The 72,089-nt window shown below is 46.9% G+C and overlaps 2 protein-coding genes across 2 annotated transcripts; one reads left to right on the forward strand and one right to left on the reverse strand.

The window, feature by feature from the left end:
* The first annotated feature begins 1,733 nt into the window (after nt 1-1,733).
* Nucleotides 1,734-18,507, forward strand: LOC100272776 (uncharacterized). The gene is made up of 7 exons (NM_001147229.1): nt 1,734-2,080; nt 9,000-9,301; nt 9,363-9,471; nt 10,703-10,828; nt 17,174-17,409; nt 17,490-17,807; nt 17,946-18,507. The coding sequence occupies exons 1-7, from the start codon at nt 1,949-1,951 to the stop codon at nt 18,007-18,009; spliced, it is 1,287 nt and encodes a 428-aa protein (NP_001140701.1). The 5' UTR covers nt 1,734-1,948; the 3' UTR covers nt 18,010-18,507.
* Nucleotides 18,508-27,405: 8,898 nt separating this feature from the next.
* LOC100282644 (peroxisomal carrier protein) lies at nt 27,406-32,219 on the reverse strand. The gene is made up of 5 exons (NM_001155552.2): nt 31,763-32,219; nt 29,989-30,220; nt 29,770-29,916; nt 28,360-28,526; nt 27,406-28,248 (listed from the first exon to the last, which is right to left on the reverse strand). The coding sequence occupies exons 1-5, from the start codon at nt 31,924-31,926 to the stop codon at nt 27,951-27,953; spliced, it is 1,008 nt and encodes a 335-aa protein (NP_001149024.2). The 5' UTR covers nt 31,927-32,219; the 3' UTR covers nt 27,406-27,950.
* Nucleotides 32,220-72,089: the final 39,870 nt, after the last annotated feature.

A 72,089-nucleotide genomic window follows, 5' to 3' on the forward strand; every position in this document is an offset into this window, starting at 1 on the left:
AAGAGCTACAAGTATGCTCATCATACTTTTGTCGTTTTGCATGTGGTCTTTTGCAAGATTTCCTGGTGCCTTGTTTTAGAGTCCAACCAGCATAATAATTACACGGCTCTGGTGTGTATATCTAAAATGGGTTTCACGGGTTACAACTAAGGTGTTACATAACTGATAGTTAATTAGTACTCCCTCCGTTTCTTTTTATTTGTCGCTGAATAGTTCAATTTTGCACTATCCAGCGACAACTAAAACGAAACGGAGTGAGTACTTTTTTATATATCCAGATAGATATTAGTCCAACAGTTTCTTCGAGATGCAATTAACACTTATAACAACATTTATTTTCTTATATACCCTTATTTTTGTGAAACCAATTTAATGGTCTATGTTATCATTCCAAATTGCCTTATGTTGACACTATGTATATATGATATTCACAATAACAGAGCCATTCATGCTGTTGGGCGCCTTGGATGAACTACCTTTTCTTCAATAAAGATGGATCTCATGCAGATTGATTTTATCCCTTTCTTGCAATGTAACATATATGTTTTATACAAAAAAATTTACTCCCGTCACATCGTACGGGCACTCACCTAGTCTCTACTAACTATTAAGAAGGTAACGTAGACCAAGACGTGCCCCCGCTCACCTTATCACACGGAGCATGTACCTGCTCTCCCACTTACGCTGCATGCAAGCATGCAACTATGCAAGCTACGGGTGCCCTCCTCATCCACTCATGCTGCATGCAAGTCGCCCAAGATAGGCCCTGTGGCTCCCTCCGCTCATGCTGCATGCGTTCTTGTCGAGGCAAATTTTTGCATGTATTTTTAATTAAAATAAAAATTTGAAGAAGCTGAGTGTAGCTTAGTTGGTCGACAGTATGCATGTACGCCCAGACCCGACCCCTCAAGTCCAAGTCATTGTCGAGACAAATTTTTGGATGTGTTCTTAATTAAAAACCCTTCTATGTTAGTCAAGTTTTTTAATAGATATACCCAGATTCTTAGGCATACTTCTCTTTGTGCACAATATATAGAAAATGATGACTAACTATCAACTACCGTCAAATTTACTCAATCATTTCCACAACACTTTTACAACATGTTGCTTATAACTAGCAGATATGAATGCTCATATGTGAAAAGTAAGGATATGAAACTAATACCAAATGTCGTGTTAGCTACTCACAGGAGTACATTATTTATCTCCCAGATTGTTTGAGTTATTTTAACCTACTTATCAATGCATATATCCATGTTATGCTAGCTTTGATGGATGTTCAATTCGGAAGGATGAGCTGAACCGTGTGCATTTGGTTCTTTCTCGTCCTTCTAAATTGGGTTCTTTGTTGTGTTCTCAGTTGCATTTTGACAGTGAATGATTAATCAAGTTTTCCAGTGAAATCTTCGACTGTGAATAGATACCAAAGCATTCAGTCTATACTTAGAGTATAAATTAGTGTAAGGTAATATTTTGCTATACGGATTTTACATATCATAGTGACCGTTGTCGTTATATATTATGTTTTATACAGATTTTTAACTCTCGTGTCAACGCACGAGTATATATCTAATAAATAGATAAGTGAAGAGAAAATAGTAAACTCCTGCCCACACGTCGTCAAACGGTCGAAACTCTACTCGTAGACACGCGAACAGAAAAATCGACCTAGAGAGAGAGCCGGAATCAATAACGTGAACGCAAACCAAAATCATTTCATCCCCGGAACCGGACGCCGAACGGCAGTGCTGCAAAAGTCCGGACAAAGCTCGCGCCGCCCACCGCACCCGATCCGCCTCGCCCAGGCGTGCTGCCGTCCGCTCCCTTCTCCCGCGCCGTCGCCTCCGCCTACGCCCGGGCCGACCCGCTGGACCCAGCGTGCGCCGCTCCACTCGGACGCGCCGCCGCCCTCTCGGGTTGAGGCGGAGGTGCTTGGGGACCCGCCCCCATGGCGAGCGCCGGCAACAGCGGCAGCGGGGACGACGATGCAGGAGGGAAGCTCCTGGCGGATCGCTACCAGAAGGGCGAGGTCCTCGGCGAGGGCACGTATGGAGTCGTCTTCAAGGCCATCGACACCAAGGTCCCCTTACCACACCGATCTCCTAAAGACCTAAACCCTCCCTTCCTGATCTGCGGGCGGCCACCACTCGAGAGTTAGAGCTTGGCTAGTCCGATCAATCCAGCTTCGACCGTAGACAGATGCTTGCGGGGTTTAGCTTTCGGGGTTAGAGGGTTTTGCACGGCGTAGCTCTGTGAATTGGGGTCATTGAGTGGTTGGAGCTTCGCTCTGGATTGACTCTGACTGTGGTAGTTCTACTGCTATCCGCTCTGATGAGAATAAATTTGGTGATTTGGTGTTGCTTTGTTCAGCTGCGCGTTGATTGAACTGTCACTGTAGACACTACAATGTGAATGTTCTGTTCGATACTGGGATTGATTTTTTTGGTTGACTTGTGTATTCCAGGTGTGTAAGGGTGACAACAGATGTGGGGTGTGTTCTTACTGGTCTTAACTTTTATGTTGTGTTATCACCGTTTATTCTTTTCTCACTTCTCAGTGAAGTATATGTGGCCATGATAGGATCGCCACAGTTTAGTTTTCCAGCTGTTCTTAATGCTCACTCATATTTTGTACTCCCTCCATTCCAAATTATGAGAATGTTTGGCTTTTCTATACATAGCTTTTGCTCGCATTTTTTTCTCTAACATGAAGGAGAGCTGCGTATCATTATATTAGTAATAATAAGAAAGTACAGGCCTTACATAGACTAGTAATAATAAGAAAGTACAGGCCCTACATAGACCGAGATACAGAGAACCGCCTTACGGCGGCCAAGATCTAACGTACATAATACATAAATTGATCCATCTATCAAACTAATACTATAAACCACCTTAGGGTGTGGCAGGGGTAGGGGCAGCTGCAAAGAAGCTCAGCCTCTTGGCTCCAGAACATTCCCACATCCGACGCTCCTCTCCAACATGAGATAAAACTGCATTTATACTAGGAGATTGGCTGTCAAAAACACATCTATTTCTATGATTCCACAACACCCATGCTCCCAAAATAATCAGGGAATTGAGACCTTCAGTGATAGGACCAGCAACAGTTTCACTGACATCTTTCCACCAATCCATGAAACTTTGATTGTTTGGTTGTGGTGCCCAACCTTGGAGCGTAAATTTTCTAAGCATGAGGAACCAACATTGTCTAGAGAAGACACAAGCCACAAGTAGATGGTCAATTGACTCCCCTTCCTGGTCAAAGAAAGGACATCTTTTTGGGTGATCAGGCCCACGCTTTTCAAGCTTATTAGCCGTCCAACATTTCTTAAGGGCAGCCAACCACATGAAGAAACGACATTTTGGCGGTGCCCAAGTTTTCCAAATCCTCTTAGAAGGTTCAAAACTTGGTTCCCCACAATGATCTTAGAAACTGTATTTTTCCTCTTCCTGTAACGTGCAAATGAATGAAACAACTTACTGTTTGCATCTCCCTCTTTTAGCCATGAAATCCTTGATCTAAGGCGGGCAATAGTGCGCTTGAGTGAAGCTAAAGCCAGCAAATGCTTTTTCAGTCTGATCAACAGCCACCTCTCGGCTGTAGAAAGGAGACATCCCTCCTGGGCAATCTGAAGCTGGTGAAGCACTTCTCTAGCAAGCTCCAACTGGGAATTAATATGTCCCACCTTCTTGTCATTCCATCTCTGAAAGCCTTACCTGTCGCCTTGAATTTCAAGTCAAGGGTTAGATAGGGGCAATGGCTGGCAGGTATCGAACTCCATGCAATCTGCACAACTTCATGAAAGCCCTCAATCTTTGTCCAAAAGGACTCAAAACGAAAACGCCTTTTAGTAACCTTGTTATTCTTGAGACCCAACGCAAAAGGGCAATGACAAAATCCTCTGATGCTGCAAATTGCAATGGAGCATTAGGAAACATCTCCTCCCAGTCAATCGAACAAAGCACTCTATCTAACTTAACAAGAGTCGGCTGACTCTGTTGATTAGACCAGGTATATTTGCGTCCATGTAGGGGGATCTCTTTGAGAGCAAGATCATCTAACAATTTTCTGAAATGACCCATCGTTGCTCGGTTAATATAACTCGGTCGAGGAGGGAAAGACCGCCCTCCCGGTATTATATTAAGAAGAGACCGAAACATGGTCCCGGCCGAGAAAATCCCCGAACCCTGCCCCCCATCACTAGCAGGCCATCACCGCCCACTCTGCAACGGCCCAGCCGGAGGGTGGCGCGTAGGACGTAACCCGGGAGTTGGCAGGGCACAGCGAGGAGATTTTTTAACCAAGCCAGAAATTCGTCTCCAAGGGGGATCGAACCCAGGACTTGGAGGTGTTACTCGGAAGCCTTAACCATTACGCTATAGGCCCTTTCGCTTGCTCGGTTAATATGAGAGTATTTTTATCAGCAGCCTGTAGGATGAGATTAAAATCCCCCGCAATCATCCATGGACCATGACAAACTGCCCTAATATCCCTCAGCTCCTGAAGAAAAAGAATCTTATCTTCATTATTTTGAGGTCCATAAACACACGTTAACCACCAAGGTTGCCCTACATCCTGGCAGAACTGCACAGTCACACTGTATGCATCAATCTTGGAAACTCCATGAAACCCCAAACGACGCCTCTATGCCACCAGAATACCCCCATTAGCACCAAGAGAAGGCAAAAACCAGAGATCCAGTGAAATCCGACCCCAGCATAGAGAGGAGAATATACTGATAAATCTGCATCATTTTAGTCTCTTGGAGGCAAACCACATCTGCACAACATGAGTTGAGTAAATCACAAACTGAATTTTGACGAGCCATGGAGTTGAGTCCTCTAACATTCCAAATAAGCAGCTTTTCTGGATCCACAAACAGATGGGTCACGACTAATAGAGATTACAACTTATTTAATCCAAGACAACTGGGACAACATCTCCAACACCTCCAACATCATCCACATAGTCTAAATTGTCTGGAATGGACCACCCAAACAGAGCAGCAAGAGCCTGTACATGACTATGGGAAAGCGGGTGTTTAAAAAGCTTGGCATAGTCATCCAGAGCTTGTCGGCTGATCCCATCATTCTCATCAATAATCTGCAAGGCTCTCTTGGCTTTCTTAGTGGATCGTTTTCCCCAATCTTGTATCTTGAACTCCATTCCCACCCCCGCTACTCGTCGACTACGTCGCGGAGCAGGCTGAGAGACTATATGTTGATGTTTGGAGCCTGTAGGAGCCGACAGGATGCTTGAAACCCTTCGTGTTAATTTTCTAATGAACTGTTCCCGAGCGCCGAGCTCATCATCCGATGGAACCGCCTCCGCAGCTACAACGTCCAAGACAGTTCAGACGGAGTCACGGGAGCAGCTGCCACGTTCGCAGATGAATACTGAATCGAGGGGGTAGGAAGAGGTACTCCGTCTTCTGGCAGATCCATCGCCTTTGAAGCTGCTCCCGTGGCATCGGCAGATTCCAAAGGAAGGGTCGAACCTCCTGGAGACAAAGGAAGAATCCCAGAGGACACCATTCCCTGTCCCTGCGGTAGATTTTCCTTGTATTTCCTTTGGAAGTAAACTTTCATAATCCTCATCTCCTTAGTCATGGGCGCGGCGTCATTGACTGGCTTCTCAGCTGTGCTAAAAGAAATGTTCTTAATCACAATTGGCGCCACAAGCGCATCCCTAGCTCCGTGGGTGGCTTCCCTGGGATGTGAAATCTCACAGGCTAGCCCATTAGAATTATGGGCCAAGCCTTCAATATTGACAGGAACACAATCAAAATTCATCAAGGATGGAGAGATGGCTGAATTTAAATTGTCTTCAGTCTCCAAGGCTTTAGGAGTAATTTCTGTATCTCCAACATTTATTGAGGCCTGGACATCAAACACAGCTGTCGACAGACCAAGAGACTCCTCGGGTGTCCCCAAGATGTTAATTGCTGGTGATGTTGTGTCTTCATGCTCCCAGGAAGATTTGAATTCCATAATAATGAGTCATATGCCTTATCATTACCTTGAACCAAACTGCGTTTTGTGTGATCATTGCTTTCACCTAAAGGACCAAGACGATCCAGAACAGAACGACGGCCACTCGCCGGTGGTGGAGGTGGTAGTACAGACTGATCAAAAGCTGGTGAAGATCCTTGTCCATCCGCGCTGTCACGTCAGCCACCAGACTCACGGTAGTGGTGATGGAGGGCCTGAACCGAAGCTGCCAGACCGGAGATTGATATACCAAAGGATCACCACCTTCTATACCAGCGTTCTAACTCCATGGTCGTCGCTCTCAATAGCATGAAACAGCTCAACGATCCACAAATCCCTTGAAGAAGGAATGATGTTTGGATTGCAGCACCATGCCAAACACCGAAAACATGCAAGATTATCAGTGGTTTGAGTGTCTCCAAGGCTTAGGAGTGATTTCTGTATCTCCAACATTTATTTAGGCTTGGGCATCAAACACAGCTGTCGACAGACCAAGAGACTCCTCGGGTGTCCCCAAGATGTTAATTGCTGGTGATGTTGTGTCTTCATGGCTCCCAGGAAGATTTGAATTCCATAATAATGAGTCATATGCTTTATCATTACCTTGAACCAAACTGCGTTTTGTGTGATAATTGCTTTCACCTAAAGGACCAAGACGATCCAGAGCAGAACGACGGCCACTCGCCGGTGGTGGAGGTGGTAGTCGAGACTGTTCAAAAGCTGGTGAAGGTCCTTGTCCATCCGCGCTGTCACGTCGGCCATCGGACTCACTGTAGTGGTGGTGGTGGAGGGCCTGAACCGAAGCTGCCAGACCGGGGAGTGATAGACCAAAGGATCACCACCTTCTATACCAGCGTTCTAACTCCATGGTCGTCGCTCTCAATAGCATGAAACAGCTCAACGATCCACAAATCCCTTGAAGAAGGAATGATATTTGGATTGCAGCACCATGCCAAACACCGAAAACATGCAAGATTATCAATGGATTAAGTGTCTTCATGCACTTGATATACCCAAGCAAAGGGATTTAGCAGTTGCTCAGCTGTAGATAGCTCCCAGGCATGGGCAGGGATTCCTGTGAACTCTACTTCAATCAACTCTAGCATCTCAATTCCTGCTGCTGTCATAAGGCACGACCATCTCTTGCAAATTACCGTGAGAGAACTTGTTTTCATCACAACCTACCGTGAGAGAACTTGACCGTGCTAAGCTCTGGAAGAAAAAGCAGGAAATTGGACGAGGAATAATGCGAATCACCAGAGAATCTTGTGGAACGTCAAGCTTCAGCGCAATCAACTCCGCCAATCAGAGACAGACCTGGTCACGGCTTGCCACAACAGCAGCAACAGATAGGATCACCGCGTGTTGTAGGTCTTCGGTCTTCCTCTGCCTTACTCATGTGAGAATTCCAGCCAATGATGCAAGGGAGAGGCTCAAGGCCAGAAGAAGAGGAGGGCGCTGGTTGAGTAGGCATCTTGCTGACATTAGAACCAGACACAGATGATTTAGCCTGACCTCTAGTCGATCGACGTCGCTTGCATGGATGCTTCCGACGAGGTTGGGCCACATCATCTCCAACATCTGGCGCTCCTGGTTGAGACAAATCCTCCAATGAAGCCTCTGTAGCCAGCTCCCTGCGCTTCGAGGAAGAATCCATAGAGCCTCCTCCACCGATACACTTCCACACCGACACTCTTGGATGATCCCGTATTGCAGGGCACTTCTCTATCCTTGATAAGCGGCTCCACACTGAACCCGAACGTTGTTGTTGTTCTGGCCAGGTCGAGCTCTTGCACGGGCATAAATAAGAATGGTGACCCAAACCATGGCAACAGAAGCATCTTGGAGGGCAGCGACACTGGAAATCGAAATGATCCACTGCCAGGCAGTTGAAGCATCACCCAACCAGGTGTGACGATACTGGCATGCGAAGTCGAGGCGTCGTCGCGTTAGCCCTTCGCCTTTGCGAACTTCGGGAGACAACTTTGATCCACCCATCGCCTTCAGCTGCATTTGAGTGTTCCTAGAGTTTGACCGGCCCCACACTTTTCGAAACACAGTTGACATGACCGACCGACTTCGATGAGCCGGAGCAATCGTCGACGTCTTTCCACTGCACTACATGTTCTTTCTGCTGAAGATGCAGAACCCGCCGGCTCCTGGGAGAAAAGGAGTACCTCTCTGAAGGACCGACGACCACTACAACGCTCCTCATCTGAGAAGCCTGGGTTGGTGGAATCCTAGCGCTCGAATTTAGAGCAACCACGAGAGCGGAGGGACGATGAAGGGGTAGGGGTGGTGGGGGTGGGGGAAGGACGCAACATATGAGGAAGAGGGATGGATTGGGTGGGGTTCGCCGCCGTGTTGGTGAGGTGGCCGCCGGGCTCAGGGCGAGCACCGGCGAGGGCAGGTGGAGGGGAGGGGAAACGTCTGGCATCCCAAACGTCGACACCACTTTGACTTGGTCAGCGCCCTCTTTCTTCAGAATCAAGGTGATATATGCAGAGTTCAACTTATAATTTTTTTTTTCAAATTTTCTGGTCCAAACCGCCAAAACTGCAGCCATAATATCCTCTTTAATAATGGGCCAGCAAGCCTTATAAAACCTGCCAGTAAACCCATCCGGCCCCGGTGCTTTATCAGATGGCAGACTTTGAATTGTGTTGCACACTTCATGTTCAGAAATGAGGTCATCCAGCTCTAGCAGATTGAGGTCTGGAATAGCAGTATTCTCCAGAGCTTCAAGATTAATTAATAGAGCACAATCTGTCCCTGCTCTTCCCAATAAGATCATAATAAAACTGATCCACAGCCAGGGCCTTATCATCATGGGCAGTAATATACTGTAAATATGTATGTATGTATGTAAGGTCTTTGGTCTATAGAAGTGTCTAGATATGTTATAGAAAAACCAAAATGACTTATAATTTGGAACTGAGGGAGTAAAAGTTTTCATTCTGTTTGACCTGCTGTGTTCATGAGTTGCTGGATTCTGTTCCTTTTCAGACTGGAAATACAGTCGCGGTAAAGCGAATCCGGATAGGAAAGGACAAGAAGGAAGGTGTCAACTTCACTGCGTTGAGGGAAATTAAACTACTTAAGGAGCTGAAAGATCCTAATATTATAGAGCTGATTGATTGTTTCCCTTACAAGGAAAATTTGCACCTTGTGTTTGAGTTTATGGAGACCGATCTGGAAGCTCTCATAAAAGATAAGAACATAATACTCTCTCCAGCTGACACAAAATCATATGTCCAGATGATGTTAAAAGGTCTAGCGTTCTGCCATAAGAAATGGGTGCTACACAGGTACCTACTATCTCGCTAATCTCATTCAAATGAGAACAGCGTTTGATAAGCTTTGTTGCAGGGATATGAAACCAAATAATTTACTCATTGGTGCCGATGGGCAGCTCAAGCTTGCTGACTTCGGTCTGGCCCGTGTGTTCGGGAGTCCAGGAAGGAACTTCACTCACCAGGTATTTTTATAGACTTATGTATATGAGCATCTAGTTAATCGTTTCCTGAACTTAGAATCCAGTTGCAGAAGCAAGATTCACCTTATTTTATCATTATATTTCTAAGGCAGTGTATTCTAGTCATCTGGATATTTAGATAAATGGATTTTTTTTCTTTTACCAAGGAAAACCATGACGAGTGCATGCTGAAATTTATTGACTCATTTAATTGCCTTGCAAGAGCAGTGATAATGGGAACTGTGTCAGTTAGTAAATTTATTTTAGTTCTTTTTTACTTTTTTAGTGTTATCTATTTTGGAGCTTTATTATAACCCTTTTTCTAGCAATTGTTTGCTGACATAAATGATGCAATATATTAAGCCACCAAAGTATCTTTGCAACTGCTGACTTTCTTAATATAACTAGTGAAAATGCTTAATCTTGTGCAAAACAATACCATTTACATGAGGAAGATCTTAGGGGCCATTCAGATCCTTTCATTTTGGGGGAATTGGAACCTACTTAATGACCAAGGCTATTTGGCTTGGAATTTGACATTCCACAACTTTCCGTAGTTTGGATATAAGTCTATCTTAAATTCATAGGGTGGGAGATGGAAATTGATTTTATAGATTAGCATGCTAATCATCATGCAATTTATAGCATGTTCTTTGGCTCGCTCGCCTATAACACAAATGCAACATATAAGTATCTCCCTCATATGGCCAACAATAGTATACAGATATATTCCGTATACAACCATATTAGCTTAATTGATCTGTGCCTAAATTATGATTATTAGAATGGATTTCAATTCCAAGGATCCAAATGGAGCCTTAGTGAATCTGCAGGATATCCCAACGGATATCCTACTTCATATATCAGCTTTTAGATTGCTGTTTTCGTTGCATGACACGATTAGAAAAAAAAATCTGTTCTTTTATTTGGGAAGTATGCTTCCAGCTAGTCAACTTTTCTGATTAGGGAAGATGCTAATGTATTATTCATTTTTGAAGGATATCATTTTTTTACATATGGCTGGTTTTCATCTTAGCATTATAGACCTGGAAGTTCTTCTAATCATAGTTCCTATTTAGTAACACATGTTATGCGATCAAAGGCTAGCTGTAGTTCTCTGTGTTGAGCAGTTATTTAGTGTTTTCCTTGTTTTTTATTTTTTTTATCAACTAGACTAGATTTATTTTGTCTTGGTGGTGGCAGGCATGTGAATTTTAACTGTTTTTACATGTAGGTCTTTGCACGTTGGTACCGGGCACCAGAATTATTATTTGGCTCGAAGCAGTACGGATCTGGGGTGGATATTTGGGCCGCTGGATGTATTTTTGCTGAACTGCTTACTCGCAGAGCCTTTCTCCAGGTTAAGAACCTCTTAATTTTTTCAATGGAATTCACTCTTTCATTTAAGACTAAGAAATGTTCGAATGCTCAGAAGTTAATATCCATATCTAAGTCAGTTGTTGATTGATAATGCACTAACTACATGTGTCCACTAGATTTGTACGTCAACTGTAATTTTTGCAGCAGGACCACTGGACCAGACTACTTTTTGATATGGAAAACTGTCTATTCCTAGTTAGGTGAGAGGACTGATGCTGCAACCAGCCTGCTTTTGAACTTCTAAATAATTATATTAAGTAGATCACTGTAGTTGCCTTTGTGACGATAAAAACTCTTACCACCACCACCACCACAACAACAACAACAATAACAACAAAGCCTTTTATCCTAAGCAAGTTGGGGCATGCTAGAGTTAAAAACCCAATAGAACCCACAAGTCAAGTTTCAGGCACATGCATAGCTGTTTTCCATGCACTCATATTCAAGGCTAAATCCTTGAGTATATCCCATCCTTTCAAATACCCTTTTAGTGCCTCTTCTCGTGTTAACTTCGGTCTTCCACTTCTCTTCTCATCGCTATTCCGCCTTAGGGGAGTAGCCGAGGAAGACACAACGAGTGGAACAGTGAGATAGCTTCTGGGGAGCAGTGGCGGAAGTGTTGGGATAGCAGGCGCAACCGAACACATGGAGGTGGTCGTAGGAGGGGGCTATGCCGTATAGGGAAAAGTGGGGAGTGGGGTGGCTCACCACCTTCGAGGGGAGGCGGTTGAGGAGATGAGTGGCAGTGTTTAGGGCCTCTGCCCTGTAGCTAGCAGGGAGAGACGCCTGAAAGAGAAGACAACGAATCATGTTGGTGGTGGTGCGAATGATGCGTTCGGCCCAGCCGTTCTGGGGGGAGGTGTATGGGCACGAGAGACGCAATTGGACGCCGTGGGTGAGGAAGGAGCGAGAGGCGTTGTTGTCGAACTCGTGGCCATTATCACGTTGAAGGGCACGGTCCGAGCGACGGAACTGGGTGGAGACCCAGGCGAAGAAATGGGTGAGGGTGTGAAAGGTGTCGGACTTAAACCGTAGAGGAAAGGTCCAGAGAAAATGGGATTGTGTGGCGTCCACCTCAGCTGTGCCTTGTGCTGATATAGGTCAGCTTTAGTCGCTTCTCAATCGGAGTGTGGTCTGGGTTGCAGTCGACCAGTCTACCTAGCTCGATGATGCGCTTGGTGTAGGTGGTCTGACCGAGAGATGTCGATGTTGTCCTAGTGCAACTCGATGCCAAGGTAGAAGCAGAGAGGGCTTGGATTGCTATCTAGAAGGTGGTTTTCACTTCTCCTTGAATGCTTCCACTTCACCTTCATCAACGATGTTAATCACTAAGTCATCAACGTAGATGTCAACAAGTAGGACAGAGTGGTTACTACCCCGCTACTATATGACAACCCTCGTGTGTGCTCTGCTGGAACCCCATCTCCTTGAGCGTGGCATCCAACTTAGCGTTCAAGGCGCACAACCCTAGCACAGGTCCTTGCCTTCTTGGCCGACGACAGCAAACCCGAGGTCTGGCACACGTAGACCTACACACGTAGACCTACTCCTTTAGGAGTTTAGGTCATCCTTGAGAAAGGCGGACTTCACATCCATGTGATGGACGCATTAGCCCTCCTATGCTGCCAGTGTGAGGAGAACGCGGTCGGACTCCATGTGTACGACAAGCGTAAATGTGTTGTCATAATCGATTCCCTCATGCTGGATGAAGTCGAGTCACGCGCCAGTTGCCTTGCCTTGTGTTTGACCATCACTCCTAGCCTCATTCTTCTTGAATATTGACCTTCAAGACCCACTTCAAGGTGATCGAGCGGTAGCTGCCCAGGAGATCATCAAGGTCCAAGGTGCATTTCTTCTTGATGGCGCCCATCTTCTGTTGCATTGCGACATGCTAGGCCATGCCACCTTTTGCCTCGGCTGAAGAGCATGACTTGCCATCATGCTGTAGGTATAGCTCCGCCCTAGATTCATGGTGTACGCAGTGGCGGACGCAGGACGAGAATTCATGGGGGCCAAAAAACCGCTTGACAAAATCAAGCAAAATACTGTAAAAAACTAGTGTTGCATTGAATTCAAGTTTCATTTCATTACACGACACAAGTTCAAAGAAAAAAATAAATGAACAAAGAAGCAAACATACTGCTAAGTTCTTACTAACCTAATCAAAATCATGTGTACCTTGTCGAATATCGATCTCCTCAAAGGTAGGAGTGCCGAGAAAGGGGTGTAGTTAGGGGTGTCTCCAGTTAAGAGCCAGAGCTTGCTGGTTTGACAAGCTCGCCGACCTCCAAGGACGAGTCACATCATCGCGACGAGCAAGATCGGGTCTGTCCGGCGAGCTGGTGTCACGATGACGATGAGCGAGATCACCGGAAGGGAGTGGGGTTGGGCGGTGTCGCGCGTTAGGAAGGGGCGGCGACAGGCGACATAAGGAACGATACATTAGAGTTGACTGGCTCAGGCTGTGTCGAGAAGAATGGGACTACCATATTCAAAATGTTCCTGGATCGAGGAACAGGGTCGCGGGTCGACACTTTAAAAATATGGTAAAGGGAGGTATACATCTATGGGACGTGAATTATGAATTTGATATGCTGAGTCTAATGGGTCGATGATCCCGGGTCGATTCTGTGGGTTAATGGTCGTGTTCTAAAATTCCAATAACCCTACGTGTTATGCCCTAGCGGCCCAGCCTAATACTAGCTTAACACAACCTAACACCAATCCAATACCATCTCATTCTACCATTGAAACCTTATACTTATGCAGGCAGAAAAACTTAAACCCACCTAAAACTTTATTTTTTTTCTATACTAACACTAAGTGAACTTTTAGATATATAAGAGGTAGCAAAATTGAGGGGGGCCATGGCTCACTTTACCCCCCCCCTCGGTTTGCCCTTGGGTGTACGCATCCTGGCGCCAGTTTATCACTGAGGATGTCATTGACAAAATGGTAGCATAGGGTGTGTTGTCGTGGATGCCATTGATGTGATCATCATTATGCTCCAGAATATGAGTGTGACTCTTTGTCTCTCGCTGTTGGTCGAAGTCGATAACGATAAGCCGATGGGCGTGGCTGGCATGACGTGTGTGTGCGACATGGTTGGCAACATTGGCATCCCTAGTGCTGAGTGAGTCGGTCTCGGTGATAGAGTCAACCTACTTACTCCCACAAATTCCCTTAGGTGGATGTAGTCGACGTGAAAGTTGTCAGGCACCACCTTCATGCTGCCACCACCCTCCTTTGTTCAAGCCTAGCTCCGACATCCATTGCACATGACGTCGTGCACCGTGCACACACACTGTGTCGCAGGGTCGAGGATACGATATGCTTTGATGCCGTATGTTCAGCAGATGAAGACCTTTGATGTGCTTCAGTCATCGAGCTTCCCAACATGGTTGAGCTCCTTTGTATGCCAAGCAACCGAATTTGTAGAGGTGGCTCATCGTCGGCTTGCTCCCGTGACGGGCCCCCTCGTGTGGTGTTTTGCTATTGAGGCTCTTGATTAGTGAGCGGTTGAGAAGATGGATAGGTTATCAATTTATCACCGCCTCCCCATAAGACTGTCGGCATGTCCTTTTGCTTGAGAAGCATGCAAATCATTGCCACCATGGTCTGGTACTTGCGCTTGACGATGCTATTTTGTTGTGGCGTGTACGATGTGGACTAGCGGCGTTGGATTCCCTCGTTGGCGCAATACTCGGTGAATTCGACCGCAGTGAACTCGTTGGTGTTGTCTATGTGTAGAACTCGGAGCTTGCAACCTCTCTTCCACAATGGCTTGAATTCGCTTGATGGCGTTCGCAACGACAACCTTTGTCATGTGGAGCACCACCCACAAGTAGTGTGATGCGTTGTTGTTCAGGAGGTAGAAGCGCTGATCGCAAGGGGTTGTCGGCATGATGGGTACTGCATAGGTCACGATGCACAAGCTCGAGCTGCTTCTGCCTTCTGGTATTGATAGCTTGCTTGGCATTGGGAGGGGAGTCACTTTAGCTTCATCATCATGCAAATGTCTCAGAGCTGCTCCATATGGTCAACGCGTAGCATGCACCGCACCGTCTCCTCGACTTAGAGCTTCTTTAGGGCCTCAAATGGAGGTGCCCAAAGCACTCGAGCCAGTGTAAGGCCTCGTATCGGCGAGCGGCAAGGCAGAGGTCCTGAGTCACTTCCACATGTAGCACATATAGTCGATTCCTCCCATGGTTGACCTTAGCGAAGAGATGACAACGGTGGTCCTAGTCGCGGCCACCTATGAACCGTTTTCATCAAGCTGCCCAAGGTTGTTGATGGAGTTCCTTAGCGTGAGGATGTAGTAGATGCCACTGAGGAGCCTGTGCTAGTCGGTCTTGGCCACAAAGATGACGGAGCCGACACCTGGGACCTCGACAGCAGACATGTCATCGAACTCGACGGAGTTGCAGATGCTCTGATCTAGGTTGGAGAAGTGGTCCCATCGCTCGATCATGTGGTGAGCGGTGCTGCTGTTGAGGTACCATCCCTTGATCTTGTCGCTGTTGAGGGAATGTGGACACACGACTTTGAGGTGGAAGAGAGCGGTGACTGACGAGGAATGGGGAAAGTTTGAGTTTTCCCCTATGCTCTTGGTCGCAGCTCCAACTTACATGGACTAAAAAAACACAGGTTTGTCATCCTCGTCCGCCTGGGCCATGTGGTTTGCGCCACCACACTTGGGCTGCAGGCAATCCTTGGCCCAGTGGTCTGTCTTGCCGTAGTTGAGGCAGGCATTGTCTCGGGTTGCCCTTAGGTCCTTGGTGCAGCATCGCCATCCGTGCCTGCACATGCGGGGAGCTTTCTTGCACTGTGATGTCAACGACTGTTTGATGAGCCTAAGCCCCCCCCCCCCCTCTTTTCGCTGCTTCTGTCGGGTGAGCTACAGTTCCTTGGTGAAGAGGAGCTTGCCACCGATGGTGATAGGATCAGCCGATGACGGTTCTTCGCGGTCATCGACAGCCTTGAGCCTCATCGTCACCTCCTTGATCATTAACGTGAAGTCTAGGAGCGTCTCCATCGCCAAAGGGATCTATGTGTACTTGGGGACGATGCAGGTGATCTTCTTGAAACCAATGGTTTCAAGTCTTCTAGTCGAATTCACTGGACGACCATGTGATTAGTCGCGATTAGGGCGACGACCTGGACGATTAGTTGGTCATGGTCACCTCTAATCGCCCATCTAGTCGTCCTGTGCATCTCCAGGACTTATGTATAGATATATATACTATGCATTATATTAATCTGTCCTGGTCACACAGCCATTCATAAATTTTATGTTGATATCATCTGGAATGATTTTTTTACCTGTATAAGTAAGCTTATTGCACCGTCCATGTGAACTTGTCACTTCATGCTGCTTTTTGGGTGCAAATTTGCAGCAGATTGAAATTGTTACTGTCACATTTCCAGTGGACGTGTTTCTAGTAACTATAAACATCATAACCTAAAACTTCCTTATATAGAATATGTAAAAGACCAATAAATGTTTTGAGTTATGCTACCACTTGACTGATTAAGGATACTTATTCTTATTAATGGCTTTTCCCGGAGCACGTTGGCATATCAGATCTTTTGCAATATTTTTTGCACGAATGCCACTAGACACTAATTGATTTGCAAAAAGAGGGGGGCGTGTTACATCATTACATTAGGCATGACATAGAAAGTGTAGACGATTTCCTTAGAAATTGACAGTAATGGCATTTTCTGGGTGGTCCTAGAAAAGGATTAAACTGGCAAAACTTTTCACTTCTGTTTGAATTCAATAATACTGTAGAATATAAATAAACAACATAATATGACAGTTCTTCTCACCTTGTCCTGGTTTGATCCCTGCTTAAGGTGGTGTTTTTCTCAAATTCGTTTAGCTGACATGGTTCTCACATTTGAAAATGGAAACATTATATTTTATGTTCAGGAGGTTAATAGAACCAGCGACCTCAAGTATGGGCATGAAGCATGCCTCTCACGGTCTCACCAATCGAGTTGCACTCCTGGGTTTGGTTTATAGGCTTTTGTTTCTCTTTATTCTTGCATCAAGAAATTAAAATTGAACAATGATTTAACTGATTGAATTGAAAACAAAATCGGTAGGCAAGCATTACTGATGCGCAGCAGTTAATTTTTTGCTAAACTGTAGAGTTGCACTACAAAGAACCATCATTTGGGTTTTCTTGTTGAATGGTGTACCGTGTACTTAGATATTGGGATTAGGAAACACTATTGTAGTCAGTGGGTGGCAAATCCATTATTGTAGCTACGCGGCTTCATTAAGGACGCCTGATTCACAAAAAGTGTTATTTTGCAGGGTTCTAGTGACATTGATCAACTTGGGAAGATTTTCGCAGCACTTGGGACCCCAAAATCTTCTCAATGGCCTGACATGGTTTATCTTCCTGATTATGTTGAATACCAATATGTTGCTGCACCTCCACTACGTACGTTGTTTCCAATGGCCAGCGATGATGCTTTGGATCTTCTGTCAAAAATGCTTACCTATGATCCAAAAGCAAGAATCAGTGCTCAGCAGGCTCTAGAACACAGGTGCAACAATGTGACTGATTGGAAACTCTGTTACGTTCTCTTCCTTGTATGGATGACAAATGTTTATGTTTTGTTTTAAGGTACTTTTCATCGTTACCTGCACCAACAAGACCATCGCAGCTTCCAAGGCCACGTCGGAAAGGAGATCAAGGGAATAACAAGATTCCTGATCTCAACCTGCAGGATGGCCCTATGGTGCTCTCCCCGCCAAGAAAGTTACGTAGGGTGACAGCGCATGAAGGGATGGAAGGTATGCACAGGACAGATAAAGTGGACGAACATCCTTCTGGGATGAGGCACACCGATGACATGCCCAGTCAGAGTTCTAGAATTCCAATGTCAGTTGATGTTGGGGCTGTGTTTGGCACACGACCTGCACCTAGGCCAACATTGAACAGGTAAACAGCACTAGCCTTGCTGAGTAAAGCTTGTACTATTTATATGAACAGAACAGGTAAAAAACATAGTGCCTTGTTGGTGTACTTAGCTCTCCTGTTGTGGGAAATAATTGAACATGTCAACCTCCTGTTTTGCAGTGCGGACAAGTCTCGTTTAAAACGGAAACTTGATATGGATCCAGAGTTTGGATACGCGGAGTAGAAGGAACACATGTTTACATGCACCATTCTTTTCTTATTGGGGATGTTGATTTTTAAAATAAGATTCTGACACAATCAACTGAGATGTTACCGTCATCGCCTCACGAAGAGGAAAACTGAAGAGAGATTATTCTAATTTATCCCGAGTCACATAGGGTATTACAGCTAACCAATTCCGTAAGGCAGGCTCTTGAAAACAGTAGACTCAATGGGATATTCATGAGTGGAGAGTGTTATGGGGAATTGGAGGATGGAAAAGCTTGCTCCATGCGTGTTTGTACGTGTTTTGCCAAGATTGTGCTGAAGCATCTGATCTATCTACTGATTCTCTATTTTCCGTACTGTCAATTCCCGTTCTTGTATGGACAGAGCTTTGAGCATGTTTTCAGTCAGACACCTTAGGCAGTGATTCTTATTGTACAACTTATATCATCTGACATTTCTTTTGAGATGATTAAACAATGCATGGCGAAAAAGGGGGGAAAAGTGGTCTTGATTTCGTCTCCGTTCACAATGTGCCCTTCCTTTTCCTTCTGAGGGCCCGTTGCTTTGGAACCGTGGTCTAGAATGAGGCCAAATTTCGTGGGTAATTTGTGTATAAGTTTTGATCACTCGAACTATTCCGAGGTGGAATTCAGAAGAAGCGAACAGAGCTGAAATGGAAAAACTCCATTACTCAATACTGCCATGATGGAGGCATAGGGCTGGTAATAAGCTCGGCTCGGTGCAGCTTAGTAGATGATCGAGCTTGGCTCGGCTTAGCTCGAAGTTAGCGAGCCAGCGTGAGATACACCTTGGTAAATATAATTACAATATATATAAGATTAATATTTTTTCCGTTCCAATGTGAGATACACCTTGGTAAATATAATTACAATATATAAAAGATTAATATTTTTTCCGTTCCAATTTATAATTCGTTTGACCTTTTTATCCCAAATTTGATCGGCTCGTCTTATTAAAAAAATCATAATTATTGTTGGTTTTTACTATGATATCGTCTACTCTATAACATACATTAAGTATGAATTTGAATTTTACATTTTTCGTAAATTTTTTTGAATAAGACGACCCGGTCAAACTTGACACAAAAAGTCAAACGAATTAAAAATTGGGACAGAGAAAGTAGTATTTAAATATAAAATATATAGCTATTATTTAATATTATGAGCAATTTAAAATTTGAATTGTATATATCCATCATTAAAGACTAAGAAATTAACCAATAATCCATTATAATTCTACAAATTGATTAAGTCAGCACCGTTGGCGTAGCTCGCGAGCCAGAACGGCTCGACTCGACTTGCTTCACCGACGAGCCCAAAAGTCAGGCTCACGAGCCACTTCGAGCCGATTTGCTCCAATCTCGCGAGCCTCGAGCTTATTCCTGCCCCAGTGGTATCGTTGGCAATCAAGCACACAACTTGGAATATTGTCGAACACACTGCACTGACACAAATTTGACCCTCTCGCAATCAGTGAGGCCGTGGGCTACATGATTACAAGTACGACAAACATAAGATTAGAATTTGGAACACTTCTGAATTTGTGAGCTAACATCTCTTTCATTTGTTCATGGTTGTATATACTATTGTAAATGGAATTTAGGAAGCATCACATCATTGAGATGGAGGATGGTTCAAATGATGATGAAATGGAAGCTCCATTTGAGGGTGGTGTTGATGTCGGTAATAATGACCAGAGAGCAGAGGACCATGCTGCTAATGCCTCTATTGCTAGTGGTGAGCATGACATCGCCCAACGGCAAGTTGGTCTAAGAAAGAAGAAATCCATTATGTGAATGACCATCATGTTGTGAAACAACAGAAACTAGCACCGATAGGGACTTCTTTGATAACTCAATTAATCTTGAAGGCCTCAACACCTCTTTCATCACCTTGATCCCCAAGGTGAATAATCCGGTCAAGGTTAATGATTTCAGACCTATTTCCGTGTTAAGTATAGCCATCAAGTTGATCACCAAATTTCTTGCCAATTGACTGCAGCCAAGGATGCAGAGCCTTATTCACAAAAACCAATACATGTTCATAAAAATAGATCTATTCAAGATTATTTGGCCTGGTCCTATGAATATATCCACCAATGTCATCAGTCAAAAAAGGAATTGGTGATTCTGAAGCTTGACTTTGCTAAGGCTTTTAACACAATTGAGCACGATGCTATTATGGCAATGCATATGCATCTTGGCTTCCATGACAGATGGATCCTTTGGATTGAGTCTATTCATTCCTCTGGTGCATCGGCTGTGCTATTGAATGGTGTCCCTAGCAAAACCTTCCTGAGTAGAAGAGGGGTCTGGTAGGGGGACCCTCTCTCTCCTCTTCTTTTGTCATAGTTGTGGATCTCCTTCAATGTATCATCAATAAAGCTGCAAAATCTGAGTATCTTCTATCCACCTCTTGATAATAACAGCTTGTCGGATTTCCGAGTCATCCAATATGCAAATGACACTCTCATCATCATGAAGGCCTCACAGAGGGATCTGTTTTGTTTAAAAGGAATTCTTCACTCGTTCTCATTATCAACCGGGCTTAAAATCAACTTCCACGAATCTTGCCTCCTGTCGACCAACCTGGATACCACCAAAACTGCCCAATTGGTAGCAATATTTGGATGTTAAATTGGCACTTTTCTATTCACCTATATGGGTGATGGGACTCACAAAGCCAAAAATCAAGGACTATCTTCCTCTCATCAGCAAAATTGAAATACGATTGAACACCACCAACACCTGGCTATCAATGGTCAGGAGGCTTAAAATGGTCAACTCAACTTTCTCAGCAATGCTTATCTTTTCAATGTGTACCTTGAAGCTGCCAGTAACAGTTATTGACGCCATTAACAGTGTGAGAAGAGACTGTCTCTAGAAAGGTAGTAATGAGATTGCACATAGAAATCCCCTCATTGCTTGGGACAATGTGACATGTCCTAAGAATAAATGTGGTCTTGGAGTTCTTACCCTGAAAATTCAGAATACAACTCTTATGTTGAAATTCCTGAATAAATTCTATGACAAGCAAGATATCCCTTGGGTGAATCTTGTTTGGAGTGCATACTATGCTTCAGGTCAGGTTCCTCATGGCTCCCCTGAGAAAGGCTCCTTTTTGTGGAAAGATGTTTTTAGATTGGTAGACTATTTTAGAGGTCATGCTATGCCTCGGGTTGGGAATGGAAGGACCATCCTTCCATGGCAGGATGTTTGGAACAACACCTCCCCAAACACTTCTTCCCCTGCGTCTTCTCGTTTGCTATAAAAAAGAATGTTCTCTTCAGGAATTTCTAAACAATACGAATGCGGAAGATAGTTTTCATAGTTCTCTCTCTCCTCAGTCCATGCAAGAATATCAAGTGTTCTATGAGATTGTTGGCCATCTGCAAAATTCTACGGATGCCAAAGACAGTTGGATTTATCCTTGGGGTAATGTCAATTTCAGTTCCTCCAAGTTCTATAATTTAGCTTTCAAATCAATCCAACCACCATAAGCTTTCAATTGGATATGACAGTCCAAAGTTTGTAAGAAAATTAAAATGTTTGTCTGGATAGTTTTTAGAGACATAATTAACTCAAAAAATCTCCTTAGAAGAAAGGCTTCCTGACTACTGGCAGTCACATCAATTGCATTCTCTGTGACCTAAACTGCAAAGAGACAACATGCTCCCTTTTGTTTGACTGCCCCTTCAGCTCAGAATGCTAGAATTATGTGGGAATTCAGTGGAATCTTGATCTAGATTTCTTCTCAATGATTGAGGCTGCTAAGGGTGCATTCGGTCACAGTTTCTTCATGGATATCTTGGCCTTAGTGGTCTAGATCATCTAGAAGCAGAGAAATGATTCCATCTTCTGGAATATTGCTCCATATTATTCATCTTGGCAGTGTTGCTTCATCGACATGTTGACAAGTACTAAGTCAGAGTGGGACTGACATAGCAACATATAAATATGATGAGAATGCTAGTGTGAGACTTTTATATTGTACCATCATCATGCATGAATATTCATTCACTATTGCCCAACATAAGTCTCATATCACTGTTCATAAAGAGATCATGGAACTTTATAAGGAGAAAAAGAATTTATTGTATGTATAATTAAAAAAGTGACATTATATGTTAGATTTACTATGGATACATGGACATCTATACAAAAGAAGTCATACTTATGTGTCGAGCACATTGGATTATCTTCTTGGAACATGCAAAAAAAGGATCATCAATTTTATGCATGTAGAAAGTAGCCATGGAGGGATAAAATTGACTATTTTTTGCAAATGTGTTAAATTGGAACCTAGATAAGAAAATGTTTGCTCTTTCTTTGGATAATGTTGTGCCAAACAAGGTTGCAGTTGATCTAGAGAAGTTGTCTTTCATTAATGTCATCAATGAGTTATTTGCAAAAACAACCAATATGGCTTCTACATCCAAGGAGAGTGAACTTGTTCCACACTAAAATGATTCTTTCATGGATGATGAGGATCAGGTTGATCTTCATGAGTTGTATGCAACAACAAACAATGTGAAGAAGGTTTCAGAATTGGATGTGTATATGAGTGAGGGTTTGGTGAAAGTCAATGAAGGCGATGCTCCATTAGTCCATTTGATATCCTATCTTGGTGGAGGGGGCAAGTGACAGATCTTCCTATCCTTCCAACACTTGCTCGTGATGTGTTATCTATGCAAGTTTTTATTGTTGCTTTAGAGTCGTCATTTAACTCTAGTGGACGTATTGTTGATGCCTTTCGTTCAAAACTTAAAACCTGAAATTATTGAGGCCTTGGTTTGTACCAAGGATTGGAAGATCGCTTTGGAGAAAGGTTTGATTTCATTATACATGAGTTGTTGTTCATTTCTATTTGTTTATTTATGTATATGTGACTTGATGATGATGCTTACTAATATGTTCTCTAAAATTTTAGATTTAGAGACTGACATTAAAACCATAAGTGAAGCTATGAATGCATTGGACTTGGATGAAGATGTTGCGGCGACTTGATACCTTGAAGCATGTGTTGCATTGAATATTTTTATGTCATTTGAACTATATTGTTTGTGCTTTTGTATGACTATGTTGTTTGCGCTTTTGTAATGAACTATGCATGTTGTGTGTATGTGATGTCCTGACCTTGGGGATGGTGATATCCTAGCCCAAGGCTAATAGAATTAATAAAGTAATCATATCAATAAGGTGCATCTTTTTTTGAAAGCCTATCTCGAAAGAACCTTCGAGTTAAGCGTGCTTGGCTTGGACCAATTTGTGATGGCTGACCGACCGATAAGTTTTCTCGGGTGTGCACGAGTGATGACAAAGTGCGCACAAAAGATTCATGTTGGTCTGTGGGGATGATATATGATTTAGAGGGCTGTCAGGAGTAAGCATTGCCAGTCTAGGAGTGGACGAGGTGTCACAGTGTATCTGTTGCTGTTGCAATGAACTTGTGTGAACTGAGTCCAACCGATCCTTTTTAGCTCCATCTTTTCCCTTTATTTTTCAGATGTAGTCATGCAGTCATGAGTCCAACCAGTTCCTTTTAGCAAGTATGATAGTGAGAGGTGATGTCGCAGTGGTGAGCACTTGATTTCCAGGCTCCTAGGTACAATATAGAAACTATCTCTATATTATATTGTGTTCATTTAAAATTTTAAAGGAAGCTCCCAGTGGAACTCTATGGGCTCGATAGTGGTATGGGGGCTCGAGCCCCGCCCGCAATGCCGCAGTGGTAGCTGCATGGTACTCTTTTGGTATAAAAGATGATAAAAAGGCGGCAAGATATCCCATCAATTCAGTAATGGATAATCTTTACTAACTATTAAGAGAGGACTGTAGACTGCCCCCGCTTCCCTATCCCGCCCGCCCGCTCGTCTGCCACGATCCGCCCGCCGCCATCCCCGCCGCGAACACCGGCCACCCTGCGCCATCGCGCGATTCCTCCTCCATCCCGATTCCTCCTCCATACCGCGCAGGCGGCGAGATCCGCGGACGCATGCCCCCGCCAGCGATTCCCCTCCCCGCGCCCGCGGCCCCACCGCCGTCCTCGCGACCGCAGACGAGGACAGCCGCCTCGCCCGCACACGGTTCCTTTCAATGTCCTCGCGTCCTCCATTGTGGCCGAGTTCCCGCGTGAGCTGGAAGATCCGCGCGGCGCAGAGCGTGGGCATCCAGATCCGTCGGCCCCTGCCGTCGACCTTGGTGTGCCGGTCCTTGTTGGAGCTCCGCTTGGGCGCGAGCGCCTGCTGCCTCCTCTCCCCGGGCTGCGCCACCACCTGCAGCTGCTGCTGCTCCTTCTACAAATGCAAGCTACAGTATGGAGGAGGAATTGCTCGACCGCCGGGCTCCACCGACCTGCTGTACTGGGACGAGGCCTTCTACGACAACCTACATAACCGCATCGGCGGAGGGAAGCCCAAGATGCGGTGGTACGTGTGCAAGTTTGGTTTCTTCCGTTACGGAATTGCTCGACCTACTGGTTAATTGCTTGTGATGATCGTGTGCCTTGCGCTTAAAATGCACTGGGGATGTCCATGCTTATGTGTTAGTGGGAATGGAATGTCAAATCATATCTGCGGTTTAATTTGTACAAATGCAAGCTTTGATTGTTAACTTACGAACTCTGGATGACCGCACAACACGTGAAGTCAATAATATGTATATGTGACGATTGGTTCTGAATTGGTTGGGGCTTGGGATTTGACAGGTACTTTGGGGAAAATGGGTGGCCTTCTTCAAAGATCTTTGAGACACCACCTTCGACTGACTCTGATAAGGAGAAGCTGGTTGATATAGTTCAGGTCTGTCTTATATATCTTTGGTTTTACAACATGCTGGACTCTTCATTAATATTATTTCTGCAGATTGTGGGATAGGATCGCAATTACTTTGAGTCATTCACTAGATGGGCGGTGCAGGCGCAGTTTTTCCATGCTACAAATCGTGTGCAGAGAGGGCAAGCGTGAGTTGCTTTGAGCAGATGGGCATGTGAGGATCGACCGACACCGACCAAGCGAGCAGGAGGGGACATTGCGACCCGATCTCCGAAAGGTGAACTGTAATAAATAATAACCCTCTTGAAAGACCCCGATTATTCTTATAATCCCTGCGCGACGAGCTCGGATCTTGAACCGAGAGTGGCACCGACAGCATGTGCCACTACCACGCACGACCTGAGCTCGCGGCATGGCCTCACGAGGGCTTCGAGCAGCAGTGCGGCACCCCTGCTTTGGCGCGCGAGCCATCGGTTGCATACCTGCACTGCATTCTAACAGGGGCGGGCCGATACATTTAAAGGTCCTATACTAAACTTCAAAAGAGGTTCTATTTTATAGAAAAATATAATTAAAATTACATTGTAATAGAATTTATGTATTCTGAATTGGAAAAGGTTTACTAGATAACTCTTTTAAATCTATCTATTTTTTACGAAATTATACTGTAATAGACTATATAAATAAACATACGTATTAATAGATGTGTTTGAAGAGCAATAGTCTAGCTGCTAACTAAGTTCAGCTTAGATAATGTAATGTTAGTCTGCTCATTGATGCATATTATTTAGGCTTACTACTGAGCTAAGAAATTTTTTAGGCCCCTCAGAATTTTGGGCCCTGCGCAGTCGCACTTGTGGCACATGCGTCTGGCTCGGCCATGCATGGTGACCGACGATGCTTGGTGGACTGGGGATGGGACAGGCCGAGGCGAGGGGACTCTCTGAAAATAGAAGGAGAGAGAAGGGGCGAATAAGAAAATCTAGGGAAAGGTTCCACACCCACTTTCTAGATTTTTACTCTGTATATTTGGATTTCCCTTTTCATCTTGCTCCTCCTCCTTTCGTATTTTCAGTCTCAGATAGTTTGACCTTTCACTTTGGTTGTTCTTGTGGAGTTCACCTGATGTTGGAGCGGAAGGTGTAGAGAAAAAAAAGAAAGTGAAAGTTGGCAGACACCAACAGCAAGATAACCGAGGAATTTGTTATGTTTACATCCACTTGGAACGACGCCGCGACTGTGCTATCATTATCACCAGATGTAGCGGATTACTGTTCGCAATACGTTAAATAATTCCAGTACCACGTAGAAGAGGTAAAAAAGTTTCACGATACCATGGCCTTCTTCTTTACAACTAATTAAGTACTCAGTGTAGGCGTCCACATTCGCGTGTTCTGCCTCCAGACGCGATAGCGTGACTCAACATCCCGCCGCTGCCATAATCGCGACCCCCTGTTAGCGCCCGCCGAGGACGCCCAACTGCCCCAATCCGCCGTTCTTACCGACAGTCCAGCAGATGTCGTCCACCAACCAGGGTTAGCCAGGGTCAGCCACAGGGGGCCGGCGTGGCGGCGGGGCTGCCGAGGTTCGTCGAGGCGCTCGAGTACAGGAATGGGGAGGGGTGCCCGGCCCCTGTGGCGGGCGCGGGGACCTGGTGCACATCGCCATGGCGCTCGACGCACACTACCTCAGGGGCTCCATGGCAGCCATCTACTCGCTGCTCAAGCACGCCTCCTGCCCGGAGTCGCTCTTCTTCCACTTCCTCGCTGCGGCGGAGGGTAGCGGCGCGCCAGCGGCCGCCGAGCTCCGGGCCGTCGTGGCGGCCTCCTTCCTGTCCCTGCGCTTCGAGATCTACCCGTTTCGCGCCGACGCGGTCGCCGGGCTCATCTCCGCGTCCATGTGCGCCACGCTCGAGGCGCCGCTCAACTACGCGCGGAACAACCTCGTCGGACATCAGGCATACCTTCTCATGATGCATGTTTGCTTGTATGTATTTTGCTGGCTGAACATTATATATATACAAACTGGTTAGCTACTCATGATGGAATGCAAAAAAATGTCTCTATCTCATTCTTTGGTTATCGTGTTATTATACGGTTCCGTTGCAACGCACGGGCACTCATCTAGTATTGTTTGACGAGTTAATATCAATATCCAAATATCCATATATGTTGTTATAAATGTGCAAACAAAGTTTATGTGATGTGTTAACTTTACATTGATTTGATATACTATCTAGTAAGTATCTGGTATCCGGATTTATCCGCCCGAATAATACCCGATATCCGTTTACTATCTGTCTCCTATATCCCACCCGATTTTCTATTATCCATACCTGATCTTGTATCCTGTTAAAATATAGGTTGACCTATTATATCCGTTCCATTTTCAACCCTAAGAAACTTTGAGGCATGCTCACATTGCATGTTCAAACAAGAAAAATGGCATACACTAACGGATGAACAGAAGTTTCCAATCATGTATAGTATAAAATAGTTCCAGCTCCTACAAGCTTCCGTGCTGAAACTGTTTCCTTCACTGCAATTTGATATGGCTCCTGCAGCCTGAAGCCGTTCCGGAAGGCATACCAAACTGATTCATACCAAACTGAGGCATGCTTGTGTGAGTCACAATCCAATGCAAAAGGGAACGATCGACAACACATCTTACATCACACTGCCGATCGATTACCTTTTTTAAAGGGAATATTAACACGCTGCTATTTTACACGTTACAGGTAGGGATGATAATAGATCACGCTCTAAATGTTTTTCACAATTTCTTAGAGTCCTAAATAAAATTTAATTAAAAATGAATAGAAACAGGACCCAATCATAATCCGAACCTTAAATATTATACTGTAAAATTCAGAGCCCATTATCACCCCTAATTACAGGCAACAAACGCTAAAAGTACAGTCCAGTTTCAGATCCGCGCAACATCTACGTCACTAGCTACAAGAGATTCAGAGAGAGAGAGAAAAAAAAGAAATGGACAAACTTATTGAAGAGCCCTCTGATGCTATCGACCCCAGATACACACCTTATTCTCTCTCTCTTGGTTAAGTATTTCTGCTGATTATTCCTCAGATTTATTCCTTGGCATAACATCTCCAGAAGCACCATGTCGCTATGTGTGCTAGTTTGTGTTTTGGAGCTAACGTATTTATACAGTTGCACTCTTGATCCTCTTCTGAGAAACGAAAAGATACCGCCGCAGGGCAAGCAGTGAGACCCAAGTGAACTTCGAGATCTTCTCCTTAATCATCAGCAGCAAGGCGGAGCTCAGAACTGTTTTAAGGATCTGAGCATTCAAGCCTTTGAAGAAGCCTGGAATGCCTTCCTTGCTCCAGATAGCATGCAAGGCACCTAGCATTGTTTTTGGTGTTCTTGATTTGCTTGGCCTTCCAGGTTCATCGTCATCATCCTCATCAGGGTCTGCAGCCTGAATCATCACCTTGCATCTGTTTGACGATTATTTGTAGTAAGACACAAATTATTAGACAGCATTAACAAGCAAAAGCAGGTGGTAGGGCCCAGATGCACTTCCTGTTGTCAATTAGAAGTTCACAAACCTGATTAATGGATAAGTCAATACTGTAGCAATACTTTTAGAGACGGCGCCAAGCAGAAAAGCTGAGAAAGCAGAAAGAGCAACTCCGGAATTATCCTCCGCTGATCCTGCATTTTTGCGCCGCTGCCTATGAAGTATCCTTTGCTTGAACTGATCAAACGCGGTGTACTGCAGAAGACAGATACCGACAATCATCAAACAATCACTTGATCTGATCTCCTTTTCTTTACCTCGTTGGCCACCGTTACAATCTAAATCTGATTGTTACTTCTACAAATATGTCCGTAAAATACAATAAAAACATAAATGTCTTAAAATAATTTTCATATTAATTCTACTAGCATTGTTTACTGAAATGACATGCAGCTCTCCTAGCCATCTGACAAAAAAACAATGATAATGGTGTTGTAATCATCTAGTCTTCATTAATCAAATGGGGCACACCTCTCTTGTGTTCGGGGAAAAAAATAGACCACTATTGTATTCACATGGCAAATCTCAAAAAAGATTAATGTTTGTCTACATGCATTCTTGAACCACACAATTGACATCAATCCGAAATAAATGCAATGTCCATACATATTACATTCTTGAACCACATATGGGGTTTCATCTCTAGCCTACCCCAACGTGCTTGGGACAAAAAGGCTTTGTTGTTGTTGTTGTTGTTGTTGAGATGTTGATGTATTTTTCTATAAACTTGGTCAACATTAGGAAACTTTTAGTTCATAGAAAACAAAAATGACCTACACTTTGGAACGGTGGGAGTATTTCAGTTTTGTCTCCTTGTAAGTCCAAATATAGTTTAAAACAGACAGTTACATTGTAAAGGTGATCTTTAATTAGACATGCATGTTTTTACGTCTCACTTCAAAGAAGTAAAAGCCAAACACATGCGCAGATGATGACACTAGAAAAAGGTTGGAAGGCAGCACTGATATAGAGTAGAATGTTTGTGCAAAGTTGTTTTGATGACTGAAAGGGATAGCAACAAAAACTGCAACAGTTTTGGACAACATTTTCCAGAACCATGATCTGTACGTATTTGTAGTGAATTAGTGACAATAGCAGGTATCCAAGTGTTCCCGTTACTGCTTCAGGATAGTCATATTCCTATTACACATTTGATATTTTATGGTAATATTGCAGAAACATATCATATACATGTCCAAATCTATGCTCCCAAGTTTTCCCCCCTGCCTGTATTTGCTTGTTGTCTTATTGACGTGAAAATGTCAGACAATAAAAACTGAACACCTTCGGAGTCTGTTCGGAGAATAATATCTCTTTAACACAATCTTCAGTATCTGATTTAATTGTTTATAAACAAAAAGTTGACACACCATAGCTCTAATTATCAATTTATAGTCCTACAATATTCATTATACAAGAACCTTGCCAAGTTTAATACCTGAATAGAAGGATTGCAAGTCAATATAATGGAAATGCCTAAGCCATCGAATGCTTCCATCCAAGTACCTTCTGCAAGAGTTTCTCTCAGCCCTTTAGACTTTCCAAAGACACTTGTCTGCATCCTAGAAGCTGCTGTATCTAATGGCTGGTAGGAAAGAAGCACATATAAGACCAGGCAGCCAAGATTAATTTTCAGCAAACCTATAGCATTAGTTACCTGTGTCACGATAACAGTACAAGCACCAGCAGCAGCAGCAACTAACAAGTTGGCTGTTGTTCCAATAGACTTTGCTCCACTCTTCTCCAAGTAGAGTCTTTTAAAATAGCTATACCCATAAAAATAAAAAAACGAGGAGACAAAAGACTGAATGTTCTTCGTGTTCAGGCCCTGATATAGGGACAAAAATTGCTTTTTACGAATCGCTTCCCAAAAGACATCTGAAAGGTTCCTGAAAAACAAACATTTGAAGCCAATTAGTTTGTGTGGAGTAACTAGACATGCACAAAATAGATGATGGAGATGTAACAACATACAGGAATAGCACTAACAATAAGAACTCGGATGGAGGGGAAAGGAAGAAATCTCTCTTCAACATACCAAGATCCCCCTTCCCCAGCTAGCCTGGTTATGATAATTGCTGACCATATTGTCAATCCCCAGATCCCAGGAGAAACGAATTTATCGCAGCCTAATAGAGTAAGGCACCCATTCATGTGTCCATCTCACGTAAACAATTCAGTCTACGCTAGTTCTAAAGGTTATAAGCAAAACATTTACCCTCTTTCTGTTTTACAACGACTTGACACAGGAAGGCTGGATAAGCACACATAAATGTGACCTCATGGGCAGACAGTTCGATTCAATAGCGATCATGGAGAATTTGGGGCCAACTAGTGTCAAAATTGTTAGATTGCCTAGATGGTTACCTTACTTGTGGTTTCCTTACTTGCGCTTGAGAATCCGTCTCCAGTTCTGTTTCCATAAACTGGATGAGTGTGCCTATATATTGTGTAATCGTGGTTTGTATCAATGGAGGCGTGATTACCTCAGTGTTGTCTCATGGTACAGTGCCTATATATTCTGTCACGCTCCAATGCTGAGACCGAATACCACGCAATCGCCAATAGCATAGTAGAGGTCTCCTGTCTCCGCCAACTCCTTGAGCTTAAATAGCCTCTCCAACGTGCCACATTTGACATTTGTCTATTGTGACAACCTAAGTGTCATCTATCTAGAGACGAACCCGGTGCAACATCAGCGCGCCAAACACGTCGAGATCGACCTTCACGCATTGCTGCCGGTGTTGTTCGTGTTATATATGTCCCAACGACCTCCTAATCCACTGATATCGTCACGAAGGGCCTTCATTCCTTAGTCTTCTTGGAGTTTCGGTTCAACGTGAACATCCGCTCCACCGACGTGTTCCAGATGCGGAGGGGTGTTAGATTGCCTAGAAAGATTATACAAGGGTTGGGTGTCTTAGTTGCGGTTTAATTACTTGTGGTTTACTTAATTGGCGTCGGATAACCCCTCTCCGGTTCTATTTCCATAAACCGGATGAACGTGCCTATATATTGTGTAATCGTGATTTGCACCCCTCAATCAAGACCTGATTACTGCAAATACTCCAAACTTTCAAAAACAAAGGCATTATCGTCCTGACTGACTGAAGTGAGACTCTCCAAGCCGTCCCAAGCACTCTCATCGCCCACTGCACAGTTCAGGAAACCTCTCTAGATACAAAAGGCCAAATTGCAAATCACGATTTTGAGAGAGAGAAAAAAACAGGAAACCTCTATCATCCTCCGCAGAGTCAGATCCAAATCCTCACGGACCGACGAGAGAGAGAGAGAGAGAGAGAGAGAGAGAGAGAGAGAGAGAGAGAGAGAGAGGGGCACCAGCTTCCGACGAGTCAGGCACACGAGCCCCGTCGTACGGATCAGGCGACCAGAGAAGAGCCATAGGGAAGGGATGGAATCAGCAGCAGTACCTATACTTCTGAGCGCCCTGGTGCGTCTGGAGCTCGGCCTGGAACTTGGTCTTGCAGGTGTCGAGCGGGTAGAGCACGGTGGTGCTGACGAGCGAGCCGATTGCCCCGGAGGTGGCCTCCGCCAGGCTCTCCCAGTCCACCCCGCCGCCGCCGTCCGCCGCCATCGCCCGTCCCCGTCCCTTCCTCTACCCGGCCGACGAGATCCTTGGGAATCTCCTCCCGCAGTTCGGGGCCCTGCCTGCTGTCTATTGCCCCTTCGAGTCCAACAAGTTGCGAGCGAGGTGCGTCTAGCGACTCTGCGTACCCGCGAAGTGAGAGGAAGGTCTAGGCGGCCGCGGCCTGCGAGTTAAGTAGTAGATGGGAACCGCTGGAGAGAGGAGAGACGTCACGGCAGATGGGCGACGAGTGGGATGGGGACGCCAGCCGCCACGCTGAGCGGGGGCAGGTGCGGGCGGCCGGGCCGGGCGTCTACGGTATTTTGCGGACCGACGAGTCCGCGCGGCACCATGGTTTCGAGATGCGGTGTTTGCCTGTTTGGTGCCGACTTTTGTTCCTGGGTGCATTTATTTACGTGCGCGTTGGCGGACGGACTATCCGTCGTAGTGGCACGTCCGCGCGTATAATCAGTTAGATTTTAGATTTCTTTTGGGATTTATCTTATGTTATTATGTACTAGGTCAGTGCCCGTGCGTTGCAACATAGACATATAATATCTCGATAACTTATATATGCGCATATGTGTTATATAGTTATGAGATAGAGGATACATATATGCGAGTTGTCCGGGATGACATCGAAGAGAAACTTGGACCTGTGACGCACGGATACTCACCTAATGTATTATATAAGATAGGTCAGTACTCGTACATTGCATCTGAAACATATAATATCTCGATAACTTATATATACATATGTGTTATACGATTATGAGATGGATGACAACATTCACGAGCCGTCCGTAATGAAATTCTCCTCTCACAAAGTTATATATAAGTTAATTCCCTCTGTGCCACTGAAAATTACACCGATACTTTATGTGCCATTATAAATTGTAGCATCCCTTCTATGCCATCGATTTTATATTTTGTTCCCCTCTCTGCCCGTTTGTTGGTGTAGTTGGGCCCACATGGCATGCACTAACCCCCTCCCATCATCTCTGTTTGCCATGACCGGCAAGGCCAAAGGACGAGCCGCAACCACAGCCCCCGCCTGCCTGGAGCGTGCGTGGCAATCTTGTTGACCTCAGCCCGACGTCGAGGACTAAGCCGAGGCGAGCCAAGGCTGTTCGACGGTGGCGGGGATCGAGCCGAGGCACGTCCGTCTGCAAGCCCACGTCGACACCGTCGACACCTCGTGCGTGTTGTAACCTCGTGGCCGGCGGTGGACGGCACACGCGAGGCGAGACTGCCTGCACTTGCAATCTGCATGCATGGAATCCGAAAGGCGGCCAGATGCCCGAGGCCCGAGCGTATGTGATCGAACGAAGCGTGCGTGCAGCGGCGACGCGACGACGTGTGAGAGGATCGTGTGAGAGGATCGGATCAGATCGTGAGGCGATCTGCTCTAGAAGAAGCGTGTCTCATGCATGTCAGAGAGTGGCAGGCGCTGAGAATCGAACAAGGGAACGGGAGGGGACTGTACGTACAAATACTACACGATGGTTGGTTCGTACTGGTGCAGTCTGATCGATCCATGTCTGCCGGCATTATTGGCACCTGACAGCTCAGATCAGCTGGAGCTGGTCATTCTCGTGCATGGCAGATGGATACTCCTACACCAGGTGACTTCTCAAAAAAATGCAATGTTGCACCCTCCTTTCCAAAGACACAGACCAAATGTTCTGCAAACCTACATGCCTGAAGTGTCAGATTGATTTGAATTTTTGCTTTTCCTAGCTAAGAGATACATGTAGTCCTAGAAACTTATACTCCTAAGCTACAATCTGAACGTGAGTCGCCAAAACTTGCTAATAGAATCCAGTTTTCATATCCAAAGCAACAAATAATGTGTTTTGACATAGGGCGGGAGATCAACGGACTAAGCAAGCATCCCAGTTTCAGCAAGCACCACAGAGTCAGTCAATACATAGACTCTAGATGCGAGAGCAATGAGAAACATTCCTTTGATTTTTCTTTTTCTTTGCAGGTCGCCGCCGGCACCACCACCACCACCAAGGCTGCACGGTTAAACCAAGTGGATGACAAATGGGAGAACTTTCTTTACCAGAGTGCTTTCTGCTTGGGAGCTAACGAAAGTTTCACCTCAAGTCAAGTCGTCTGGTGGAGTTCTCGCCTTTGGGAGAGGTGTTTCAAGAGGGAAATAGGTTAGCTTTCTGATGTTGGGTTTCTGAGTGGGGCACATAATTGATTTTTAGCTCAGTGTGGTGTTCTTTGTGGACCTGTCGGGAAATGTTCTATCCACCTGTTGACCTGTATGCGGTAAACGGTCGGTCTTTGTTAATGCTAAGACTGGGGCTCGGACCTAGAACTCCAAAAAAATGCAAAGTAAACATTAAACTCATCAAAATAATGGTTGATCACTTCAATACCTTCTGGAATGATGCCGATGCATGACCAATTTCTTTCTTGTTCCTCCGATCCGCCTCAACGATATTCAGTTTTAACGAATTCTCCTGCAGCTTATGATCCTACACAGTTTTCACACCATCCCTGCGAGTGAGCACCTGCACCAGGAATTATCAAGCCACCATGAGTTAGCCTGCAAGAGGCCTTCCTGAAGTAGAAAAATGACGACACCTGCTAATTGCTGCCCCTCGATGAGCTAGCGGACGAAGTGTTGTGTGTTTAACTTCCCACCATCAGATCTATCTGCGTGGTGGTTCTCGCTGCACTTCCACCCCTCCTGAACTCATGTCACAGCAGGCTCTGGCTTCCACTCCTCACTGCCATGCTTCTTTATTATTCTTGTTAGTCCAGATTGCTAAAATTCGGCGTACAAACAAGCTGCCCATCTCCTCCGAACAATATTTGGCATCCAAGATGTACTTCAAACAAGTTCTTGGGTGTATGTGTAAATGCTAAATTATGTATTATAATCTACAGGGCCCAGGATATGTACATGCCACTTATGTAAAGTGTGCTTAATTGACTGGAACCATGCATCCATCTCCATTAAAGACACATGTATTTAGTGATAAAGGTCTAACTCCATCGGGAGCTTCCTTCCGCTCCATTTGATTGCTTTCATGAATTGTTGTGATCTTTCAGATCAGTCAAATTCATAGCTTTACAAGTGTTACAGATGGTAAAAAAAAGATTCTACATGAAAACAATCTGGAAAATAATAGCATGGTTGAATGCATTGTAGAAACAAATGGATAAAACCTTTCTAAACATGAAACTTGGAAAGCAGGGAAAATTTCAGTGTGATTGTATATCTCAAGTAACCTCAAGTTAAAACAGTTAAGTAACACTCTAAGCAAAAGGAGCATTTTTAAAACGCAGACTAATATCTTATCCAATTATTTGCATAAGGCAAGGGCTAACCTACATTGATCACACCCTATAGATTAAGACAAAGAGAGAGTATAACATAAGAAAAACGTCATTAGGAGGACCGTACTTTGTTAGACAAACTCTCACCTAATGGATGCAAATAACCTAAGACCAAGATAGCTGCAAGCCTGCAAGCAAGCACTCACTTTTGAGGTTCTTAAAGTCTTGATCTTAACAGAAATGACATGTTAAACTGCTCCACAGCATGACAGCATAAGTAAAAAGACAGAACAATGTACTTGAAAAAGAAAAGATAGAACACTACATTCAATAGCACGACGGTTTGCACCTACTGACTGCTGAGGCAGCATCCAAGTCCGGTAACTCCGGCAGCCGCGAAGGAGTCGACGGCGCCGTGGCTTGGCTCGAACTGGAGGATGTTGTGGTGGCCCCGATGGTCTCCGGTCCATCGCCCCGTGCCCCGTGCAGCTTCAATGATTAGTTGCAGGGACCAGGTCTCCTGCTTCCCGCCGCGTCAGGCAGCGAGAGATGGAGGCAAATACACAAGAGGCGAGGGGACGTTGCGGGAGCAAACTTCCGCTCCGTATGCCCTTCACCATGACTTGCACGGAAGGGGGCTAGGGGAGGGGAGGACGGCGTGGAACAACGGTGGCGACGGCGTCTCGGGTGAACACCGAACAGCGCCGCTGCTCCTGCTAGCCTCCGACGCAGTGGGGAACTTGGGCCAGGAGTGCTGTGGAGGGAGTGGAGCAGTTCGGAGGGAGATCGTGGGGGATTGCAGGGAGAGCTGGTGCAGCTGTGGAGGTCGTGGCGCGCGGGGGTGGGGAGCCCTGGCGATGACGGCGCGCGGGGATGGGCCTCGTGGCACGCGGGGGTGTGGCGCCCTAGCGATGACGGCGCGCCAGGGTGGAGCGGAGGAGGACGGCGCGCGGGGTGGGCCTGTGGAGGAGGACGGCGCGCGGGGGTGGGGCGCCCTAGCGATGACGGCGTGCCAGGGTGGAGCGGAGGAGGATGGCGCGCGGGGTGTGCCTGTGGAGGAGGACGGCGCGCGGGGGTGGGCTTCTCTGGGCCACAAGCAGATGGGCCTCCCAGGAAAAGTGTAATCCGTGTTGGCAATCTAAAAATAGTACCACATTGTTTACTAAACTGTGCACACACTTGTTTATAAGGTCTAGTGTGCACCACAACACATGTAGTCTTGGTTGGCTGCGAGCTTTAACCCACACAACTAGCTTTTTTTGGTAAAATTTGGTCGCGGTGCGCGGGACACAATTGGGAATGGGAAACGGGTCACATGCGCGGGACATAGTTGGGAATGGGAATGCAAACACACAGGAGTTGGGAATGGGGGTCACATGCGCGGGACACAGTTGGGAATGGGAATGAAAACACACAGGAGTTGGGAATGGGAATGGCAGAACCAGGAATGGCAGCCTACCCCTTACCGTCTTAATAGTAGTAAAGATTAGAAGTAGTTTTAGTTTAACTTTAGCTTCCTCTACCTTAAATCTTCATGTTTTTTTGGCTTTACATCGACTAGATGCATATTGGTTGGCCTGCTGCGAAGAAGACGACTTTCTACGCAATCGCGGCGCGGATCGTCCGGACGTACGCACAGGAGGAGACGTTCCTGCGCTCAGGCCGTGGACCGTCCGGCCCTGTGGCATGAAGCGTCTACACCTCTGAAGAGAGCACGTCAGGTGGTTCATTTCAGTGGTTGGTGCCCAGATTGGTGCCAACACACTTTTTAGCGACTCCGCTGGGACATGTGTCTAGATCTACTAAAAATCAAGTCCTCAAATGGCCGGTTCTAAAGATCACGCTAATATCTCCAAAGACAATATCGTGAAGCCGGTTATTAAAAGTCTCATGGAAAATGAGCAACAACAATATGAGGACTACATGCGTCAAGCGAAGGACAAATTCTTGTCACAATACACGGTTGTCGGGTACCGTAATTAGGGGTACCCCCAATACTCCTAAACACGGCCGAAAAACATCTTCAGAACAAACCATACACGGCTGATAAAGTGTGGTTCAAGTCAGGGCCTCGTCTGCCGAGGGACGCGACCTCATCCGTGCCCAGCCTCGGGCGGGAACGGTAGTCCCGGACGGATTCACGTCTCGCCCGAGGGTCCCCTTAGTCAGCAGACGCACCCTCGGCTCGCCCAAGGCCCAGCTTGGGCAGACTTTGTCGTGCAGCGACCTTGGCCAAATCGCCTTGCCAGCCGACTGTATCGCATGCGCATTTAATGCGGGGATCGCCTGACACCTTATCCTGACACGCGTGCCTCAGTCGGCAAGGTCGAAGTGACCGCAGTCACTTTGCCCCCCCTTTACTGACCGATCTGACAGGAAAACAGCGTCGTTCACCCCGCTCCGGCTACTGTGCCAACCACCAGGGTAAAACTGAGTCACGATCTCCCACGAGTCCGGCCTCGGGCGCAACAGGGAGCTCCGCCTCGCCCGACCTCAGGCCTCGGCCTCGGGAGGAGTCACAACCTCGCCCGAGCCCAGCCTCGGCCTCGGAAGAAGATCTCCGCATCGCCCGGCCTGAGGCCTCGGCCTCGGCCTCGGGAAGAGTCACAATCTCGCCCGAGCCCAGCCTAGGCCTCAGGAGAAGTCTCCGTCTCGCCCGACCTGGGCCTCGGACTGACTAAGCTACAGGGGATACATCATTACCCTACTCATAGCTAGCTGCCTCAGGCTATGAAGGAACAAGACTGGTGTCCCATCTAAGGTTACTCCGGTAACAGGTAATGATGGTTCCCCGCGTGCGCCCCTGACGTCGGAACCTCCTACGGAAGCAAGACAACGTCAACAGGATCCATGCCACGCCGACAATTGTGCTTCTACAGGGCTCAAGGCACTTCTCCAACGGCCACATTAGCTCGTGTACAGGGCTCAAGGCGCTTCTTCGACGGCCACGTTAGCTCGTAGCTACACCCCATTGTACAGCTGGGCATCTCCTTGTATCTATAAAAGGGGATGTCCAGGGCCTTCCTAAGGCACGTCGCGGACACACGTTACCACACAGGAGACGTCGTAGACAAACGTGAAGGTGGGTGCAGGGGCACGTTGAGACAGAGACACGCAAGGACTCTCTCTCTCTCTCTCTCTCGCCCTTGCTCCCTCGCGCGACGCTTGTAACCCCTACTATGAGCACCCGGTGCGAGATAACATAAGCCACGTTTCCCTCTTGTGTTCCATCTTGCATCAACCCATCTGGGCAGGGGCACGCAGCAACAAATTCACTGGTTGGCTGACGGACCTCGCGGGTCCGAAACGCCGACAGTTGGCGCGCCAGGTAGGGGCTCGCTGCGTGTTAACGAACACCTTCCCGTTGAGTTCTAGATGGGTAGCCTCCAGCAGCCTCTTCAGCCGGGGACGGTGCTCCGCTTCGGAGTCTCGAGTTCATGTCCCTTGACGGCAGCTACGACATGGTACTCCTCCCCCCGCAGCGCGACAGCAGCAACAGTCGTCGACTCGCCCGGCAGCGGCGAACTCGACGACGACTTTCCACCGTGGCAGAAGAGGAACACCCGGGTTTGTCCCGCCACCCTCCTCGCCGGAGGAGGAGGAGACGGGGCAATCGTGGCCATGCAGAAGGCGGCACCTCGTCGGCTGTCGGGCCAGAGCGAGTCAACGACACCGGCACCCCTGCGGGGGCCATGTCGAGTGTTGTCCTCGCACCTGAGACAACGACGGGTGTCGCTTCCCCGCAACGTGCCAACCCCGAGCGGACTGATGACGCCAGCACCCTCGCAAAGGACTTGTTGGGCGTTAGCCTCGTACCTGAGATAACGGTGCAGTCTGTCCCCGACGCGACTTCGCCACCGTCCATCGACCAAGAGGTACCATCCGTTTTCCACCCTGTCCCTTTTAGATTCAGCCTCGATCCACCAAGCGACCCCGCTTCGGTGAGCGCCTCCGCAAGGGCGTGCCCTGACCTTCCAGGGTACCATATATGGTCATCTTGGCACCGACTGACGGTCGTCTCAACCTCTGGACCCGCGGGTTCCGAGGAAGACGACGACTCCGACTTCGGTTGGGATTTCTCCGGACTTAGTGATCCTAGTGTCATGCGAGACTTCATGTCCGCATGTGACTACTGCATTTTCGGCTGCTCTGACGATGGCCACAGCCTCGGCGATGAGGGTTGCGACCCGAGTCGCGAGTGTTTCCACATCGATCAGGGGGATCACGACGAGGACAACCACCTCAGCATGCCGCAAGATGACAACGCCCCCGTGCCTGCGTCTCGCGTTGACATCCTGCGGGAGCTAGTTGTGGTCCCAGTCCCTGCGGGGGGTCAGGACACATAGCTCGAGCAATTCCGCGAGATGCAGGCCAAGCTCGACGAAGAAGCAGGGCGACTTGTGCAGCTCCGACAAAACATCGAACAGGAGTGGACAAGTCGAACACTTACCGAAGGAGCGCCTCATCGGGCCCAAGACGTCCAGCGCCGAATCGTTGATATGCCAGGGCAAGGCTGCCCTCGGCCTTCAGTGGGGTCGGCCAGAATCTAGCTGCAGCAGCGATGCTACTCCGAGCGATGCCGGAGCCATCCACCACCGAGGGGCGGCGTATCCAGGGCGAACTCAAGGGTCTCCTGGAAAACGCAGCGGTCCGGCGAGCCGAGAGCTCTGCCTCCCGAAGGCAAGGGTGCCCCTCGGAGCATCGCGCAACGTCCTCCCGACTTATGCGGGAGGCCTCGGTCTGCACCGGGCGCACGCGGAACGGGACGCCTGCTGCCTCGGATCGCCTCGGCGACGAGCACCACCGCCACGACCGTCGAGCCTGCCTCGAAGAAAAGGTGCACCGAGGCTACCACCCTAGGCGCGGAGGACGCTACGATAGTGAGGAGGACTGGAGCCCCTCGCCCGAACCGCCAGGTCCGAGGGTCTTCAGCCGGGCCATACGACGGGTGAAAGTCGCCTAGAGGGGGGGTGAATAGGGCGAAACTGAAATTTAAAAAGTTAATCACAACTACAAGCCGGGTTAGCGTTAGAAATATAATCGAGTCCGCGAGAGAGGGTGCAAAACAAATCGCAAGCGAGTAAGGAGTGTGACACGCGGATTTGTTTTACCGAGGTTCGGTTCTCGCAAACCTACTCCCCGTTGAGGTGGTCACAAAGACCGGGTCTCTTTCAACCCTTTCCCTCTCTCAAACGTCGCTCGGACCGAGTGAGCTTCTTCTTCTCAATCAAACGGGAACAAAACTTCCCCGAAAGGGCCACCACACAATTGGTGCCTCTTGCCTTGGTTACAATTGAGTTGATCGTAAGAAAGAATCAAATAAGAAAGCAATCCAAGCGCAAGAGCTCGAAAGAACACAAGCAAATCTCTCTCACTAATCACTAAGGCGTTGTGTGGAGTTTGGAGAGGATTTGATCACTTGGGTGTGTCTAGAATTGAATGCTAGAGCTCTTGTAAGTGGTTGAAGTAGGAAAACGTGGATGACTTGAATGGGGGGTGGTTGGGGGTATTTATAACCCCAACCACCAAACTAGCCGTTTGGTGGGGCTGTCTGTCGCATGGTGCACCGGACAGTCCGGTGCACACCGGACAGTGTCCGATGCGCCAGCCACGTCACCAGGCCGTTGGGTTCCGACCGTTGGAGCTCTGACTGCTGGGCCCGCCTGGATGTCCGGTGGCACACCGGACATGCACTGTAGAGTGTCCGATGCGCCACTTCGCGCGTGCCTGACTTCTGCGCGCTCTGGCGTGCATTTAATGCTTCTACAGGTGACCGTTGGCGCGAAGTAGTCGTTGCTCTGCTGGCTCACCGGACAGTCCGGTGTACACCGGACATGTCCGGTGAATTATAGCGGAGCGAATTCCCGAAGCTGGCGAGTTCCAGAGTTGCTCTCCTCTGGGGCACCGGACACTGTCCGGTGAATTATAGAGGAGCGCCTCTGGATTTTCCCGAAGGTGAAGAGTTCAGCGCTAAGTCCCCTGGTGCACCGGACACTGTCCGGTGCCCCAGACCAGGGCACACTTCGGTTATCCCTTGCTCTCTTTGTTGAACCCAATTCTTGGACTTTTTATTGGCTAAGTGTGAACCTTTGGCACCTGTATAACTTATACACTAGAGCAAACTTGTTAGTCCAATTTATTTGTGTTGGGCAATTCAACCACCAAAATCATTTAGGAAATAGGTGTAAGCCTAATTCCCTTTCAATCTCCCCCTTTTTGGTGATTGATGCCAACACAAACCAAAGCAAGTATGAAATACATAAATTGAACTAGTTGCAAGATTGTAAGTGCAAAGGTTGCTTGGAATTGAGCCAATATAAATACTTATAAGATACGCATGGATTGTTTCTTCAATTTTTGGCATTTTGGACCAAGCTTGCACCACATGTTTTGTTTTTGCAAATTCTTTTGTAAATCCTTTTCAAAGTTCTTTTGCAAATAGTCAAAGGTAAATGAATAAGATTTTGCGAAACATTTTCAAGATTTGAAATTTTCTCCCCCTGTTTCAAATGCTTTTCCTTTGACTAAAACAAAACTCCCCCTAAATGAAATCCTCCTCTTAGTGTTCAAGAGGGTTTTAATATATCAATTTTGAAATACTAGTTTCTCCCCCTTTGGAACATAATAGGATACTAGTTTGAAATTTCCAATTGAAAATCATTTTAAAATTAGGTGGTGGTGCGGTCCTTTTGCTTTGGGCTAATACTCTCTCCCCCTTTGGCATGAATCGCCAAAAACGGAGTCATTAGAGCCCTCGAAGTAACTTTCTCCCCTTTGGTAAAATAAAATGTGAGTGAAGATTATACCAAAGTAGGAGAGATGCTCTCTCCCCTAAAGATGGAGAGTTGCGCGGAGCGACGGCGAAGGATGAGTTACGGAGTGGAAGCCTTTGTCTTCGCCGAAGACTCCAATTCCCTTTCAATACACCTATGACTTGGTTTGAAATAGACTTGAAAACATATTAGTCATAGCATATGAAAGAGACATGATCAAAGGTATATGAATGAGCTATGTGTGCAAATCAACAAAAGAAATTCCTAGAATCAAGGATATTTAGCTCATGCCTAAGTTTGTTAAAAGTTTGTTCATCAAGAGGCTTGGTAAAGATATCGGCTAATTGATCTTTAGTATTAATATACGAAATCTCGATATCTCCCTTTTGTTGGTGATCCCTCAAAAAGTGATACCGAATGGCTATGTGTTTAGTGCGGCTATGCTCAACGGGATTATCCACCATGCAGATTGCACTCTCATTATCACATAGAAGAGGAACTTTGGTTAATTTGTAACCATAGTCCCTAAGGGTTTGCCTCATCCAAAGTAGTTGCGCGCAACAATGGCCTGCGGCAATGTACTCGGCTTCGGCAGTAGAAAGAGCGACCGAATTTTGCTTCTTTGAAGCCCAGGACACCAAGGATCTTCCCAAGAACTGGCAAGTCCCCGATGTACTCTTTCTATTGATTTTACACCCCGCCCAATCGGCATCTGAATAACCAATCAAATCAAAAGTGGATCCCCTAGGATACCAAAGCCCAAACTTAGGAGTATAAACTAAATATCTCAAGATTCGTTTTACGGCCGTAAGGTGAGCTTCCTTAGGGTCGGCTTGGAATCTTGCACACATGCATACGGAAAGCATAATATCCGGTCGAGATGCACATAAATATAGTAAAGAACCTATCATCGAACCGGTATACCTTTTGATCGACGGATTTACCTCCTTCATCGAGGTCGAGATGCCCATTGGTTCCCATGGGTGTCTTGATGGGTTTGGCATCCTTCATGCCAAACTTGCTTAGAATATCTTGAGTATACTTCGTTTGACTTAGGAAGGTGCCCTCTTGGAGTTGCTTCACTTGAAATCCTAAGAAATACTTCAACTCCCCCATCATAGACATCTTGAATTTTTGTGTCATGATCCTAATAAATTCTTCACATGCAGACTCGTTAGTAGACCCAAATATAATATCATCAACATAAATTTGGCATACAAACAAGTCATTTTCAAGAGTTTTAGTGAAGAGTGTAGGATCGGCCTTTCCGACTGAGAACACCTAGAGGGGGGGGGTGAATAGGTGATCCTGTGAAACTTAAACTTATAGCCACAAAAACTTGTTAAGGGTTAGCACAATAATCGCCAAGTGGCTAGAGAGGAGTCTCAACAAAACACAATACCACAAGAGATCAAACACAGAGATGACACAGTGGTTTATCCCGTGGTTCGGCCAAGACCAACGCTTGCCTACTCCACGTTGTGGCGTCCCAACGGACGAGGGTTGCAATCAACCCCTCTCAAGTGGTCCAAAGACCAACTTGAATACCACGGTGTTTTGCTTTGCCTTTCAATATCCCGTTTGCGAGGAATCTCCACAACTTGGAGCCTCTCGCCCTTACACTTGAGATTCACAAAGAAATACGGAGTAAGGGAGGAACTAGCAACGCACACAAGACTCAAAATCAGAGCAACAGCACACACACAAGTCGCAACAAGAGCTCGCAACACAACTCAATGAGTTCACAACTCAACAAGAGCTCTAGATGCTATCACAATGAACCAAATGCACGGAATCGATGTCTTGGTGCTTAGGAATGTTGTAAGAATGCTTGGTGTGCTCCTCCATGCGCCTAGGGGTCCCTTTTATAGCCCCAAGGCAGCTAGGAGCCGTTGAGAGCAAATCTGGAAGGCTGATCTTGCCTTCTGTCGACTGGTGCACCGGACAGTCCGGTGCACACCGGACACTGTCCGGTGCCCGATTTCTTTCCTTAAACGGCGCAGCCGACCGTTGGGTGCCAGAGAGCCGTTGGCGCACCGGACATGTCCGGTGCACACCGGACAGTCCGGTGCCCCCTTCTAGCCGTTGGCTCGGCCACGTGTCCCGCGCAGATCGCGCGGCCGACCGTTGGCCCGGCCGACCGTTGGCTCACCGGACAGTCCGGTGCACACCGGACAGTCCGGTGAATTATAGCCGTACGTCGCCGGTAAATTCCCGAGAGCGGCCAGTTCGCTCGAGTTAGTCTGGCGCACCGGACACTGTCCGGTGCACCACCGGACAGTCCGGTGCACCACCGGACAGTCCGGTGCTCCAGACCGAACAGCCTTTTGGCTGTACACAGCCAACTTTTCTCTGACTCGATTTCTCCTGTTTCAAGCACTTAGACACAATACATTAGTCTTCAAAACAATGTACTAAGGCTTAGAAACATACCTTTACTCTTGATTTGCACTTTGTCCATCCATGGGTATAGATTCACATTTAAGCACTTGTGTTGGCACTCAATCACCAAAATACTTAGAAATGGCCAAGGGCACATTTCCCTTTCAATCTCCCCCTTTTTGGTGATTTATGCCAACACAACATAAAGCAACTAGAACAAGTGCAATATCACTTCAAATAAAACTCAAATTTATTTTGATTCAATTTTGGCATATATGGATCATCCTTTGCCACCACTTGGTTTGTTTTTGCAAATCAAACTCAAATCTCTATCTCTAAGTCAAACACACATGTTGAAGCATAAAGAGAGTCATTCCAAAGGATATTGATCAAAGATTTCAAAAACTCCCCCTTATTTCCCATAATGAACACTTCTCCCCACAAGAGGCCAACTTTTGACAAAAGAGACAATGCAAGAGTTTTGACAAAACAAAAAGCTCTATTTTACTATTTTCAAAATTTCTCAAGTGGTAGCTGATCCATTTATTGCTTTGGCCTTCATTTTCTCCCCCTTTGGCATCAATGAGAGCACCTAGAGGGGGGTGAATAGGTGATCCTGTGAAACTTAAACTTATAGCCACAAAAACTTGTTAAGTGTTAGCACAATAATCGCCAAGTGGCTAGAGATGAGTCTCAACAAAACACAATACCACAAAAGATCAACACAGAGAAGACACAGTGGTTTATCCCGTGGTTCGGCCAAGTACAAAACTTGCCTACTCCACGTTGTGGCGTCCCAACGGACGAGAGTTGCACTCAACTCCTCTCAAGTGATCCAATGATCAACTTGAATACCACAGTGTTATGCTTTTCCTTTCAATATCCCGTTTGCGAGGAATCTCCACAACTTGGAGTCTCTCGCCCTTACACTTGAGATTCACAAAGAAATACGGAGTAAGGGAGGGAAGCAACACACACAAATCCCCAGCAAAATGCGCACACACACGGCCAAGAGTCAAGCTCAAAAGACTGTCTCAAAGTTCTCACTAGAACGGAGCTCGAATCACTGCAAATGACAAACGAATGCGCAAAGACTGAGTGTGGATGATCAAGAATGCTCTAAGGTTGCTTGGTTTTCTCCTCCATGCGCCTAGGGGTCCCTTTTATAGCCCCAAGGCAGCTAGGAGCCGTTGAGAGCAATTCTGGAAGGCTGATCTTGCCTTCTGTCATCGGGCGCACCGGACAGTCCGGTGCACACCGGACACTGTCCGGTGCCCGATCTCCTTCCTAAAATGGCGCAGCCGACCGTTGCCCGCCAGAGAGCCGTTGGCGCACCGGACATGTCCGGTGCACACCGGACAGTCCGGTGCCCCCTTCTAGCTGTTGGGTCGGCCACGTGTCACGCGCAGATCGCGCGGCCGACCGTTGGCCCGGCCGACCGTTGGCTCACCGGATAATCCGGTGCACACCGGACAGTCCGGTGAATTATAGCCGTACGCCGTCAGCGAATTCCCGAGAGCGGCCACTTCACTCCGAGTCAGCCTGGCGCACCGGACACTGTCCGGTGCACCACCGGACAGTCCGGTGCTCCAGACCGAACAGCCTTTTGGCTGTACACAGCCAACTTTTCTCTGACTCGATTTCTCCTGTTTCAAGCACTTAGACACAATACATTAGTCTTCAAAACAATGTACTAAGGCTTAGAAACATACCTTTACTCTTGATTTGCTCTTTGTCCATCCATGGGTATAGATTCACATTTAAGCACTTGTGTTGGCACTCAATCACCAAAATACTTAGAAATGGCCCAAGGGCACATTTCCCTTTCAATCTCCCCCTTTTTGGTGATTTATGCCAACACAACATAAAGCAACTAGAACAAGTGCAAAATCACTTCGAATAAAACTCAAATTTATTTTGATTCATTTTTGGCATATATGGATCATCCTTTGCCACCACTTGGTTTGTTTTTGCAAATCAAACTCAAATCTCTATCTCTAAGTCAAACACACATGTTGAAGCATAAAGAGAGTCATTCCAAAAGAGATTGATCAAAGATTTCAAAAACTCCCCCTATTTCCCATAATCAACACTTCTCCCCACAAGAAGCCAACTTTTGACAAGAGAGACAACAAAAGAGTTTTGACAAACAAAAAGCTCTATTCTACTGTTTTCAAAATCTCTCAAGTGGTAGCTGATCCATTTATCGCTTTGGCCTTTATTTTCTCCCCCTTTGGCATCAAGCACCAAAACGGGATCAATCTTGGCCCTTTAACCCCATTGCCTCACCAAAATCTTCAATTAAGAGCAAATAGGCAATAAGAGTTTAAAGATGAACTTGGAATAAGTTACTCTCTCATCGGAGTGCAGTGGAAGTCTTTCATGGTCCAAGTCCACCTTTTTCCCTTTCAATTATCCTTGGAGACTAAAACAACCAAACTCAAGTACATGGTTAGTCTCAAAGGGTCAAGTTGTAGCACAGCTCCCCCTAAATATGTGCATCACTTGCAAACAGGACTTGTGAGGTCCAGGGAGTGTTTGTACAACTTGAGCACCATAAGTAAGCAACGAAATGCATAAGGAACATGATCAAGGGCATAAACACATGTATGCTATAAATCAATCCAAGTTCCGCGAATCTAAGACATTTAGCTCACTACGCAACCTGCAAAAGGTCTTCTCATCTAGAGGCTTGGTAAAGATATCGGCTAGCTGGTTCTCGGTGCTAACATGAAACACTTCGATATCTCCCTTTTGCTGGTGGTCTCTCAAAAAGTGATGCCGGATGTCTATGTGCTTTGTGCGGCTGTGTTCAACAGGATTATCCGCCATGCGGATAGCACTCTCATTGTCACATAGGAGTGGGACTTTGCTCAGATTGTAGCCAAAGTCCCGAAGGGTTTGCCTCATCCAAAGTAGTTGCGCGCAACACTGTCCTGCGGCAACATACTCGGCCTCAGCGGTGGATAGGGCAACGGAGGTTTGTTTCTTAGAGTTCCACGACACCAGGGACCTTCCTAAGAATTGGCACGTCCCTGATGTACTCTTCCTATCGACCTTACATCCAGCATAGTCGGAATCTGAGTATCCAACCAAGTCAAAGGTAGACCCCTTTGGATACCAGAGCCCGAAGCAAGGCGTAGCAACCAAATATCTTAGAATTCGCTTCACCGCCACTAAGTGACACTCCTTAGGATCGGATTGAAATCTAGCACACATGCATACGCTAAGCATAATATCCGGTCTACTAGCACATAAATAAAGTAGAGACCCTATCATTGACCGGTATGCTTTTTGATCAACGGACTTACCTCCTTTGTTGAGGTCGGTGTGTCCGTCGGTCCCCATCGGAGTCTTTGCGGGCTTGGCGTCCTTCATCCCAAACCGCTTTAGCAGATCTTGCGTGTACTTCGTTTGGGAGATGAAGGTGCCGTCTTTGAGTTGCTTTACTTGGAACCCAAGGAAGTAGTTCAACTCGCCCATCATCGACATCTCGAATTTCTGCGTCATCACCCTGCTAAACTCTTCACAAGACTTTTGGTTAGTAGAACCAAATATTATGTCATCGACATAAATTTGGCACACAAACAAATCACCATCACATGTCTTAGTAAAGAGAGTTGGATCGGCTTTCCCAACCTTGAAGGCATTAACAATTAGAAAGTCTCTAAGGCATTCATACCATGCTCTTGGGGCTTGCTTAAGTCCATAGAGCGCCTTAGAGAGCTTACACACGTGGTCGGGGTACCGTTCATCCTCGAAGCCAGGGGGTTGCTCTACGTACACCTCCTCCTTGATCGGCCCGTTGAGGAACGCGCTCTTCACATCCATTTGGTACAACCTGAAAGAATGGTGAGCGGCATATGCTAGCAAGATACGAATTGATTCTAGCCTAGCCACAGGAGCGAAAGTCTTCTCAAAGTCCAAACCTGCGACTTGGGCATAACCTTTTGCCACAAGTCGAGCTTTGTTCCTCGTCACCACCCCGTGCTCGTCCTGTTTGTTGTGGAACACCCACTTGGTTCCCACAACATTTTGCTTGGGACGAGGCACCAGTGTCCAAACTTCATTGCGCTTGAAGTTGTTGAGTTCCTCCTGCATGGCCAATACCCAATCCGGATCTAGCAAGGCCTCTTCTACCCTGAAAGGCTCAATAGAAGAGACAAAAGAGTAATGCTCACAAAAATTAACTAATCGAGATCGAGTAGTTACTCCCTTGCTAATGTCACCCAAAATTTGGTCGACGTGATGATCCCTTTGAATCACCGCTCGAACTTGGGTTGGAGGTGCCGGTTGCGCTTCTTCCTCCATTACGTGATCATCTTGTGCTCCCCCTTGATCACACACCTCCTTTTGATGAACCTGTTCATCGTCTTGAGTTGGGGGATGCACCGTTGTTGAGGAAGAAGGTTGATCTTGTTCATCTTGTTCCTGTGGCCGCACTTCTCCAATCGCCATGGTTCGTATAGCGGCCGTTGGAACATCTTCTTCATCTATATCATCACAATTAACAACTTGCTCTCTTGGAGAGCCATTAGTCTCATCAAATACAACGTCGCTAGAGACTTCAACCAAACCCGATGATTTGTTGAAGACTCTATACGCCTTTGTATTTGAGTCATAACCTAACAAAAACCCTTCTACAGCTTTAGGAGCAAATTTAGAATTTCTACCCTTCTTCACTAGAATGTAGCACCTGCTCCCAAATACACGAAAGTAAGATACATTGGGTTTGTTACCGGTTAGTAGCTCATACGAAGTCTTCTTGAGGAGGCGATGAAGGTAGACCCTGTTGATGGCGTGGCAAGCCGTGTTCACGGCTTCCGACCAAAAACGCTCGGGGGTCTTGAATTCTCCAAGCATCGTCCTCGCCATATCGATTAGCGTCCTGTTCTTCCTCTCTACCACACCATTTTGCTGTGGTGTGTAGGGAGCGGAGAACTCGTGCTTGATCCCTTCCTCCTCAAGGAACTCCTCCACTTGAAGGTTCTTGAACTCGGACCCGTTGTCGCTCCTTATCTTCTTTACCTTGAGCTCAAACTCATTTTGAGCTCTCTGAGGAAGCGCTTGAGGGTCCCTTGGGTTTCAGACTTATCCTGCAAAAAGAACACCCAAGTGAAGCGGGAAAAGTCATCAACAATAACTAGACCATACTTACTTCCTCCTATGCTCAGATAGGCGACGGGTCCGAAGAGGTCCATATGTAGCAGCTCCAGGGGTCTTGATGTGGTCATCACATTCTTGTTATGATGTGATCCTCCCACCTGTTTACCTGCTTGACAAGCTGCACAAGGTCTATCTTTTTCGAAATGAACATTGGTTAGACCTATCACGTGTTCTCCCTTTAGAAGCTTGTGAAGGTTCTTCATTCCCACATGTGCTAAGCGGCGATGCCACAGCCAGCCCATGCAAGTCTTAGCCATTAAGCATGCATCTAGACCGGCCTCTTCTTTTGCAAAATCGACTAAGTAAAGCTTGCCGTCTAGTACACCCTTAAAAGCTAGTGAACCATCACATCTTCTAAAGACAGACACATCTACATTTGTAAACAAACAGTTATATCCCATATTGCATAATTGACTAACAGATAGCAAATTATATCCAAGATACTCTACTAAAAACACATTAGAGATAGAGTGCTCATTAGAAATTGCAATTTTACCTAACCCTTTTACCTTGCCTTGATTCCCATCACCGAATATGATTGAATCTTGAGAATCCTTATTCTTGACGTAGGAGGTGAACATCTTCTTCTCCCCCGTCATATGGTTTGTGCATCCGCTGTCGATAATCCAGCTTGAACCCCCGGATGCATAAACCTGCAAGGCAAATTTAGGCTTGGGTCTTAGGTACCCAACTCATGTTGGGTCCTACAAGGTTAGTGCAAATATCCTTAGGGACCCAAATGCAAGTTTTGTCTCCCTTGCATTTTGCCCCTAACTTCCTAGCAACTATTTTCCTATCCTTTCTACAAATAGCAAAGGAAGCATTTAAAGCACAATAAATTGTAGAAGGTTCATTCACTACTTTCCTAAGAGCATGAATAATATTCTTTTTAGGCACATGATGAATAGCATTTCTCCTAGACATATTTCTACCATGCATATAGGAAGAACTAGAAGCAAACATGGCATGAGAGTCAAAATCATCATAAGCATTATAATTCCTATAAGCATTTCTAGTTTGTCTCCTATCATGATACATAAAAGCATGGTTCCTTTTAGTACTACTTGCCATAGGGGCCTTCCCTTTCTCCTTGGCGGAGATGGGAGCCTTATGGCTTGTTAAGTTCTTGGCTTCCCTCTTGAAGCCAAGTCCATCCTTAATTGAGGGGTGTCTACCAATCGTGTAGGCATCCCTTGCAAATTTTAGCTTATTAAAATCATTCTTGCTAGTCTTAAGTTGAGCATTAAGACTAGCCAATTCATCATTAAGCTTGGAAATTGAAACTAGGTGTTCACTACACGCATCAATGTCAAAATCTTTACACCTAGTACAAATTACAACATGTTCTACACAAGAATTAGATTTATTTGCCACTTCTAATTTAGCATTTAAATCATTGTTGACACCTTCTAAAGTAGAAATGGTTTTATGACAAGTAGATAATTCACCAGAGAGCATTTCATTCCTTTTAATTTCTAGAGCAAGAGAATTTTGTGCACTAACAAATTTATCATGCTCCTCATATAAAAGATCTTCTTGTTTTTCTAGTAGTCTATTCTTGTCATTCAAAGCATCAATCAACTCATTAATCTTATCTATCTTAGATCTATCTAAGCCCTTGAATAAGCATGAATAGTCTATGTCATCATCATCACTAGACTCATTATCACTAGAAGAAGCATAAGTGGAGTCTCGAGTACTCACCTTCTTCTCCCTTGCCATAAGGCATGTGTGACGCTCGTTGGGGAAGAGGGATGACTTGTTGAAGGCGGTGGCGGCGAGTCCTTCATTGTCGGAGTCGGAAGAGGAGCAGTCCGAGTCCCACTCCTTGCCTAGATGCGCCTCGCCCTTTGCCTTCTTATAGTTCTTCTTCTTCTCCCTCTTGTTCCCTTGATCCTGATCACTATCATTGTCGGGACAGTTAGCAATAAAATGACCAAGCTTACCACATTTGAAGCATGAGCGCTTCCCCTTTGTCTTGGTCTTGCTTGGTTGCCCCTTGCGGCCTTTTAGTGCCGTCTTGAATCTCTTGATGATGAGAGCCATCTCTTCATCATTAAGTCCGGCCGCCTCAACTTGTGCCACCTTGCTAGGTAGCATTTCCTTGCTTCTTATTGCCTTGAGAGCAAGAGGTTGAGGCTCATTGATTGGACCGTTTAGAGCGTCGTCGACGTATCTCGCCTCCTTGATCATCATCTGCCCGCTTACGAATTTTCCGAGTACCTCCTCGGGCGTCATCATCGTGTACCTGGGATTCTCACGAATATTGTTTATGAGATGAGGATCAAGAACGGTAAAGGACCTTAGCATTAGGCGGACGACGTCGTGGTCCGTCCATCGCGTGCTTCCGTAGCTCCTTATTTTGTTGATAAGGGTCTTGAGCCGGTTGTAAGTTTGGGTTGGCTCCTCTCCCCTTATCATTGTGAATCGTCCAAGCTCGCCCTCCACCAACTCCATTTTAGTGAGCATGGTGATGTCGTTCCCCTCGTGAGAGATCTTGAGGGTGTCCCATATCTGCTTGGCGTTGTCCAAGCCGCTCACCTTATTGTACTCTTCCCTGCACAAAGATGCTAATAGAACAGTAGTAGCTTGTGCATTTCTATGGATTTGTTCATTTATAAGCATAGGGCTATCCGAGCTATCAAATTTCATTCCATTCTCTACAATCTCCCATATGCTTGGATGGAGAGAGAATAAGTGACTACGCATTTTGTGACTCCAAAATCCGTAGTCTTCCCCATCGAAGTGTGGAGGTTTGCCAAGAGGAATGGAAAGCAAATGCGAATTCGAACTATGTGGAATACGAGAATAATCAAATGAAAAGTTCGAATTGACCGTCTTCCTGTAGTCGTTGTCGTCGTCCTTTTGGGAAGAAGTAGACTCATCGCTATCGTCGTAGTAGACGATCTCCTTGATGCGCCTTGTCTTCTTCTTCTTCCCATCTTTACGCTTGTGGCCCGAGCCTGAGTCAGTAGGCTTGTCATCCTTCGGCTCGTTGACGAAGGACTCCTTCTCCTTGTCGTTGATCACGATTCCCTTCCCCTTAGGATCCATCTCTTCGGGCGATTAGTCCCTTCTTGAAGAGAACGACTCCGATACCAATTGAGAGCACCTAGAGGGGGGGGGGGGGTGAATAGGTGATCCTGTGAAACTTAAACTTATAGCCACAAAAACTTGTTAAGTGTTAGCACAATAATCGCCAAGTGGCTAGAGATGAGTCTCAACAAAACACAATACCACAAAAGATCAACACAGAGAAGACACAGTGGTTTATCCCGTGGTTCGGCCAAGTACAAAACTTGCCTACTCCACGTTGTGGCGTCCCAACGGACGAGAGTTGCACTCAACTCCTCTCAAGTGATCCAATGATCAACTTGAATACCACAGTGTTATGCTTTTCCTTTCAATACCCCGTTTGCGAGGAATCTCCACAACTTGGAGTCTCTCGCCCTTACACTTGAGATTCACAAAGAAATACGGAGTAAGGGAGGGAAGCAACACACACAAATCCCCAGCAAAATGCGCACACACACGGCCAAGAGTCAAGCTCAAAAGACTGTCTCAAAGTTCTCACTAGAACGGAGCTCGAATCACTGCAAATGACAAACGAATGCGCAAAGACTGAGTGTGGATGATCAAGAATGCTCTAAGGTTGCTTGGTTTTCTCCTCCATGCGCCTAGGGGTCCCTTTTATAGCCCCAAGGCAGCTAGGAGCCGTTGAGAGCAATTCTGGAAGGCTGATCTTGCCTTCTGTCATCGGGCGCACCGGACAGTCCGGTGCACACCGGACACTGTCCGGTGCCCGATCTCCTTCCTAAAATGGCGCAGCCGACCGTTGCCCGCCAGAGAGCCGTTGGCGCACCGGACATGTCCGGTGCACACCGGACAGTCCGGTGCCCCCTTCTAGCCGTTGGGTCGGCCACGTGTCACGCGCAGATCGCGCGGCCGACCGTTGGCCCGGCCGACCGTTGGCTCACCGGACAGTCCGGTGCACACTGGACAGTCCGGTGAATTATAGCCGTACGTCGTCGGCGAATTCCCGAGAGCGGCCACTTCACTCCGAGTCAGCCTTGCGCACCGGACACTGTCCGGTGCACCACCGGACAGTCCGGTGCTCCAGACCGAACAGCCTTTTGGCTGTACACAACCAACTTTTCTCTGACTCGATTTCTCCTGTTTCAAGCACTTAGACACAATACATTAGTCTTCAAAACAATGTACTAAGGCTTAGAAACATACCTTTACTCTTGATTTGCACTTTGTCCATCCATGGGTATAGATTCACATTTAAGCACTTGTGTTGGCACTCAATCACCAAAATACTTAGAAATGGCCCAAGGGCACATTTCCCTTTCAATCAAGCACCAAAACGGGATCAATCTTGGCCCTATAACCCCATTGCCTCACCAAAATCTTCAATTAAGAGCAAATGGCAATAAGAGTTCATGAGATGAACTTGGAATAAGTTACTCTCTCATCGGAGTGCAGTGGAAGTCTTTCATGGTCCAAGTCCACCTTTTTCCCTTTCAATTATCCTTGGAGACTAAAACAACCAAACTCAAGTACATGGTTAGTCTCAAAGGGTCAAGTTGTAGCACAGCTCCCCCTAAATATGTGCATCACTTGCAAACAGGACTTGTGAGGTCCAGGGAGTGTTTGTACAACTTGAGCACCATAAGTAAGCAACGAAATGCATAAGGAACATGATCAAGGGCATAAACACATGTATGCTATAAATCAATCCAAGTTCCGCGAATCTAAGACATTTAGCTCACTACGCAACCTGCAAAAGGTCTTCTCATCTAGAGGCTTGGTAAAGATATCGGCTAGCTGGTTCTCGGTGCTAACATGAAACACTTCGATATCTCCCTTTTGCTGGTGGTCTCTCAAAAAGTGATGCCGGATGTCTATGTGCTTTGTGCGGCTGTGTTCAACAGGATTATCCGCCATGCGGATAGCACTCTCATTGTCACATAGGAGTGGGACTTTGCTCAGATTGTAGCCAAAGTCCCGAAGGGTTTGCCTCATCCAAAGTAGTTGCGCGCAACACTGTCCTGCGGCAACATACTCGGCCTCAGCGGTGGATAGGGCAACGGAGGTTTGTTTCTTAGAGTTCCACGACACCAGGGACCTTCCTAAGAATTGGCACGTCCCTGATGTACTCTTCCTATCGACCTTACATCCAGCATAGTCGGAATCTGAGTATCCAACCAAGTCAAAGGTAGACCCCTTTGGATACCAGAGCCCGAAGCAAGGTGTAGCAACCAAATATCTAAGAATTCGCTTCACCGCCACTAAGTGACACTCCTTAGGATCGGATTGAAATCTAGCACACATGCATACGCTAAGCATAATATCCAGTCTACTAGCACATAAATAAAGTAAGGACCCTATCATTGACCGGTATGCTTTTTGATCAACGGACTTACCTCCTTTGTTGAGGTCGGTGTGTCCGTCGGTCCCCATCGGAGTCTTTGCGGGCTTGGCGTCCTTCATCCCAAACCGCTTCAGCAAGTCTTGCGTGTACTTTGTTTGGGAGATGAAGGTGCCATCCTTGAGTTGCTTCACTTGGAACCCAAGGAAGTAGTTCAACTCGCCCATCATCGACATCTCAAATTTCTGCGTCATCACCCTGCTAAACTCTTCACAAGACTTTTGATTAGTAGAACCAAATATTATGTCATCGACATAAATTTGGCACACAAAAAGATCACCATTGCAAGTCTTAGTAAAAAGAGTTGGATCGGCTTTCCCAACCTTGAAAGCATTAGCAATTAAAAAGTCTCTAAGGCATTCATACCATGCTCTTGGGGCTTGCTTAAGTCCATAGAGCGCCTTAGAGAGCTTACACACATGGTCGGGGTACCGTTCATCCTCGAAGCTAGGGGGTTGCTCTACGTACACCTCCTCCTTGATCGGCCCGTTGAGGAACGCGCTCTTCACATCCATTTGGTACAACCTGAAAGAATGGTGAGCGGCATATGCTAGCAAGATACGAATTGATTCTTGCCTAGCCACAGGAGCAAAAGTCTCCTCAAAGTCCAAACCTGCGACTTGGGCATAACCTTTTGCCACAAGTCGAGCCTTGTTCCTCGTCACCACCCCGTGCTCGTCCTGTTTGTTGCGGAACACCCACTTGGTTCCCACAACATTTTGCTTGGGACGAGGCACCAGTGTCCAAACTTCATTGCGCTTGAAGTTGTTGAGTTCCTCCTGCATGGCCAATACCCAATCCGGATCTAGCAAGGCCTCCTCTACCCTGAAAGGCTCAATAGAAGAGACAAAGGAGTAATGCTCACAAAAATTAACTAATCGAGATCGAGTAGTTACTCCCTTACTAATGTCACCCAAAATTTGGTCGACGGGATGATCCCTTTGAATCACCGCTCGAACTTGGGTTGGAGGTGCCGGTCGCGCTTCTTCCTCCATCACGTGATCATCTTGTGCTCCCCCTTGATCACACGCCTCTTTTTGATGAACCTGTTCATCATCTTGAGTTGGGGGATGCACTGTTGTTGAGGAAGAAGGTTGATCTCGTTCATCTTGTTTCTGTGGCCGTACGTCTCCAATCGCCATGGTTCGTATAGCGGCCGTCGGAACATCTTCTTCATCTACATCATCAGAATCAACAACTTGCTCTCTTGGAGAGCCATTAGTCTCATCAAATACAACGTCGCTAGAGACCTCAATCAAACCCGATGTTTTGTTGAAGACTCTATACGCCTTTGTATTTGAGTCATAACCTAACAAAAACCCTTCTACAGCTTTGGGAGCAAATTTAGAATTTCTACCCTTCTTCACTAGAATGTAGCACCTGCTCCCAAATACACGAAAGTAAGATACATTGGGTTTGTTACCGGTTAGTAGCTCATACGAAGTCTTCTTGAGGAGGCGATGAAGGTAGACCCTGTTGATGGCGTGGCAAGCCGTGTTCACGGCTTCCGACCAAAAACACTCGGGGGTCTTGAATTCTCCAAGCATCGTCCTCGCCATATCGATTAGCGTCCTATTCTTCCTCTCTACCACACCATTTTGCTGTGGTGTGTAGGGAGCGGAGAACTCATGCTTGATCCCTTCCTCCTCAAGGAACTCCTCCACTTGAAGGTTCTTGAACTCGGACCCGTTGTCGCTCCTTATCTTCTTCACCTTGAGCTCAAACTCATTTTGAGCTCTCCTGAGGAAGCGCTTGAGGGTCCCTTGGGTTTCAGACTTATCCTGCAAAAAGAACACCCAAGTGAAGCGGGAAAAGTCATCAACAATAACTAAACCATACTTACTTCCTCCTATGCTTAGATAGGCGACGGGTCCGAAGAGGTCCATATGTAGCAGCTCCAGGGGTCTTGATGTGGTCATCACATTCTTGCTGTGATGCGCTCCTCCCACCTGTTTACCTGCCTGACAAGCTGCACAAGGTCTATCTTTTTCGAATTGTACGTTAGTCAAACCTATCACGTGTTCTCCCTTTAGAAGCTTGTGAAGGTTCTTCATCCCCACATGTGCTAAGCGGCGATGCCACAGCCAGCCCATGCTAGTCTTAGCAATTAAGCATGCATCTAGACCGGCCTCTTCTTTTGCAAAATCAACTAAGTAAAGCTTGCCGTCTAATACACCCTTAAAGGCTAGTGAACCATCACTTCTTCTAAAGACAGACACATCTACATTTGTAAAAAGACAATTATATCCCATACTGCATAGTTGACTAACAGATAGCAAATTGTAACCAAGAGACTCAACTAAAAACACATTGGAGATAGAGTGCTCATTAGAAATTGCAACTTTACCTAACCCTTTTACCTTGCCTTGATTCCCATCACCGAATATAATTGAATCTTGGGAATCCTTATTCTTGACGTAGGAGGTGAACATCTTCTTCTCCCCTGTCATATGGTTTGTGCATCCGCTGTCGATAATCCAGCTTGAACCCCCGGATGCATAAACCTGCAAGGCAAATTTAGGCTTGGGTCTTAGGTACCCAACTCATGTTGGGTCCTACAAGGTTAGTGCAAATATCCTTAGGGACCCAAATGCAAGTTTTGTCTCCCTTGCATTTTGCCCCTAACTTCCTAGCAACTATTTTCCTATCCTTTCTACCAATAGCAAAGGAAGCATTTAAAGCACAATAAATTGTAGAAGGTTCATTCACTACTTTCCTAGGAGCATGAATAATATTCTTTCTAGGCACATGATGAATAGCATTTCTCCTAGACATATTTCTACCATGCATATAGGAAGAACTAGAAGCAAACATGGCATGAGAGTCAAAATCATCATAAGCATTATAACTCCTATAAGCATTTCTAGTTTGTCTCCTATCATGATACATAAAAGCATGGTTCCTTTTAGTACTACTAGCCATAGGAGCCTTCCCTTTCTCCTTGGCGGAGATAGGAGCCTTATGGCTTGTCAAGTTCTTGGCTTCCCTCTTGTAGCCAAGTCCATCCTTAATTGAGGGATGTCTACCAATCGTGTAGGCATCCCTTGCAAATTTCAGCTTATCAAATTCATTCTTGCTAGTCTTAAGTTGGGCATTAAGACTAGCCAATTCCTCATTTAATTTGGAAATTGAAACTAAATGATCACTACAAGCATCAATGTCAAAATCTTTACACCTATTGCAAGTTTCAACAATTTCTACACAAGATGTTGATTTACTAGCTATTTCTAACTTAGCATTCAAATCATCATTAACACTTTTTAATTTAGAGATGGATTCATGACAAGAAGATAATTCACTAGAGAGCATTTCATTCCTCTCAATTTCTAGAGCAAGAGATTTCTGAGCTTCTACAAATTTATCATGCTCTTCATACAACAAATCCTCTTGCTTTTCTATAAGTATATTCCTATCATTCAAGGCATCAATTAATTCATTAATTTTGTCTACCTTGGTTCTATCTAATCCCTTGAATAAGCATGAGTAATCTATCTCATCATCATCACTAGACTCATCCTCACTTGAAGAAGCATAAGTACTAGTATTATGCGTGCTTACTTTCTTCTCCCTTGCCATGAGGCAAGTGTGACGCTCGTTGGGGAAGAGGGATGACTTGTTGAAGGCGGTGGCGGCGAGTCCTTCATTGTCGGAGTCGGACGAAGAGCAGTCCAGATCCCACTCCTTGCCAAGATGAGCCTCGCCCTTTGCCTTCTTATAGTTCTTCTTTTTCTCCCTCTTGTTTCCTTGATCCTGATCACTATCATTGTCGGGACAGTTAGCAATAAAATGACCAAGCTTACCGCATTTGAAGCATGAGCGCTTCCCCTTGGCTTTGGTCTTGCTTGGCTGTCCCTTGCGACCTTTAAGCATCGTCTTGAATCTTTTGATGATGAGAGCCATCTCTTCATCATTAAGTCTGGCCGCCTCAATCTGTGCCACCTTGTTAGGTAGCGCCTCCTTGCTTCGTGTTGCCTTGAGAGCAAGGGGTTGCGGCTCGTTGATCGGACCATTCAAGGCGTCGTCCACGTACCTCGCCTCCTTGATCATCATTCGCCCGCTAACGAATTTCCCAAGGACTTCTTCGGGCGACATCTTGGTGTACCTGGGATTTTCACGAATATTGTTCACCAAATGAGGATCAAGAACGGTAAATGACCTTAGCATTAGGCGGACGACGTCGTGGTCCGTCCATCGCGTGCTCCCGTAGCTCCTTATTTTGTTGATAAGGGTCTTGATCCGGTTGTATGTTTGTGTCGGCTCCTCGCCCCTTATCATCGCGAACCGTCCAAGCTCGCCCTCCACCAACTCCATTTTGGTGAGCAAGGTGACGTCGTTTCCCTCATGAGAGATCTTGAGGGTGTCCCAGATCTGCTTGGCATTGTCCAAGCCGCTCACCTTGTGATACTCGTCCCTGCACAAAGAGGCTAGCAACACAGTAGTAGCTTGTGCATTTTTATGAATCTGTTCATTAATAAACACAGGGCTATCCGAGCTATCAAATTTCATTCCACTTTCCACAATCTCCCAAATGCTTGGATGGAGAGAAAATAGGTGAGTACGCATTTTGTGGCTCCAAAATTCGTAATCCTCTCCATCAAAGTGAGGGGGCTTGCCAAGTGGAATGGGGAGCAATTGAGCATTTGAACTATGCGGGATGCGCGAATAGTCGAAAGAAAAGTTTGAGTTAACCGTCTTTCGTCTATCGTAGTCGTCGTCGTCCTTTTGGGAGGAGGAAGATTCGTCGCTGTCGTAGTAGACAATTTCCTTGATGCGCCTTGTCTTCTTCTTCCTCCCGTCTTTTCTTTTGTGGCCCGATCCTGAGTCGGTGGGCCTGTCATCATTGAGCTCGTTGACGAAGGACTCCTTCTCCTTGTCGTTGATCACCATCCCCTTGCCTTTAGGATCCATCTCTTCGGGCGGTTAGTCCCTTTCTTGAAGAGAACGGCTCTGATACCAATTGAGAACACCTAGAGGGGGGGTGAATAGGTGATCCTGTGAAACTTAAACTTATAGCCACAAAAACTTGTTAAGGGTTAGCACAATAATCGCCAAGTGGCTAGAGAGGAGTCTCAACAAAACACAATACCACAAGAGATCAAACACAGAGATGACACAGTGGTTTATCCCGTGGTTCGGCCAAGACCAACGCTTGCCTACTCCACGTTGTGGCGTCCCAACGGACGAGGGTTGCAATCAACCCCTCTCAAGTGGTCCAAAGACCAACTTGAATACCACGGTGTTTTGCTTTGCCTTTCAATATCCCGTTTGCGAGGAATCTCCACAACTTGGAGCCTCTCGCCCTTACACTTGAGATTCACAAAGAAATACGGAGTAAGGGAGGAACTAGCAACGCACACAAGACTCAAAATCAGAGCAACAGCACACACACAAGTCGCAACAAGAGCTCGCAACACAACTCAATGAGTTCACAACTCAACAAGAGCTCTAGATGCTATCACAATGAACCAAATGCACGGAATCGATGTCTTGGTGCTTAGGAATGTTGTAAGAATGCTTGGTGTGCTCCTCCATGCGCCTAGGGGTCCCTTTTATAGCCCCAAGGCAGCTAGGAGCTGTTGAGAGCAAATCTGGAAGGCTGATCTTGCCTTCTGTCGACTGGTGCACCGGACAGTCCGGTGCACACCGGACACTGTCCGGTGCCCGATTTCTTTCCTTAAACGGTGCAGCCGACCGTTGGGTGCCAGAGAGCCGTTGGCGCACCGGACATGTCCGGTGCCCCCTTCTAGCCGTTGGCTCGGCCACGTGTCCCGCGCAGATCGCTCGGCCGACCGTTGGCCCGGCCGACCGTTGGCTCACCGGACAGTCCGGTGCACACCGGACAGTCCGGTGAATTATAGCCGTACGTCGCCGGTAAATTCCCGAGAGCGGCCAGTTTGCCCGAGTTAGTCTGGCGCACCGGACACTGTCCGGTGCACCACCGGACAGTCCGGTGCTCCAGACCGAACAACCTTTTGGCTGTACACAGCCAACTTTTCTCTGACTCGATTTCTCCTGTTTCAAGCACTTAGACACAATACATTAGTCTTCAAAACAATGTACTAAGGCTTAGAAACATACCTTTACTCTTGATTTGCACTTTGTCCATCCATGGGTATAGATTCACATTTAAGCACTTGTGTTGGCACTCAATCACCAAAATACTTAGAAATGGCCAAGGGCACATTTCCCTTTCACCGACTTTGAATCCATTAGTGATAAGGAAATCTCTAAGACATTCATACCATGCTCTTGGGGCTTGCTTGAGCCCATAAAGCGCCTTAGAGAGTTTATACACATGGTTAGGGTACTCACTATCTTCAAAGCCGGGAGGTTGCTCAACATAGACCTCTTCCTTGATTGGTCCATTGAGGAAGGCACTCTTCACGTCCATTTGATAAAGCTTGAAGCCATGGTAAGTAGCATAGGCCAATAATATACGAATTGACTCAAGCCTAGCTACGGGTGCATAGGTTTCACCAAAATCCAAACCTTCGACTTGGGAGTATCCTTTGGCCACAAGTCGAGCTTTGTTCCTTGTCACCACACCATGCTCATCTTGCTTGTTGCGGAAAACCCATTTGGTTCCTACAACATTTTGGTTAGGACGTGGAACTAAATGCCATACCTCATTCCTAGTGAAGTTGTTGAGCTCCTCTTGCATCACCACCACCCAATCTGAATCTTGTAGTGCTTCCTCTACCCTGTGTGGCTCAATAGAGGAAACAAAAGAGTAATGCTCACAAAAATGTGCAACACGAGATCTAGTAGTTACCCCCTTATGAATATCGCCAAGGATGGTGTCGACGGGGTGATCTCGTTGAATTGCTTGGTGGACTCTTGGGTGTGGCGGCCTTTGTTCTTCATCCTCCTTGTCTTGCTCATTTGCATCTCCCCCTTGATCATTGCCATCATCTTGAGGTGGCTCATTTGTTTGATCTTCTCCTTCATCAATTTGAGCCTCATCCTCATTTTGAGTTGGTGGAGATGCTTGCGTGGAGGAGATGGTTGATCTTGTGCATTTGGAGGCTCTTCGAATTCCTTAGGACACACATCCCCAATGGACATGTTCCTTAGCGCGATGCACCGAGCCTCTTCATCACCTATCTCATTAAGATCAACTTGCTCTACTTGGGAGCCGTTAGTCTCATCAAACACAACGTCACAAGAAACTTCAACTTGTCCAGTGGACTTGTTAAAGACTCTATATGCCCTTGTGTTTGAATCATATCCTAGTAAAAAGCCTTCTACAGTCTTAGGAGCAAATTTAGACTTTCTACCTCTTTTAACAAGAATAAAGCATTTGCTACCAAAGACTCTAAAATATGAAATATTGGGCTTTTTACCGGTTAGGAGTTCATAAGATGTCTTCTTGAGGATTCGGTGTAGATACAACCGGTTGATGGCGTAGCAGGCGGTGTTGACCGCCTCGGCCCAAAACCGATCCGATGTCTTGTACTCATCAAGCATGGTTCTTGCCATGTCTAATAGTTTTCGGTTCTTCCTCTCCACTACACCATTTTGTTGTGGCATGTAGGGAGAAGAGAACTCATGCTTGATGCCCTCCTCCTCAAGGAAGCCTTCGATTTGTGAGTTCTTGAACTCCGTCCCGTTGTCGCTTCTAGTTTTCTTGATCCTCAAGCCGAACTCATTTTGAGCCCGTCTCAAGAATCCCTTTAAGGTCTCTTGGGTATGAGATTTTTCCTGCAAAAAGAATACCCAAGTGAAGTGAGAATAATCATCCACAATAACTAGACAGTACTTACTCCTGTCGATGCTTATGTAAGCTATCGGGCCGAATAGGTCCATGTGTAGGAGTTCTAGTGGCCTGTCAGTCGTCATGATGTTCTTATGTGGATGGTGGGCACCAACTTGCTTCCCTGCTTGGCATGCGCTACAAATCCTGTCTTTCTCAAAATGAACATTTGTTAATCCTAAAATGTGCTCTCCCTTTAGAAGATTCTTCATTCCAACATGGGCTAGTCGGCGGTGCCAGAGCCAACTCATGTTAGTCTTAGCAATTAAGCAAGTATCGAGTTCAGCTCTATCAAAATCTACCAAGTATAGCTGACCCTCTAACACTCCCTTAAATGCTATTGAATCATCACTTCTTCTAAAGACAGTGATACATACATCAATGAATAGACAGTTGTAGCCCATTTGACATAATTGCGAAACGGAAAGCAAATTGTAATCTAATGAATCTACAAGAAAAACATTGGAAATAGAATGGTCAGAAGATATAACAATTTTACCCAATCCTTTGACCAAACCTTGATTTCCATCCCCGAATGTGATAGCTCGTTGGGGATCTTGGTTTTTCTCGTAGGAGGAGAACATCTTCTTCTCCCCTGTCATGTGGTTTGTGCACCCGCTATCGATGATCCAACTTGAGCCCCCGGATGCATAAACCTACAAAACATGTTTAGTTCTTGACTTTAGGTACCCAAATGGTTTTGGGTCCTTTGGCATTAGATACAAGAACTTTGGGTACCCAAACACAAGTTTTTGATCCCTTGTGTTTGCCCCAACATATTTGGCAACTACCTTGCCGGATTTGTTAGTTAACACATATGATGCATCAAAAGTTTTAAATGAAATGCTATGTTCATTTGATGCATTAGGAGTTTTCTTTTTAGGCAACTTAGCACGGGTTGGTTGCCTAGAACTAGATGTCTCACCCTTATACATAAAAGCATGGTTAGAGCCGGAGTGAGACTTCCTAGAGTGAATTCTCCTAATTTTGCTCTCAGGATAACCGACAGGGTACAAAATGTAACCCTCGTTATCTTGAGGCATGGGAGCCTTGCCCTTAACAAAATTAGACAATTTCTTAGGAGGGGCATTAAGCTTGACATTGCCTCCCTGTTGGAAGCCAATGCCATCCTTAATGTCAGGGCGTCTCCCTCTATAAAGCATGCTTCTAGCAAATTTGAAATTTTCGTTTTCTAAGTCATGCTGGCAATTTTAGCATCTAATTTTGCTATATGATCATTTTGTTGTTTAATTAAAGCCATGTGATCATGTATAGCATTGATGTCAACATCTCTACATCTAGTACAAATAGAAGTGTGTTCAACGGTAGATGTGGAGGGTTTGCAAGATTTTAATTCTACAACCTTGGCATGTAATATATCATTTTTACTTCTAAGGTCGGAAATGGTAGTATTGCAAACATCAAAATCTTTAGCCTTAGCAAGCAAATTTTTATTTTCATCTCTAAGGCTAACAAGAGAAATGTTCCATTCTTCAATCTTAGCAAGCAAATCATCATTATCATTTCTAAGATTTGGAATTGAAACATTACAAGCAATAGAATCAACCTTAGCTAACAAATTAGCATTCTCATTTCTAAGGTTGTCTATAGTCTCATGGCAAGTGCTTAGCTCACTATATAATTTTTCACATTTTTCAACTTCTAGAGCATAAGCATTTTTAACTTTAACATGCTTCTTGTTTTCTTTAATGAGGAAGTCCTCTTGGGAGTCCAAGAGATCATCCTTCTCATGGATAGCACTAATCAATTCATTTAATTTCTCTTTTTGTTGCATGTTTAAGTTGGCAAAAAGAGTACGCAAATTATTTTCCTCATCACTAGCATTATCATCGCTAGAAGACTCATATCTAGTGGAGGATTTGGATTTAACCTTCTTCTTTTTGCCGTCCTTTGCCATGAGGCACTTGTGGCCGATGTTGGGGAAGAGAAGCCCTTTGGTGACGGCGATGTTGGCGGCGTCCTCGTCGTCGGAGGAGTCGCTAGAGCTTTCGTCGGAGTCCCACTCGCGACAAACATGGGCATCGCCGCCCTTCTTCTTGTAGTACCTTTTCTTCTCCTTTCTTCTCCCCTTCTTGTCGTCGCCCCTGTCACTGTCACTAGATAGTGGACATTTTGCAATAAAATGACCGGGCTTACCACATTTGTAGCATACTTTCTTGGAGCGGGGTTTGTAGTCTTTCCCCCTCCTTTGCTTGAGGATTTGGCGGAAGCTTTTGATGACAAGCGCCATTTCCTCGTTGTCGAGCTTGGAGGCGTCGATGGGTGTTCTACTTGGTGTAGACTCCTCCTTCTTCTCCTCCGTCGCCTTAAATGCGACCGGTTGTGCTTCGGACGTGGAGGGACCGTCAAGCTCGTTGATCTTCCGTGAGCCCTTGATCATAAATTCAAAGCTCACAAAATTCCCGATTACTTCCTCGGGAGTCATTAGTGTATACCTTGGATTGCCATGAATTAATTGAACTTGAGTAGGGTTAAGGAAAATAAGTGATCTGAAAATAACCTTAACCACCTCGTGGTCATCCCACTTTTTGCTCCCGAGATTGCGCACTTGATTCACCAAGGTTTTGAGCCGGTTGTACATGTCTTGTGGCTCCTCCCCTTGGCGAAGACGGAAGCGACCGAGCTCCCCCTCGATCGTTTCCCGCTTGGTGATCTTGGTGAGTTCATCACCCTCGTGCGCGGTTTTAAGCACGTCCCAAACCTCCTTGGCGCTCTTCAATCCTTGCACCTTGTTGTACTCCTCCCTACTTAGAGAGGCGAGGAGTATGGTTGTGGCTTGGGAGTTGAAGTGCTCGATTTGGGCCACTTCGTCCTCATCATAATCCTCATCCCCTACGGATGGTACCTGTGCTCCAAACTCAACAACATTCCATATACTTTTGTGGAGTGAGGTTAGATGAAATTTCATTAAATCACTCCACCTAGCATAATCTTCACCGTCAAAGGTTGGCGGTTTGCCTAATGGAACGGAAAGTAATGGAGTATGTCTAGAAGTGCGAGGGTAATGTAAGGGGATCTTACTAAACTTCTTGCGCTCATGGCGCTTAGAAGTTACGGAGGGCGCGTCGGAGCCGGAGGTGGAAGGTGATGAAGTGTCGGTCTCGTAGTAGACCACCTTCCTCATCTTCTTTATCTTGTCGCCACTCCGATGCGACTTGCGGGAAGAAGCTTTCTTTTCCTTCCCCTTTCCCTTTTTGCGGGACTCTTCCGATGAAGCCTTCCCGTGGCTTGTAGCGGGCTTGTCGCCGGTCTCTATCTCCTTCTTGGCGTGTTCTCCCGACATCACTTCGAGCGGTTAGGCTCTAATGAAGCACCAGCCTCTGATACCAATTGAAAGTCGCCTAGAGGGGGGTGAATAGGGCAAAACTGAAATTTACAAAGTTAATCACAACTACAAGCCGGGTTAGCGTTAGAAATATAATCGAGTCCGCGAGAGAGGGTGCAAAACAAATCGCAAGCGAGTAAGGAGTGTGACACGCGGATTTGTTTTACCGAGGTTCGGTTCTCGCAAACCTACTCCCTGTTGAGGTGGTCACAAAGACCGGGTCTCTTTCAACCCTTTCCCTCTCTCAAACGGTCGCTCGGACCGAGTGAGCTTCTTCTTCTCAATCAAATGGGAACAAAACTTCCCCGCAAGGGCCACCACACAATTTGTGCCTCTTGCCTTGGTTACAATTGTGTTGATCGTAAGAAAGAATCAAAGAAGAAAGCAATCCAAGCGCAAGAGCTCGAAAGAACACAAGCAAATCTCTCTCACTAATCACTAAGGCGTTGTGTGGAGTTTGGAGAGGATTTGATCACTTGGGTGTGTCTAGAATTGAATGCTAGAGCTCTTGTAAGTGGTTGAACTAGGAAAACTTGGATGACTTGAATGGGGGGTGGTTGGGGGTATTTATAGCCCCAACCACCAAACTAGCCGTTTGGTGGGGCTGTCTGTCGCATGGTGCACCGGACAGTCCGGTGCGCCAGCCACGTCACCAGGGCGTTGGGTTCCGACCGTTGGAGCTCTGACTGCTGGGTCCGCCTGGATGTCCGGTGGCACACCGGACATGCACTGTAGAGTGTCCGGTGCGCCACTTCGCGCGTGCCTGACTTCTGCACGCTCTGGCGCGCATTTAATGCTTCTGCAGGTGACCATTGGCGCGAAGTAGTCGTTGCTCTGCTGGCTCACCAGACAGTCCGGTGTACACCGGACATGTCCGGTGAATTATAGCGGAGCGAATTCCCGAAGCTGGCGAGTTCCAGAGTTGCTCTCCTCTGGGGCACCGGACACTGTCCGGTGTACACCGGACAGTCCGGTGAATTATAGCGGAGCGCCTCTGGATTTTCCCGAAGGTGAAGAGTTCAGCGCTAAGTCCCCTGGTGCACCGGACACTGTCCGGTGGTGCACCGAACACTGTCCGGTGGCACAACGGACAGTCCGGTGCCCCAGACCAGGGCACACTTCGGTTATCCCTTGCTCTCTTTGTTGAACCCAATTCTTGGACTTTTTATTGGCTAAGTGTGAACCTTTGGCACCTGTATAACTTATACACTAGAGCAAACTAGTTAGTCCAATTTATTTGTGTTGGGCAATTCAACCACCAAAATCATTTAGGAAATAGGTGTAAGCCTAATTCCCTTTCAACGGGCGCCGTTCCCGGCCCGGTTCCGAGTCCCGACTACCATCACCAAGTACTAAGGGGAGACAAGACCGGAGTTGTGGCTTGCGGATTACCGGCTGGCCTGCCAGCTGGGAGGGACGGACGACGACAACCTCATCATCCGCAACCTCCCCCTTTTCCTCTCCGACGCTGCCCGAGCATGGCTGGAGCATCTGCCTCTGGCGCAGATCTCCGACTGGGACGACCTAGTCAAGGCCTTCGAGGGGAACTTCCAAGGTACGTACGTGCGCCCTGGGAACTCATGGGATCTCCGAAGCTGCCGCCAGCAAACAGGGGAATCCCCGCGAGAGTACATCCGGCGGTTTTCGAAGCAGCGCACCGAGCTGCCCAACATCACCGACTCGGACGTCATCGGGGCATTCCTCGCCGGCACCACGTGTCGGGACCTGGTGAGCAAACTAGGGCGCAAGACTCCCACCAAGGCGAGCGAATTGATGGACATCGCCACCAAGTTCGCCTCTGGTCAGGAGGCGGTTGAAGCCATCTTCCGGAAGGACAAGCAGCCTCAAGGAAGACAGAAGGAAGACACCCCCGAGGCGTCCGTTCAGCGTGGCTCAAAAAAGAAGGCCAAGAAGAAGGCGCAAGTAAAGCGCAACGTCGTTGACGTGGATCTCGTCATCGCTGCTGAGCACAGGAATCCTCGGAAGCCTCCCGGAGGAGTCAACATGTTTGACAAGATGCTCAAGGAGTCGTGCCCCTATCACAGGGGTCCCGTCAAGCACACCCTTGAGGAGTGCGACATGCTCCGACGTTACTTCATCAAGGTGGGACCCTCGGCAGAAGATGGCAAGAACCAAGGCAACGACAAGAAGGGCGGCGACAAGGATGACGAGTTCCCGCAGATCCACGACTGCTTCATGATCTACGGCGGACAAGCGGCGAACGTGTCGGCTCGGCACCGCAAGCAGGAGCGCCGGGAGGTCTGCTCGGTGAAGGTAGCAGCGCCGGTCTACCTAGACTGGTCCGACAAGCTCATCACCTTCGACCAAGGCGACCACCCCGACTATGTGTCGAGCCCAGGAAGGTACCTGCTCGTCGTCGACCCCGTCATCGGCAACGCCAGGCTCACCAAGGTCCTCATGGACGGAGGCAGCAACCTCAACATCATCTACGCCGAGACCCTAGGGCTCTTGGGGATAGACCTGTCCATGATCTAGGCCGGTGCAGCACCCTTTCACGGGATCGTCCCCGGTAAGCGCATCTTGCCCCTTGGGCAACTTGATTTGCCTGTCTGCTTCGGAACTCCCTCCAACTTCCACAGGGAAACCCTCATGTTCGAGGTGGTCGGGTTCCGAGGAACCTATCACGCGGTGCTGGGGAGACCGTGCTACGCCAAGTTCATGGTCGTCCCCAACTACACGTACCTCAAGCTCAAGATGCCGGACCCCAAGGGAATCATCACCGTCGGATCCACGTACCGCCACGAGTGCGATGTGGAATGCGTGGAGTACGCTGAGGCCATCGCCGAATCCAAGGCCCTCATCGCCGACCTGGATTGCCTCTCCAGAGAGGCGCCTGATGCAAAGTGCCACGCCGGCAACTTCGAACCAGCTGAGGTGGTTAAATCCGTCGCCCTCGACCCCAGCAATGACGCCTGCAAGCAAGTCAGGATCGGCTCCGAGCTCGACCCCAAATAGGAAGCAGTGCTCATCGACTTTCTCCGCGCAAATGCCGAAATTTTTGTGTGGAGTCCCTCGGACATGCCAGGCATACCGAGGGATGTCGCCGAGCACTCGCTGGATATCCGAGCCAGTGCCCGACCCATGAAGCAGCACCTGCGCCACTTTGATGAAGAGAAGCGCAGGGCCATAGGCGAGGAGGTCCACAAGCTGATGGCTGCAGGGTTCATCAAAGAGGTATTCCATCCCGAATGGTTAGCTAACCCTGTGCTTGTGAAGAAAAAAGGTGGGAAATGGAGGATGTGCGTAGACTACACTGGTCTAAACAAAGCATGTCTGAAGGTTTCCTACCCTCTGCCTCGCATCGATCAAATTGTGGACTCCACTGCTGGGTGCGAAATCCTGTCATTCCTCGACGCCTATTCAGGTTATCACCAAATCAAGATGAAAGAATCTGACCAGCTCGCGACTTCTTTCATCACACCTTTTGGCATGTATTGTTATACTACTATGCCATTTGGCTCGAGGAATGCAGGTGCCACCTACCAAAGGTGCATGAACCATGTGTTCGGAGAACACATCGGCAGAACGGTCGAGACTTACGTCGATGACATCATTGTCAAGACCAGGAAAGCCTCCGACCTCCTCTCCGACCTCGAAGTGACTTTCGGGTGCCTGCGCGTAAAAGGCGTAAAACTCAATCCCGAGAAGTGTGTCTTCGGAGTCCCCCGAGGCATGCTCCTGGGGTTCATCGTCTCCGAAAGAGGCATCGAGGCCAACCCGGAGAAAATCGCAGCCATCACCAACATAGGACCCATCAAGGATTTGAAAGGAGTACAAAGGGTCATGGGATGCCTTGCGGCCCTAAGCCGCTTCATCTCGTGCCTCGGCGAGAAAGGATTACCCTTGTACCGCCTCTTAAGGAAAGCCGAGCGCTTCACTTGGACCCCCGAGGCCGAGGAAGCCCTCAGAAACTTAAAGGCGCTCCTTACAAACGTGCCCATCTTGGTGGCCCCCGCTGCGGGAGAAGCCCTCTTGATCTATGTAGCCGCAACCACTCAGGTGGTCAGCACCGCGATCGTAGTCGAGAGACGAGAAGATGGGCATGCACTGCTCGTCCAGAGGCCGGTCTACTTCATCAGTGAGGTGCTATCCGAGACCAAGGTCCGCTACCCACAAATCCAGAAGCTACTGTACGCAGTAATTCTGACGCGGCGAAAGTTGCGACACTACTTTGAGTCTCATCCGGTGACTGTGGACTGTGGTGTCATCCTTCCCCCTGGGAGAGATCATCCAGTGCCGAAAGGCCTCGGGTAGAATAGCAAAATGGGCAGTGGAACTCATGGGAGAAACAATTTCATTTGCCCCTCGGAAGGCCATAAAATCCCAAGTCTTGGCGGACTTCGTGGCTGAATGGGTCGACAGCCAATTGCCGACAGCTCCAATCCAGACCGAACTTTGGACCATGTACTTCGATGGGTCGCTGATGAAAACAGGAGCAGGCGCTGGCTTGCTCTTCATCTCACCCCTCGGGAAACATGTGCACTACGTGCTGCGCCTCCATTTTCCGGCATAAAACAACGTGGCCGAGTACGAGGCTTTGGTTAACGGGTTGCGCATCGCCGTCGAGCTAGGGGTTTGGCGCCTCGACACTCGGGGCGACTCGTAGCTTGTCATTGACCAAGTCATGAAGAACTCCCACTGCCGCGATCAAAAAATGGAGGCCTACTGCGACGAAGTTCGGCGCTTGAAGGATAAGTTCCACGGGCTGGAACTGAACCATATTGCTCGACGGTACAACGAGACCGTGGATGAGCTGGCTAAAATAGCCTCGGGGCGAACGATAGTTCCCCCGAACGTCTTCTCCAGGGACATATATCAACCATCCGTGAATTTCGACGACGCGCCCGAGCCCGACGAGACCTCGGCCCAGGCCGAGGTACCCTCGGCCGCCGAGGGTGAGGCCTTGCGCATCGAGGGAGAGCGGAATGGGGTTGCGCCAAACCAAAACTGGCAGACCCCGTACCTGCAATATCTCCTCCGTGGAGAGCTACCCCTCGACAAGGCCGAAGCTCGACGACTGGCTCGGCGCGCCAAGTCGTTCGTTTTACTGGGTGATGAAAAAGAGTTGTACCATCGCAGCCCCTCAGGCATTCTCCAACGATGCATATCCGTCGCCCAAGGACAAGAGTTGTTACAAGAAATACACTCAGGGGCTTGCGGTCACCATGCAGCACCTCGGACCCTCGTCGGAAACACTTTCCGACAATGTTTCTACTGAACGACCGCGGTGACCGACACCACTAGGATTGTACGCTCCTGCAGAGGGTGTCAATTCTACGCGAGACAGACGCACCTGCCCGCTCAGACCCTGCAAACAATACCCATCACTTGGTCGTTTGTCGTATGGGGTCTGGACCTCATCGGACCCTTGCAGAAGGCACCCGGGGGCTTCAAGCACATGCTGGTCGGCATCGACAAATTCTCCAAGTGGATCGAGGTCCGACCCCTAACCAGCATCGGGTCCGAGCAGGCGGCGGTGTTCTTCACAAACATTATCCATCGCTTTGGGGTCCCGAACTCCATCATTACCGACAATGGCACGCAGTTCACTGGGAAGAAGTTCCTGGACTTCTGCGAAGACCACCACATCCGTGTGGACTGGGCCACCGTAGTTCACCCCATGACAAATGGGCAGGTGGAGCGCGCCAACGGTATGATTTTGCAGGGACTAAAGCCGAGGATCTACAACGACCTCAACAAGTTTGGCAAGCGGTGGATAAAGGAACTACCCTCGGTAGTTTGGAGTCTGAGGACGACGCCGAGTCGAGCCACTGGTTTCTCGCCGTTCTTTCTAGTCTATGGGGCCGAGGCCATCCTACCCACGGACTTAGAATACGATTCCCCGAGGACAAAGGATTACGACGACCAAAGCAACCAGACCAACCGAGAAGACTCGTTGGACCATCTGGAAGAGGCTCGGGACGTGGCCTTACTACACTCGACGCGGTATCAGCAGTCCCTGCGACGCTACCACGCCCGAAGGGTTTGGCCTCGAGG

The sequence above is a fragment of the Zea mays genome, chromosome 8, assembly GCF_902167145.1.
Source record: "Zea mays cultivar B73 chromosome 8, Zm-B73-REFERENCE-NAM-5.0, whole genome shotgun sequence".
Lineage (NCBI taxonomy): Eukaryota > Viridiplantae > Streptophyta > Magnoliopsida > Poales > Poaceae > Zea > Zea mays.

Bases quoted from the DNA above. Each gene is read 5' to 3' on its own strand.
- LOC100272776 (NM_001147229.1), top strand. From the start codon at position 1,949: ATGGCGAGCGCCGGCAACAGCGGCAGCGGGGACGACGATGCAGGAGGG. The intron at 10,829-17,173 runs GTTAAGAACCTC...GTTATTTTGCAG, and splicing joins CTCGCAGAGCCTTTCTCCAG to GGTTCTAGTGACATTGATCA. The intron at 17,808-17,945 runs GTAAACAGCACT...CCTGTTTTGCAG, and splicing joins CCTAGGCCAACATTGAACAG to TGCGGACAAGTCTCGTTTAA.
- LOC100282644 (NM_001155552.2), bottom strand. From the start codon at position 31,926: ATGGCGGCGGACGGCGGCGGCGGGGTGGACTGGGAGAGCCTGGCGGAG. The intron at 30,221-31,762 runs GTACTGCTGCTG...TTTGTTTTTCAG, and splicing joins CAGGGCGCTCAGAAGTATAG to GAACCTTTCAGATGTCTTTT. The intron at 29,917-29,988 runs GTAACTAATGCT...CTTTCCTACCAG, and splicing joins GTACTGTTATCGTGACACAG to CCATTAGATACAGCAGCTTC.